This window comes from Cebidichthys violaceus, unplaced genomic scaffold, assembly GCF_023349555.1.
Source record: "Cebidichthys violaceus isolate CVI_PGR_0920_01 unplaced genomic scaffold, fCebVio1.0.p SCAF_49, whole genome shotgun sequence".
Lineage (NCBI taxonomy): Eukaryota > Metazoa > Chordata > Actinopteri > Perciformes > Stichaeidae > Cebidichthys > Cebidichthys violaceus.
The window spans coordinates 1-69331 of record NW_027176694.1 but is presented as its reverse complement, the minus strand read 5'-3'; the positions used below and the strand labels follow the sequence as shown (position 1 = coordinate 69331).

General features: G+C 46.0%; 6 protein-coding genes across 8 annotated transcripts in view; 3 read left to right on the top strand and 3 right to left on the bottom strand.

Moving 5' to 3' along the window:
- LOC137887202 (proprotein convertase subtilisin/kexin type 4-like) overlaps positions 1-1380 on the bottom strand; it is a 160102-nt gene extending 158722 nt beyond the window's left edge. Inside the window, 1 exon segment of the mRNA XM_068730015.1 lies at positions 1143-1380. Within this exon segment, the coding sequence (XP_068586116.1) occupies positions 1143-1167 (25 nt within the window). The 5' untranslated portion in view covers positions 1168-1380.
- Positions 1381-2170: 790 nt separating this feature from the next.
- mms22l (MMS22-like, DNA repair protein) lies at positions 2171-20383 on the top strand. Its single transcript, XM_068730090.1, has 26 exons — positions 2171-2241; positions 2734-2931; positions 3053-3178; positions 3426-3478; positions 4180-4267; positions 4380-4557; positions 4886-4979; positions 5234-5364; positions 5807-5920; positions 6009-6185; positions 7212-7274; positions 7482-7601; positions 7976-8211; positions 10609-10825; positions 10943-11232; positions 15050-15231; positions 15534-15684; positions 16571-16710; positions 17538-17680; positions 17896-18052; positions 18141-18286; positions 18372-18583; positions 18751-18917; positions 19676-19772; positions 19932-20099; positions 20273-20383. The coding sequence occupies exons 2-26, from the start codon at positions 2759-2761 to the stop codon at positions 20346-20348; spliced, it is 3699 nt and encodes a 1232-aa protein (XP_068586191.1). The 5' UTR covers positions 2171-2241; positions 2734-2758; the 3' UTR covers positions 20349-20383.
- A 1721-nt stretch (positions 20384-22104) lies between these two features.
- klhl32 (kelch-like family member 32) lies at positions 22105-46897 on the bottom strand. 2 transcript variants are annotated; one of them, XM_068730088.1, is made up of 11 exons: positions 46733-46897; positions 45033-45163; positions 42228-42408; positions 37845-37952; positions 34225-34323; positions 31397-31612; positions 28395-29121; positions 28155-28213; positions 25338-25530; positions 23463-23557; positions 22105-23138 (listed from the first exon to the last, which is right to left on the bottom strand). In XM_068730088.1, the coding sequence occupies exons 2-11, from the start codon at positions 45053-45055 to the stop codon at positions 22977-22979; spliced, it is 1863 nt and encodes a 620-aa protein (XP_068586189.1). In that variant the 5' UTR covers positions 45056-45163; positions 46733-46897; the 3' UTR covers positions 22105-22976. The 2 variants fall into 2 exon arrangements, with proteins under 2 accessions (XP_068586189.1, XP_068586190.1); XM_068730089.1 differs by having other exon boundaries at positions 42228-42405.
- A 1020-nt stretch (positions 46898-47917) lies between these two features.
- fzd6 (frizzled class receptor 6) lies at positions 47918-56847 on the top strand. Its single transcript, XM_068730008.1, has 8 exons — positions 47918-48043; positions 49234-49662; positions 52988-53184; positions 53287-53866; positions 53963-54382; positions 55123-55271; positions 55373-55783; positions 55959-56847. Exons 2-8 carry the CDS (start codon positions 49477-49479, stop codon positions 56116-56118), a joined length of 2103 nt encoding a protein of 700 aa, XP_068586109.1. The 5' UTR covers positions 47918-48043; positions 49234-49476; the 3' UTR covers positions 56119-56847.
- A 3911-nt stretch (positions 56848-60758) lies between these two features.
- On the top strand, positions 60759-65636 carry LOC137887199 (collagen triple helix repeat-containing protein 1-like). Of its 2 annotated transcripts, XM_068730010.1 has the most exons (5): positions 60759-60948; positions 62019-62096; positions 63803-64021; positions 64157-64373; positions 65108-65636. In XM_068730010.1, the coding sequence occupies exons 1-5, from the start codon at positions 60838-60840 to the stop codon at positions 65248-65250; spliced, it is 768 nt and encodes a 255-aa protein (XP_068586111.1). In that variant the 5' UTR covers positions 60759-60837; the 3' UTR covers positions 65251-65636. The 2 variants fall into 2 exon arrangements, with proteins under 2 accessions (XP_068586111.1, XP_068586112.1); XM_068730011.1 differs by lacking the exon at positions 62019-62096 and having other exon boundaries at positions 60761-60948.
- Positions 65637-65740: 104 nt separating this feature from the next.
- Positions 65741-69263, bottom strand: LOC137887198 (solute carrier family 25 member 32-like). The gene is given in 8 exon segments (XM_068730009.1): positions 65741-66427; positions 66571-66716; positions 66913-67026; positions 67336-67455; positions 67457-67491; positions 68221-68306; positions 68436-68586; positions 68830-69263. Coding segments are annotated over 8 exon segments (981 nt in total). The 5' UTR covers positions 69032-69263; the 3' UTR covers positions 65741-66300.
- Between the last annotated feature and the right edge of the window lie 68 nt (positions 69264-69331).

The following is a 69331-nucleotide window of genomic DNA, read 5'->3' as shown; positions in this document are numbered from 1 at the left end:
AAATGGCTGCAATTCATCCAATTTAAAAAGGGACACGTCTTATTTCACACCAGTAAAAAGCCCAGCTATTTTTGCTGTTCTAACATTTGGAGGAGCGCATTGAAAAGTGAAAGCAGATAAAAAAAAAATAACTACAGAGTTTGCAGCAAGAGGGGCCATCTTGGAATAATACATGGGGGGGGGGGTGTACCTTTTTTCTTTTTATATTCTGTGCACAGAAATACAGCGTAAACCCCTACCAGCAGCTGTTCTGTGGGTGACCATAACCCATGATCCATCTAGTGGGTTAGGAATTTGAGCCATGTTTGTTACACATTTCAGGGCAGGACAATGAACACCTGTTTTGATGCTGAGCTGGTGACCTCAGCAAATGGGCCTTTTTTTTTTTTTAAATCACACACTGTCCTCCAATCGACAGATAAATGAAACTACACCTGCAATGGCTGATGTAGCCCTCATATTGCTCCACTGATGTTACACACACACACACACACACACACACACACACACACACACACACACACACACACACACACACACACACACACACACACACACTGGCATGGTTGCATCCCACTTACGTGTGCCAGGCCCTGGTTATGTGTACGCTGGCTCATTATTGGCATGGCTTACCTGAGCACCTGAAGGCAACAGAGCCATCGTTAAGGTTATTACATACACCTGTGCTTCTCCTACAGTCCCAAATCAAAAGGTCTCACGAGGAAAATGATCTATCCGCAGCTTGGCTCCGCCCAGCATGACGTCCAGTCAGGCAGCAATGGGGAAACACCTGTGTGGTTGTATGTTTTGGAACTATTTATTTCATTTGAAAGTGGGGCAACATTTCAACGGACGTTGTTTCTGTAGTTATCTGTCAGTAGTAAGCCAACATGTTAGCTACAGGAGTCTGTTACACGGTTCATTACGTTTATCAAGTCTGAATCAAGTTTCCAATCATCACATGTCTAGCCCCGAGTCTGTGAACCACTATTCAACCTGAGCCAGTGCATCAAAGCTAGGCAGCGAGGGGAGGGGATGATGAAACGGGTTCAAACCTCACTCCCTCCATGTACTGCGGTGCCTAGAAAGGATGGAATGGGTTTGCAGCGCAGGAACGGGAAGGAAAAAAAAGAAGCATTTACCTTTACCTTCCTGGCGACAGAGCATTCACGCAGACGGGCTGTCTCATGTTGAAGGCAGAGCGGGTAGTCGGTGCGTCGTAAAGGCACGAATCTCCCGACGCGTCCATTTTTATTGTCTCCACTGACTCCTGGTAACAAAACGTGCAAATTTAGAGCATGCAAAGCACCGCGCATCTATCGCGCATCTCCGCACTAGACAAGTCAAACGTGCAGAAATAACGAACTGTAAGTCGACAAAACGAGCACATCCACGCCGTGTGTAGGAAAGGGGGGGGGGGGGGGGTTTGTGAAGACGTGAGAACGCATTAGAATGCAAGAAATGGTGTGATGGCGAGAGGGACTGTTGGGAGAGACAGATCTGCATATGGAAATAAGGGTTAGCGTGGATAAAATTCTACTTGAACCGCTGAAGTATTTTGTAGTCATCTAGGCAGGACCCCTGCAGTGAGACTAGGGGGGGCGAAGTGACTTTGAAATAGTCTGCAGAAAAGTCGTGGCAAGGAGCAGGCGCTCTGGTCGGTGAAAGCATTTATTAGCATAAGTGTACACTACAGAATGTTTTCATGTTAATAATGTAGACATTCTGAGAAGTGTTTCTCGGATCGTATCGGATATATTTGGTGTAAATTAAAATTACTTTATCTTTGTCTGTGTGTGAGACCAAATCGACATTTGAACTAACGTTACCATAATTAAATTACTTAAGTCTCGTGAGAGTGAAAAGAGAGCTCGGCGCTGTGAGTGTAGAACATATTACTTCGCTCTTTCACAAAAAATAACTTGATAAAGACGTTGAAACCAGCACGAGACTACAGGAGAAAGACGAACAGGCGACAGCACCACTACATGGGAAACTAAAGCGACGGAGGAAGCACGTTGCAGGGAGACCTCTCGTCCTGCGTCGGGTCCGTACGACAGGTTCACGCCCACTGTGAAACTTCGGACCAATCGTAGAGCGCGTGGCCAGTGTGCGCATGCGCGGAGTGGACGCGCGGGAGAGACCGAAATCCCAAACAACGAAATCATGACAGCAACGTAATCTTCATACTTTGATCTAAATTTACGGAGTAATACATTACATAAGAAGCGGAAATATAAGGTTTGTAAATGTTTCATAGCCGTTGTGTCTGTAATTGCTGCTTTGTTTGGTTTCCCTGTTTGAAACGCAGCTATAATTGTAACACTAACTGTTCTAGCGACAGTCATCATTTTATTATTGCTGGCTGTTATTTTACACACTGGTGTCCCGTGGGCTGCATTGTGAAGTAGCCTGCTATGACATCTAGCATGTGGCTACTATTACTGACTAGTTCTGAGTCAAGGCAACATCAATTTCCAGCTTTTCCAGGTTAGTTTAAGTGAAACTTAACGTATCTCGGATAGGCGGCTGTTTTGTGTGTGTTATTGTAACGTTAGCTATGTTTAATACTGTATATTTAATATAGAATGTTGTAATCTGAGTTCATGGAGTCCATCTTCTCCCAATATGTGAATGCCTGCTACTTCTGTCTGAACCTGATGCAACACACCACCTCTGTTTTTTGTGATTACAATCAATGTTGTCTCAATACAATGTTGTTGTCATTTAAAGGTGATACTGATTCTGCACCGGCAGCATGGAAGACGACTTCAGCCAATCCCTCACCCCACCAGTGTCTCCATTCGCAGCAGACAGCCTGTGTGAGCTCACTCCAGCCCGGCCGCCGTGCTTCTGCTGCTCCGTGACAAAGGAGGAACCCACTGGAGCGCTCTCCACAGACGGATACGCTGCAAGAGGCTCCCTGAAACGGTACAGTCACTGTCAGTTCACCATAGTCACAGAGCAACGAACGTATTTTCAACAGTTTTCCCTGTACCTGCTTTGTGCCAGAGAATGTGTGAAGTCTTAACTGACTGCTTCCTCTCTGTAGGCTGCTGTTGAGTCTTGACCCGGCCCCTGCAGAGTATGAGGCCGACACAGTGGAGCTCTTTGGTTTCCCCTGGGTAACAGAGACAGCATTGGTGGAATTTACAAAGCCACTCTTTGGTCTGTTCAGGTAATCCAAGATGTAAAATCAGTTAAGGTTGATTTTTAAAACAAACCCAGTTTAAATATAAATTTGTGTTGCTGTAAACCACCCTAATCTGAATGCAATTTTCCATGGCAGCAAAAGCTAAGAAATGGAATCCTTCTAAGAAAGAGCTTTTTTTTTACTAGATAACCATTTGTTTTGAAACGCTATGCACCATGGGTAATTCACATGCATATATCAATGGTCTTGGTTGCCTTTCGTTTTGTTTCAGGCAAAAAGTTTACAGGCTGGAGTCCTTGGTGCAGTCCGGCTCGCATGACTTCGGTAAGCTTGTGCTATACGTGATCCACACTGCAGCAAATAGCCAGACGTCAGTATTAAGTCCACACAGTGGGCCGTCATCTGCTCACATAACAGACGTCTTATGCGTTAGCAAAATGCTTTTATGTACATTGGCAAACAGTCAGACAATGCCTGTAACGTAGACAGGACATTTACATAAAATGCAGGTGGGGGGGGGGGGGGGGGGGTTCAGCATCCATTTTTTTTCTAGAAAGGGGGGAAAATCTGAAGAGAAGTTGAATGTGTTCCCTTAGACGTCTCAAGTTATGACCTTTAATCACGTTGGTTGAAGTGTGTATCGAAGCCAAGGCCTTTTACTTTGAAGGGCAGTTTGGCTGCTGAACTGTGAGCCACAGTATCAGTTAGGAAAATGACTTTACATGAGGCAGGATTGTCCTGAGGAGAAGTCTTACTAGCCAACGAACACAATACAACATACACTAGATGCAAATAAGGTGGTATGTATGATTAACTGAGGAGGCGGCAGCAGCAGCAGCAGCAATGACTAATAAAGATGTAAATAGTGGTGCAATGGTGTGCTTTTCTGAAGTGAGCACAATAATGAATCGGCTATTGTTGAGCTCAATTCTGAGAGTTTGAGTCATGTCTGATATGTGATCACAGTGGGCATGTTTTACATAAGGTTTAGGAATACTGCCCACAACATCCCTCGTGTGTTGTAGGTCAAGCAGGCAACCTCCACTATGAAGCGGAGGACCTCAGACAGCAGTGTGTTTCTTTTCTTCAGTATGTCAAAGTCTTCTTGCACAGGTAATTCTGCACATTCAATGTCAGCACCACTTAATTCAAACGGTTGTGTCTATACACATTTTATTGCTGTTTTTACTGCGTTTGTTTATGTGGACATGCGCCGTCTGTTCAGATACCTGGAGCCCTCCGGCTCCCTGGATGCAGGTCCTTCACACCCGTATGAAGAGCTGGAGGCTCAGTTCCCCTCTGCTCTTCTGGAGGAGCTGTTTGGCATCACCCTCCTCATAGGACGACTCAAAGACCTGCCGGCCAACGTTCAAAGTGCCTTCACGATACCGAACCCGGGAAAGGTGTGTGTGTGTGTGTGTGTGTGTGTGTGTGTGTGTGTGTGTGTGTGTGTGTGTGTGTGTGTGTGTGTGTGTGTGTGTGTGTGTGTGTGTGTGTGTGTGTGTGTGTGTGTGTGTGTGTGTGTGTGTGTGTGTGAGATTCATAGGCATCAGTTGTAAAGGAGATAGGCCTTTGAAACGGGTGCAATACAAGTGTGTGAAGTGAAGCTTTTTTTAAGAGGAATAACTAATATGACAGTTTTTTTTTTTATAGCCCTTAAGAGTTCCCCTCACCCAGAACCTCACTATAACTTGATGTTCTGCTATTTACGCTGTTGTGTTCCTCCTACAGCTTTTTCCTCCCTCTTGGCATTTGTTACACCTTCATCTTGACGTCCACTGGTCAGTCCTGGAGATCCTTTACCTACTTGGTCACAAGATGCAAGGCAAGTGTCTGCTTGGACAGGAACTGGACACCAAAGATATTGAAATGTGATCACTTGTATTATGTTGTAGTGTAGAGACTGATGGTACATGTAGTATTGGAATCCAGAGACACCATATTCTGACGGTTTGAATGATTGCACACCGGCTGGTACGGGGCATCACAGTGGGCAATAATCTCCTGACTTGCAGCTCATTTGGGAGTCATTATCGTGGAAACAGGCTTTTAGTCATTTTTACCTGTTTTCCTCTCCAGGCCAGGTGGTGTACGCCCACCAGTTTGTGAACCTGACGGGAGAGAACCTGACCGACACCAGTCTGTTTGAAGAGCACCTGTGCAGTCTGCTGTGTGACCTAACTGGTCTGGCCATGGGCACATACAGCAAGGTGGGCGGCTGGCCACAACTCATTAGCATCTCACCGTTGAGATGTGCCAGCAGTGTTTCTAGGTTGTTGTTGTTTTTTTACCAACAAAAAAAAAACAACAACTTGCAATTCTGGTATTAAATATGTTCATTGCAGCATTTAGTGCTTGGTTGATAGAAAATGGAAGGAAGCTGCAGATGGCTCATACAAAATATGAATTTGGCTTCTGTCGTTCACCTGAGAATATTATCTGTTTAGGGAGGAGAAGCTTCTAAAACAGCATAAGTACTGGATGATGATAGTATTAAACCACATTTTTTTTGCATGTCGATCACTTACCGTATTGCCATTCTAATCAAACTTTTTGTGTAATCCTAATGTCAGTGATAGACACCATGCGTTTTTGTAGAACAGAGCTGCAGTTGTTCGCTTACTATGTCGACTGGATCCTGTTGATTTGCAGGTGAGGCCCACAGAGGCTCTGAGCAGCCATCACCACCTCTGCTCCTGCACCAAAGAGCTGTGGGTCCTGCTCATGCACCTTCTGGAATACAGGAATAAAGTGTTTCACACACAGGTGGGGGCAAATACAGAAATCACTCACAGTCGCACAACAGAATATCACTCCGTCCGTACTAAATCGACCAGCGTGTGTTTTCCCCTAGTCTTTCTGGAGCTACATGAACTCGTTGTTGAGGCCCCTGGTTTCAGGGAAGCCAGCGGCGGAGCAGTTCAGTGGCCTCCCGACGCTCTGCAAGGACCCTCTGGGATTCACATGGTGGCTGGTCACTCATGTCGCGATGTTAGGCCAGTACAGTCGGAACGGCACTCTCCAGTACGAGGTAAGAGGCCGAGAATCACAGTATTGACACCTTAAGAGATGACATCGCAAATATCTCTCTTCATGTCTATTTATTTCCTAAAAATGCATGCATGTGAATCTAATTCATCCAGGTATTGGAATGTAAAGACACAAATTCTCCACAGAACTTATAGTTTTGAAGACATTTTGCCTCTCATCCAAGAGGCTTCTGCAGTTCTAAAATAAGTCTCCTATTCATTTGTTTTGACACTTTAATAAAGAATGGTGCCAAAACTAGACATGTTGGTGATCAGAGACAAATTACATAGGACTTCTTTGTAGAAAAAAAAGTGAGACTGATGATGATGGTGCCTGAGCATCATCAAGAGCAAGTCCTCTGATAGCTGGCCGTGTCTACTTTAGTCTTAAATATGAATACAGGTGACACATAGATAGTTTTTGATTGTTTGAAGTGAGTTCCTATGAGGCACTTAACCGTAGTCAGTATTTCATACAGTAGCTGACGGTTGATACGTCCCCAGTTTGGACAATCAGGCAGGAATACGTGCACAGGAGCAAAGCAACGTACTGCTGTGAACAGGGGCAGCAAAAAAAAGGAATTTAGCCGCCTAGTATGTTCACTATATTTAGAATATTATCAATGCTTTATCTTGCCGTCAAACAGCGCTTTCAGACAGGAAACTGAAGTTGTTATATCCATCTATGTCCTCTTCAGAGACACACGACTCCATTGACCAAAAAAAAACAGTAATTTAGCCTCACAGGAGTTGCTGGTGTACTGCTGCTTTGATCGGTCGGTTTGTTAGTTTTTTGTCAAAGGAGTCCTGTGGCTTTTAAAAAGACATAGACTAATATAACAGCTTCAGTTCCCCATAAGAATTGGGGAATAGGGGTTGTATCCTGTACTTATCCATAGTCTACTGCAGGTATGACTATGGATAAGTACAGGATACAACCCCACCTCCAAAAATCTGAACTGTCCCTTTTTTAATAGATGTTTGATATTGTTTTTAAATGTATCATGTTGTTCTATCTGCGGTCACAGAAACATCTGGGCGATAACTGGACCTTTGTGGTGGAGTTGCTCAAGTTTACCTGTAACCCCAAGGTCAGTACTGCTTCAAGTTACAATTCATTTATAACCTCATCAAGGGGAAAAGGAAAACAAACAAAAAATATATATATATATATATATATATATATATATATATATATATATATATATATATATATATATATATATATATAATATATATATATATATATATATATATATATATATTAGTTTTAGTAGTAATTATGTGTATAATAACAGGGAGGTCTAGCAGAGGAGCAGGTCAGGATGCACGTCCACTGCTGTCTCAGCCTCTGTCTGCTGTGGGAGCCGAGCACCAGCGCTGTCTCCACCCTCTGGGACTACTACAGCAAGAATCTGGTGAGGAAACGACGCGGCCACTGATGGTGTAATACACGCCATAAAAGTTGCTCAAACTCGATGCGTTTCCTCATTTTAAACTTATCTCCTACGACCAGACCTCCCTCGGCTGGCTTTCGTAATATGAATCAACCTTACTGACACGTTTTTGACACGATGTGTCGTATTTTTTTCATTTTTTTGTCTTGGCTGTTTCACTGGCTGTCGTTCTAATAGTTTTACGATATGTAAGAAAGTCATTTTTTTTTTTTGACACTCTTTGTAATGTTATTTAAAAGGTTGCTTTAATTGATCGTGCGGCATTACAGAGAAGAATGTTATCACCAAGGCCTGTACAGTTGCATTATACATCATTTTCTGTCCCTCCGGCCCAGAGTGCTTCATTCACCGTACCCTGGCTCGGGATGTCTGGCATGGGCACTTTGTGCAAGACGCCCCTGGCTCTGTTGGAGCAGGCCCGCAGCTGCTGCTCCCCCTCTCCCCTCCACTCCCCGGGACACACCCAGCTCTACCGCTCGGCCAACTCCTTCCACATCTTCCTCCGAGTGCTGGCCCTGTGCCTCGCCCAGAACAGGGCTGGTGGAGTCCCACAGAGACAGATCAAAGGAAGGTGAGTAGGGATAGGAGTCTGGGTGGCTTTGTAGTTCTCGCTCCTTCACGCTCACTCCCACCATGAAAAGTAGGTCTCAGGGCCAGGCAGCTGACTCCATACGCAGCTTACATAGTATTTTGGAGGAAGAGAGGGTAAATGAGGAAAACTGGAACAGAAGCTGTGAGAAATGATTACTAATCAGGACTAGGCTTTGTTGCATTCCCTTTTCCCCCTTGATCTTCTCGTCGTGTGTGTGTGTGTGTGTGTGTGTGTGTGTGTGTGTGTGTGTGTGTGTGTGTGTGTGTGTGTGTGTGTGTGTGTGTGTGTGTGTGCGCGCGCGCACTTGCATGAATACACAAACAACATGTGTGTTTGCTCGCCATCATGCATTTCAGTCTTGTTTGTGTGCGTGCCAGGTGCACCGCGGCCTCCCGGTGCGTCTTTGATATTTACTCAGGCCCCCCCGGTGGAGCAGGTGTCTCAGGAGTCAACCACCTGCTCTTCAGCACAGACCAGAGCCAAGAAGCCTCCTACGGATGCACACACACACACACACACACACTGCACCTGCTCCCTAGAGCAGTGACATGGTGATCAGCGTGTGAGGCCATTGGATGGAGGGAGAGAGTGTGTGTGTGTGTGTGTGTGTGTGTGTGTGTGTGTGTGTGTGTGTGTGTGTCTTTGTGAGGGGAAAGTGAGAAAGAGGAGAGGAGAGATCACAAGCTCATGTGCACGTCAGAACCGAGCGCCGGACCATCCTGTATCCCAGACCGGCTGGGCGCCAGAGAGAGGCAGCCGTAGATAAATCCGCCTAATGACTTCCCTCTGTCTGGAATGTGCTCAGTAGCACTGCAGACATGGGGGCTAATTAGCTAACGAGCGTGGCGGTTAATTCGCCTTAACGAAGCTGTGTTGGTTTCCAACACGGATAGAGAGGGGAGCTCAGGCGGGTAGGGGAGCGGGGAGATGTGGGTGGTAGGCAGTCTGGCAACCGCCACACTGGGCTGGTACGGGTCCAGATCCCCCTCCCTCCTCCTCCTCCTCAACCTCCCTCACCGCTCCCTCCTCCCCCTCAGGAGGCGCGAGGCGCGCCGACTGTATTGCTACAACATTTCGGCAGCGTTCCTACTCCTGGCCGGGCTCTGCGGGACACCCGCGCCGACCGCATTAACGGGAGCGACTGCAACCATGTTGATCTCCAACGCCGGGAGTTAGGAGCATCTGCTCGCCTCCGTATGAAAAAAAAAAAAAGAAAAAGAAAAGCTGTCCAGAATAAACAAACAGACAGGCAGGTTGGGAGAACACAGAAAATCCTCACTGCTGCCTCCCAGCGCGCTGCTTATATCCCTGTTACATATTAACCATTCATCTATTTAAATCTTCCTCCACTCACACTCGGACTGCATGCTTGGCCACCTTTTTCCCATTTATAGTCCTCTGTGGGAGTTACTAAGCTGACTTCGCCGTTAACCTGGTCTCTCTCACTTCCCCTCTCGTTTTTCTCCTCTCCTTTTGAAATCAGTCACACTTCTTACACTGAGTTTGTCTTGGGATGCTGGCTGTTTGTGTTTTGACCCAACAGCAGCTCCACTCACCTGTGTGGGCTGCATCTGTGTTTGGGAGGTGGAGTAAAAGAAAAAGGTGTGTGTGTGTGTGTGTGTGTGTGTGTGTGTGTGTGTGTGTGTGTGTGTGTGTGTGTGTGTGTGTGTGTGTGTGTGTGTGTGTGTGTGTGTGTGTGTGTGTGTGTGTGTGTGTGTGTGTGTGTGTGGTTTTATTGATCTCACTCTGGTGTTGCAGTAAATTGGTTTGGCTGTAGAGAGAGGGACCAAGCGCCTACTGCTGTGTGTCTGAGTGTCTCTGACATTTAACATGATCTTTAAAGGCATTTCTCCACAGTGCCCGCAGGATCTAACAGCGTGCTGGGTGAGAGAACCACCCAGCACGCTGTTAGATCCTGCTTACTCTCTCTCAAGTTATTTTTTTTTTTTCTCTCTCACACACACACACACACACACACACACACACACACACAGGCCATGCAGCCCAGCCTCTCCCCTGGAGCTGAGAGGGCGATGGGAGGCAGGTGGTGGGATGCACGGCGGGGGTGGAAAGTTCAGTTAGTCAGCATTTAAAGTCAGAGGTTTCAGAAGAACAAATCACCCCTGAAGAGTTGGTCAGTGGAAGTAAAGAACAATTGAAATTGGATTTTTTTTTTTTTTTTTTTTTTATAAAGACAAGTGAACTGTTTTGTTAACCCGGATTAAGCGATATCGTAAAGAGCAGACACTGTGATTTTGAACCCGTCCTTATCTCTGACCATTTTTTCCTCTAGCAGACCATATCTTGGGCACTTTCTTTATTTATTTTTTTAAACTCCCTCTACTGTTCTCTCATGTTTTTTTTTTTTTTTCTTAGGATTTATTCCAAGTTTTCCTCAAAGAAGATGCAGGAGCTACCAGAGGCAGGCCTCAAGAACTTCCTGCTGCTGTTTCTGGTGGTGGCCAGGCAGGTGGAGCTGGAGGATGTGGCCAGCAGAGCCTGTGAGCTGCTGGGTTTCCTTCCCTCCAACTGCCCCCCTGGGCACCGCACCCTGGTCTGGAGGGGACAGCTGTCACTGCTGTTGTTGTTCCAGGTATTGTTTGTCAATCGGAAATTGTATCTGGAAGTGTATCAGGAACACGACAAAGTTATGTTTTGTTTGCAAATTCCACCAATTTCAGTTTTTGACATCGACTGATATTATTTCCAGGAGAGGGGTCTGGATGTTGGTGCACAGGCTACCTGGCTGGCCTCCTCCTTTAATGAGACGGCCAAAGAGTTCTACAATAAGACCACGGAGGTCTCTCGCAGGCTTGCCCTCTGGGGGCCCCTCGGATCATACCTGGAGGGTGTGGGCGAGGTGTTCGAGACGAGCACCGGCCTCAACCTATCCGAGGAGAAGCTGCTCAACGAGGGGTTTGATTGGTTGCTGCGCGCCTGCCGCCTCTCGGAGCTGAATTCGGCCCTGGGCTTTCTGCAGATCGTCCTCGCCCAGCTCAGGTGAGACGGCCGGTGTGAATACTCACAGGCCCGCAAGTATCTCTTACTTTTTCCTCAGTTTCTCTCATTCCCTTCTTTCACCAATAGCTGCTCCCTCACAGATAGTGGACACATTCAGACAAATGTTTTCTGGCGAAGGCCAAGCTAAGCTTCTGTTAAAATCCGATAAGAGGCCACAGCAGAGGAGAGCGATCTCTTCTGCTCTTCCCAACCCGGCCCCAGCGTCCACTCACTTCTCACACTGACAATGGGCGGATTGTGCTGTCAGCAGGAATGAGTGTCTGTAAAGACCTTGTGTTGCGTTGAGGCCCCCCCCCCCCCCCCCCCCCCCCCCGTTAGTCTCCGCAGACCCAGTGGCCCCCATGTCACCCTCACCAGGTGCTGGCGAGGCTCCGAGTAGAGTTACGGGCCCGAGGGACGCTCCGCGGACCCTCCTGTCGTCGTGTGGACGGCGGCGGCGCTGTGAGCGCGTTTGGGGGCCGCGGTCAGCAGGGCGTCGGGACGGGTTCAGCCGCGGGACACGGGTGTTCGTTACACGTTCGACCCCAAGCGGAAGGTCAGAGAGCCACAGCTGAAACGGTGTCTGTTCATGTGGGAACAGAAGGGAGAGTAGATCCAAATCAGGTGAGGAATGATGTGTGATCGTTCACTGTGGAGTTTCAGGTAAATCTGGTGTTGAAGAGTAGAGTGTCGCCTTGCTTACCAGCCTTTAAGTTTGCAACAATTCAAGTAGTATAGCAAGCAGTACGTTCAAAATGTAATTCCAGCTAAATTACCCCACATTGCAACAGTGCGTACAGCTCAGGACAGGCTTCTCTAGGCATAATAATGGTGGAGAATAATGTGTAAAGGTTCACTTGGGACCCAAATGTTGGTTGAAATAAATTATGATTACAGCCGAGTGCAGAGTTTTCTTATTTCATTAATTCATTCAGCTTTATTGTTCAACTCTTACATTCCCAGTGTAGTTCAATCAAGTGTCTTAATCTGATTACTCTGTATTTGTTTGCACCCATGTAAACATAATCAGTGTAAAGCTGGAAATATTTTTTTTTTCTACAATATTCTGTTCAATTTGTTTGATAAAAGAATGTTTGAAATATTTTCCTTTCATTCTTTTAATTCAACAAGCAATTTGTTGTATATTAGCAGAGTACTGAAGGCAGCAGAAAGGCAGAAATCTTTAATCAAAAGCTTTAATATCTGATTATTTATCGCGATATTCAACAATGTTATCCCATATTTTCCTCATATCGCGCTGCCCTACTCTAACCTCAAAAGTCACAAACAACTCCTGATGGAAATATTTAGCATTTTAGATGCTAAATGCAATTATTTATTTTTTTTATGCTCAGTGCTGCAGACACATTTAAATCAGTTCAAAACAGTATTAGCAGTAGGTATATATTTCAGGATTTGCTGCATGTCTCTATATGTCTGTGGTTTGTTAAATCCCCCCCCCAGCCCATAGGAACATACTGGGTGCTTTACTGAGCAAAAACTATTACTGTCACTTTATACTTACACCACTTACAAACGGTTAATAAATGAGCTGAAACATTAGAATAAGGACATTGTAAAGTTAAGTGTTACAGAGACCCCCTCCCTGATTCATCTAGGTGTATGATTGCTTTAACTCTCCAGTGTATACGTTCCACCCTACACACACACACACACACACACACACACACACACACACACACACACACACACACACACACACACACACCTACACACCTACACACCTGCCTGTGCCCACACAGCAAAACAGAAACGCTAACCTCTGTGTACTCCTATAACATGGTAGCTCGTTAGCTTCGACTAATTCCCAAACTTCCCATCTGAGATCTCGGGGTTGGAGGGCACACATTTGCACATTAATGGCCAAGAAGAGAGAGAAGAAGAGAACTCCCAGAGGCCGTGTGTGTTATGGCCCGGACCACGCTGACCCATTTAACCAAAACGAAAGAAAAAAAAAAAAAGTTCTCTTTTTTTTTTTTTTTCAATCCGTCCCACCAAATTTAACATAATTCTTCGGTCCTGGCAGTTCTCGGTATCTCTTTGTGATTAATGCCTTTTCTGTGACACAATTAATGGGCAATTATGTAGCCTGGCAAATTCAGCCTGTGCATCATTATGTCCACTGAGAGCCGCGTGGAATCCGCACACATGAAGAGAATTATTCTGCCAATGGATGAGGACGCGGAGGGGTCCGAGCGTTCGCTCTTGATAGCCATCGCCGTGGCGCTGAGGCATGAAGCCAGTCCCAGGCATAATTCCCCGCTTTTATTCCTTCCCATGACCCTCCACTGTGTGGGAGTGCGGGGGTGTCGCTGGTTGACGGTGTGTGCGGGCATTGGCACACCGTGTTGGATCTGGTTTTTTTTGGGACAAACAAGTAATCCCCATCTCCTTGGCTTGATGAAATACAAGCCTCCCTTCTTTCCTTCATGAGCATTAAGACCTTTAACCGGAGAGTGAGCCTCCCTTTTCAAAGTCAAGGACAGCTGCTGTTAGGTCACTTTATGAGGAATTTAGTAACGGTTACACCTGTGTTTTTTTTTTTGATCGGGATACATGGACAATTTATTAAACAGAAAGTGGACATGGATTGAATTCCGCTTGTGCCTGCGTGTGTGTTTGATATGTCATTGTTAGGGTGCTATATTTTATATTGTATGCGTCCGTATGATGGATGCAGCAGGGGGAAGGGTTAAACAGGGTCCCTAATGGTGTGTGTGTGTGTGTGTGTGTGTGTGTGTGTGTGTCTGTGTGTGTGTGTGTGTGTGTGTGTGTGTGTGTGTGTGTGTGTGCACGTTGGAGGAAGCCGCAGCGAGGAGGATTAAGTGGGGTCTCTGATGATGTCTTGTACAATGAGGGTTGATGGGTGTGAAAGGCCCATTCCGCAGTAGTAACGAGGCTAATGAATTCAGACTCTAATCGATTGTCTCAGCTCTCCCTGGATTAGATGCAACCTTGCTGGAAGGGAAGGCACTGCTGAGGTGTGTGCATCTACGTGTGTGTGTGTGTGTGTGTGTGTGTGTGTGTGTGTGTGTGTGTGTGTGTGTGTGTGTGTGTGTGTGTGTGTGTGTGTGTGTGTGTGTGTGTGTGTGTGTGTGTGTGTGTGTGTGTGTGTGTGTGTGTGTGTGTGTGTACTATAGTGGCAGACTAGAGTGCGTGGTTGAGGATGGGGGGGGGGGTTCAAGTTTTTTTTTTTTTCTTTTCTTTTTCCAGTCCTTTCCTCCTTCCCCAGCACACCTCGACCCCGCTTCCCCATCCCATCCGGGCGAACGAGGGGGACAGGAGGATCATCTCCAGTCTAAATGAGATTACAGCTCCTTCAGCTGCTTATCTGGGCTAATGCCAGCCACTGTGGGGCTGCTGTAGCGGCTGGGGCCGAGGCCAGGGATGAGCCGGAGGAGCCCGAGTATAGTCTGTGTACAGGGGATCAGCATTAGGCTGCTCCACTCTACGCCTATAATATCCTCCTCTCCTTCCCCACCTCTGCCTCCGCCCTGCTCTGCTCCACACTGCAGCGCACCGCCGCACACAGTAATCCCCCAGGAGAGAAGAAAGGCAAAACACATGAAGAAGGAGAAGAAGAAGGAGTGAAAGGGAGAAACAGGGGAGCAAAAAAAAAGGATTTGAGAGGGCGGAGTTGGACGGTGTTGTACACAAGAGCACAGAGCTATGTTTGGATTTTGTGTCGGACAGATTTGTTTATCTGCTTTCTTTGTGTGTGTGTGTGTGTGTGTGTGTGTGTGTGTGTGTGTGTGTGTGTGTTTCTGTGTGTGTGTGTTTCTGTGTGTCCTTCCAGACGGGTCCATCAGCGCAGTGTCCAGTCGGCGCCCACTTCGGCCTGGGCTCCTGGTAACGGCAGTGTGGTGAAAGAGCGCCACCTAGCGGTAGCAGCCGCACTCTGGGCGCACTTCTTCCCCTTCCTGCGCAGCCTACGCCTCTCCCAGACCCCTCCGGCACAGCTGGCAGATGCTGCTGCAGGTCAGTAACGCCCACTGGGAGGAAGAAGAGACACTGAGCGGAGGGAGGGAAAGGTGGGGGGAGAGCAGCAAAGAGTTTTGGACAAGCGTTCAACCAAAAATTTATTTTTGGCGGCCAATACTGATCATTTTTTGAGTGAATGCCGGCATTTCGCACGAAGGCAGAGAATTTGATTTGAATTTGGCAGCGAGAAGAAATGTAGTAGTTATGAAGTAGGATGAGATGATTTAGAGAAGAGAACATAGTAACACTTCAATCAAGTAATTCAAACACAACATGTGAAATCATTTTGTCTTCCTCAGGCTTCACCCTGTTGGCTTTTGATCTGCCCAGCTCCGCCCCCCAGGAACTTCAGCCCCTCCCAGTCCAGTCCATCATGCAATGCTTCGGCTGGGACGACATGGTTCAACCAGTTCTGATAACTCGCTACCTCCCCCATCTGCTCCAAAACAGGTACAGTTGGCCTTCTTCCTTCCTTTTTACTTCAATCCAAAAGCCATTCAGTCACATCACTCCTAATGAGGAAACATCAGGTCGGTCCAACAGGGGATAGGACCACCTCTGAAACTGTCAGCTATCAAGCTTCGTCATGGTAGACACCACTTGACCAAATAGTTTTTTCGACAAGTCCTGTCGGTATATCGGGTGCTGTCTAATTAATAGATTAGACAGTGAGCGTCCTTGGTGAGATCGAAATAGGTTTGAATGAAGGAATTGCTCCCATGCCTCTAAACTGATTCCAAAATGTAGTGCATCTCCACAATCACACTCAAGGGTACGATGTGACTATTTCAGCCTCAGAGGTCCTCTTCAGACGTTGCCAAATGATATTACGGCGCTACACCTGAATATAAAGCCGGAACAAGGACACGCTTCCTATTTATTGTTTAGAAGTACCAGCCTGCCGAGCCCTCCATCCTCTGCTGTTTGAGCTGTTAGAAATATGTAATCTATAAAATGAAGTAACGCTTTCTTTCTTGTGAATTTAATTAAATTACCCCTTTAGATATACATTTTTCACCTCCCTGTATCCTTCTACGCTCGTCATTAACAGCTGTATGACAACTCAGAGGAAATCTGATGGAAAGAGGCATTTATGTGTTTCAGACACAAGTGGATCTCAATGTTTATGGCTCGGCGTAGACATTCTGCTGTCAGAATACAAAAAAATATGACCACTTCAGCACAGTGAGGCATCCGATGTGAATTTTAACAATGACATTCATGTGATGTGGCTTTTCCCACTCACTTATTGAATGCTTGGTATTTCTTCACATCTTCATCGAGGGTAGACCAGTAAATCCTGTAGCCGTATGAAATGATTCTCTGTCTTTCTCAGCGAGCTGGTGTCCTCGCTAAGCGCCGATTCTGCCGGTGTCGTGTCCGGTTCGGCGCAGAGCCTGACGGTGAGGGCCTGGTTCCGCTGTGTTCTACAGCAGCACCTTCAAAAGAACCCGGATGGGTCTGACAGCAGAACAGGTAATGCCACCGAGTCTGCAGTGTGATTAACGAATAGTAACCATCCATTGAACGGCAGGCAAAATTTGACTTAGACACGGGTGTATATGGAATTTCTGTCATATTAGGGAATTCAGAGAGGTGTATCGGCAAACAGTGAAGGTTGACAAATTACCAAAACTCTTTTGGTAAGACAGGAAGTATCCTGCAAATCCCAGGTAACTAGTTTCTGCAGAAACTCTGAGCGGTAGTGAGAAAAAACTATTCTGGTGACCCATTTTCTAAATAGTTTTCTCTCTCGTGTTTATGACAGGTGTAAAAAATGAAAGTGATCCTTCCTAAATTATTTGTTTGTTTTTTTGTTATATTCATTTTGGCCACAAGAGGCTGAGTATGTCCGAAAGGTGAGTTTAAATTATTGTAAAAACATAAAGTGTGTGTGTGTGTGTGTGTGTGTGTGTGTGTGTGTGTGTGTGTGTGTGTGTGTGTGTTAGCAAATTATGTAACATTACTGTCATGTCTTTCTTTTAGCTAGAAATGTATGTAACCTGTGTGAATCGGCCTTTAAGGAAGATATGAATGCATTTAGTCCTGTTTAGAACACTTCAGCCTCTTGTGACCTCAATGAGTATAACAACAAGAAACACACATTCTTTTATCATTTAAGGTGACGGGTTACACCTACAGCACATTTTAGGAATGTTTCTGGACTCATAAGAAAATCCTAAAGCTTCATGACCCCTACTCTGCTCTGAATTGAGAAACGTCTCTGTGGAGAAAAGTCTTCTGCTCGTTACCGTGTTACCTGTGTGCCTTGTATCCAATATGAACGCCCGCGTTGCTTGCAGGCCGGGATGTGGAGGGCCAGCTGTGTGAACTGACCCGGCTCGTGCTGAGACTACCCGAGGTGGACGGTCTTCTGCAGAGAGCGGGCCTCCAGCCCACAGCCTCGAGGCTAGAGCCCACTTCAGCCCTGGAGGTTTTTGTCAAGGTACCGCATTCTCACACGTGTCACATACACCCAGTGTCTGAGGGATCGATAATGTCTCCTCATCCTCAGTTTCTACATATAAGACCTAAAGTATCCAGCATATCTTACATCACCTTTTACTAAAGTCTGCATTACATGTGGTGTGTTGTTCACCACAGCGGCCTGTATTTGCACGCAGATATTTCCATGTATTTATTCTCTCGTCGTGGTGTCAGGCTGTCGGCAGTGTGTACAGTGGCCTGCAGGTTTTGTCCGAGCGCTCGGCCATGGTGACCAGAGCCCTGGACTACGTTGGCGACATCCTGAAACACATTAAACCGTCTCTCGTCAGCAAGAACCAAGAGGGGCTGCAGCTGGTTTACTGGGCTGTCGGTAGGTGCAGAATAGACACAGCTTCAGGAGCGCTTTGTTTTTGTTTTTATTTTAATAATTACCGTTGCTTTGTTCCGTTTGATTCAAGGTTGCATAGTGAAGCACTGGAGCCCCCTGCTGGCCACATCGAAAGCCCAGCAGCTGCTGTTCCGTATTGTGGACGGGCTGCTGCTACCACACAACCTCACACAGCAGGACAAAGCACTCAGGGACAGCCTGCCTCTGTATTTACAGGTTAGGATATATATGTATATATATATGTCTTTACTTTGTCCAGATGTTTTCATACCGACTCTCTTTTGAATGTATTCCCCTGCAGGGTCTGTCGGTGGCTTCCAGCGTGTCTCAGTCGCAGGGCGCCCACCTGAAGCAGCAGCTCCGCTCTGTTACCCGCAGATATCTGGACCATTTCCTTCCCGCCTCGCCTTCCTTGGGCATCATTGCCAACCACCCAGTGCTTCTGAGCGCCTGTGAGGCCACCCCAACCCCCCGAGGAGCAGCGCTGAGGAGGACCATCCTGGAGGTGCTCTGGTAGGTCTCTAGAGGTGGGGGGGTTGTTGGTCATGGCCCCACCAACCACCTGACTTTGACATTAATTTAATTAATTTGTTTTCCACTGTTACTCCAAAAATCTATTTGTGAAACGATGCTGTTCTCCTACAGAACTAAAAGTTCTTGTAAATGTGCCCGTCTTACAGCGAGAGCTTCCTGCAGTTTAAAGGTCACACCCCTCCCCCCCGGCTAGCGGCCGTCCTGATGTTCCTACTGGAGCTTCTGAGACGGAACAGTGACTCAGACCCCGCCCTCCTCACTCTGCCCCTCCCCTCCCTGCTGCGCTGCGTGATGCTGGTCAACGAGCCGCAGGGTAAGATCACGCGTGTGCACATTCGCACAGAATAAATCTGGAGCTTCTAAAGGGTCGTTTTTCTACATCGCCTACACATTTCTGATACAGAGGGGCATCCTTGGGTTCCACTTGGCGCCGCGGTCCTCAGAATGTCCTTGTTTAGCAATCTTGGCAGTCAGTGGAAGAAACAAGCTGAATACTATGAAAGAGAACTTTCAGTTATCTTCATAACCACAGTAATATGAACGAGTGTCTTACCAGACTACCCTCAGTTTTTAGGAAGAGGGTCTCTATATTACCCGATACTCACAACCCTGGTTCCACTTTCTCATGATGTCATACAGGAAACGTTCTTAATGTGAGCCACTGAAAGGACCACGGTCCTGGAAATAATAATAAGTTGTTTAACACAGTGATGACTTGTATGACTGCAATTTTGATTAATTACAGCAAATGTTGCGTCCTTTTTTTTTTATTTTATTTATTTTCTCGCTCAAGGTTCTCCAAAAATAAATCTCAGCAGGCATGCGTTTGCGTCAGCTTCACTACCAACTCAATAAATGCAGTAATCATAGCACTTACTTCCTATCAGCGAGGTGGTTGCAAACATGTCCTTAACGCTTACAATTTCCATCAATCCTCACTGTGGGGCAAATTATACACGAGAAAAAACCCAATCAGGTTTGTGTTTATAGTAATCGCTGAAGGGCTGTCTAATCATATCAGTGTGTATTGTTTCTTTTGGTGGTGGTGGTGGTGGGGGGGTTTCTGTGCAGTGAGGAAGACGAGCACAGATGCCTTACAGCTTGTGGTGGAGCGATGTGCTGCTGCATCTACAGCCGGGCCGAGCGACCAGATGATCGCCGTTTTGCGGTAATTGACGATAATGTATAGCGAGTAAAGAGCCGTGTGGAGCCGGATGCACGAACCCCTGACACTGTTACTGTCTATCTGTACTATCTATACTATCTATGTCACATATCTATGTCCATTTGATCCTTTCTCCTGTTTGTGTAACCCCAACGCTCTTAGGTCGTTTGTGGAGGAGAACGAGGGAGTCTACGACAGGCAGGTGTACGGTGTCCTGGAGACGGTGTCTCTTTTGGACCCGTCTGCGGTTCAAGCTCTCCTTCCCAACCTGTCTCTCAGTCTGAGGAACACCGAACACAAGAGAGGACTGGGCAGGAACATCGCCCTGAGGTGAGCAGGCGCGTGAATCACATCGTGGAAGCCACGGCATTCATCGCCTTCAACTATTTATAAGTTGTCTAGACAATAAGCAGGTGCCAAGTACAGAACTGGAAATGTTCTTCAGCTGTCTGCTGTATCGAATGTGTCCACTAATGTGACTGCTCCGTGTCTCTGTGTTACAGGAGTGCATATAGGAAGTTGCTGTGCCTCCTCGGAGAGAGTGGGCAGGCGGAAATAAGCAGTCTGGAAGCGGACTGAGAAGGACTTTTCGCCGGCTCCAAAAACCTCTTGTTAGTCACACAACCTTTTTTTTTTTTTTTTTTTGTGCCAAAATTCTTAATTTGGTCATTAAGAAAATGACAGTGCTGCTAATCAGGCTGTCCAACAAAACAGGGTTCAGTGCATTTCATTAGCCGAGTTAATGTCAGTACCTGCTGGAAAAACACAGAACCGGTATATGAAACTGTGAATATTTAAAGATGCCTTAACAGCTGTACTTAAAAGGGACAGTTCACCCCAAAATCAAAAATACATAGTGCTATTTATCAATCTCGATGCTTCTGGTGTGAGTTGGTCCCATTGAATATAATGGAGTTATATGGCACTCGATTTGTGGTGCTCAAAAAAAAATAAGATTTGAAAAACTGAACAGCAATGTGACCTAGTTACTCAAGATAATCCGCAGACCTTATTGTGAGCGGTTTCATGTAGGAACTATTTTCTACACCCGCTACAGAAGGAAGCATGCTACTCATGGACCAGAGGCTCGTGAAATGTAAACATCACTGGCGTCCTCTGAGCCGTAACGTTGGCTAGCTCAGTGGTGCTAGGTGAGCTAGCCGTAATCGAGAATAGATGCACGCTCTTTTTATTTCCTGCGCGGCCATATGGCTGCCGGGTATAGTTTGGTAGAGAGAAAGTAGTTCCTATATGAAACTGCTCACAACGAGGTCTGTGGATTATCTTGAGTAACCGGGGTCATGATTTCTGGAGAGAGACATTTCTGTTGAGTTTTTTTTATTTATTTTTTTTTGGCGCGTTGAACACATCAAGCAGAGTGGCATCTAGTTCAATTATACTGGAGAGAAGGCAGACATCTCTACGGCCGATCACTAACACTCTGCAACTCCCACCAGAACTAGATAAATAGCACTATGGCCCTTTTAAAGAACATGTTCCAATCATGGACTATAAGCAGGATATCACCAGGTTGTATATAATGTACATATTGTAAAAAAAAAAAAAAAAACAGGTGCAGCTTTGCATTTTGGAAGATGCATTATTAAGGAAATACAATGTGACAATAAAAATGAATACGCTCATATAGCTCTCTCCATCGGTTCATTTCAGACTATTGGTGCTTCTAACCATCAGGTCTCTACGCGGTTGGCACTCTGAATTACAGATTTGATGACAGTCGTGGGTGAGCCAAAGAGTTCAGCAGCAAGAGGGGGGGGGGGGGGGGAAAAAAAAGAGAGAAGAGTACCGTTTCTCTCACGATCCGACTTTAGTTTGCACCGAATCACATGAAGTCTCACTCCCGTCTCCCACAATCACCGAGTCTCATTTTCTGCCATCGCTAGTCATTTTCCAGCCTCATCAAAACGCCGACGCACGCGTCCCTTCATCGCAGCGGCGGTCTGCTGCGCCGCGTTCCGTTTCTCCGACGCTATCGGAGGAGCGACAGAAAGGCAGTAGAAGTGATGCTTTTGAATTAGTGCTGAGTAATCTGCTGGATAATTCACCTTCTTTCCCATCATAGCTATTAACAGCCCTTTATAAAATACATTCTAGATAAATCCATTCTTTATTCTGAAAATGTGCCATAAATATTCTTTCAGACATGTTTTGGACAGAAGAGGGAAGTGCAGAGGTTGTTTTCTTTCTTTTGGTTAAAGTGTGTGTGTGTGTGTGTGTGTATATATATATATATATATATATATATATATATATATATATATATATATATATATATATATATATATATATATATTTTTTTTTTTTTTTTTTTAAATCAGCACAATGGTGTGTTATCATAACATCATATAGACACTTTTTTTTTTGGAGATATTCTCTGAATGATGACAGACATTCATTTGAACATAAACAGTCTTGGGTCCTGAGCAATGTCACTCATTTGTGTCACTGCTGATGCAGAAAAGTCTTTTTTTATTTTACCTTATTTAAATGTTTAAAAAAATGACATGGTTGTTTATCTGATGAGCTTCAGGCTCTTGACACCGTCAACACAATCTGCAATTTCAAAATGCATGCGAGCCAATGAGAAACCAGTCCTCTATATGTTGGAACAGAACCACATCCTGCACATGTTTTTCAGGCCACCAAAGTGATTCTAGAGGTTTGATGGAAACGTTCGTCAGTGATTTTAGCTTAAAAAAAACAAAAAAAAAAGAAGCTCTTAAACCCTTATAACGGGTTACAAAGTGGACAGTTTGCTTTGAACTCCCGTGAACAATTGAGCAATTCAGTAATGTCCGCTTCCCACAAGTCACTTATTGGTAATGCGATTGGCATGTTGTTCCCGTCTTCTTAGGGGATTTTAATCCCTTCAGGAGTTAGGGATGAATGCCGTCTCAGTCTTTGGGGAAATACAACAGATATGCTGTGTTATTGTGGCATCTGCTTGTTTTGTATTTGAGATTCCTAGAAGCTTGCAGGATAATACGGCTCTCGTATCTCAGGAAAGTATTACTACAAATGAGGTCTCGCAGAAATCCCTGTACACTCCTGTGACGTGACAGGTTCCAGCAGGATCGCTATGAGCGGGTATGTTTTTTTGTGAGCCACGTTTTGCAAATACTGACGGACCAGAGTGTTTGTGTTTTTTTTGTCTGTTTTTTTTGTTTTTGTTTTGTTCCTCTGGTTTTAAACGGCACCTATCCTGTGATGGGGTACTTGTAGAGTCTGTAGGTTCGGGCAGGTGAAGTAAGGAGCCGGGAGGAAGCAAGTCGCTATCCCGTTGGAGGCGAATGGCAGTGTTGGCCCGTAGAAAACCTCCTCCTTCCCCTCTGTGCTCAGATCCAGCACCTGGAAACGGTGAAACATGTATTATTTCGCGTGTGTGTGTGTGTGTGTGTGTGTGTGTGTGTGTGTGTGTGTGTGTGTGTGTGTGTGTGTGTGTGTGTGTGTGTGTGTGTGTGTGTGTGTGTGTGTGTGTGTGTGTGTGTGTGTGTGTGTGACTGGTAGTAGTTCTGAAGGCAGCCTTAAAGCGAATATCTTCAATCAGGCCATTCAACGGTTAATGTGTTGCTGCTTCACTAAACTCGATTAACAGCTCGTTATCGACAGAATACCTAAATTCATATCGCTCTGTGTTGCGAGGCCTGAATGATAAAAAGCTCCATCGCTCACCTGAATGCATGCCAGAGGCTCGTTGGTCCAAATGGAGTATCCTCCAACCACGTAGATCCTGTCGTCGTGGACGGCCACGCCGGACTCGTTTTGACCTGGGGAAGACAAAGAGCCGACACGATGCTTCACTGTGCAAAGCAGAGGGCATTCTGACGGTATGACTTCGGTGTCCTCCCCACCCCCCCTTCTCCCCGGTGGGGGCAGAGCCAGAGAGAGAGATAAATGGGGAAAGATGGGGCGAGGGCGGGGGTGTATGGAGATTGAGCTCCTGTTCTCTTTCCCCGTGACTTTGTCTTAAACTTTAGCAGATATCATAGGAGGAGGAGGAGGAGGAGAGGACAAAAGGGGAAAGTCAGACGGGAGTAGAGGAGGTGGTTGGAATAGTAAAGTCACCTGAACTTTAAACCCTCTGAGCTTTCACTGAAGACATGAATCGACAGAATGTGACCACATCCTACAGCATATGCAATAAGATTGTGCCTCTAGGTCCAGGCAGGTGGAGGTGGTACTCCATCCCACCTCCATCAGCCTGGAGGCTATAGATGCAGGATGCCCACGGGTCATAAGTAGGGACGTATGCGTTTTCACTGCATAGCGTCGCACCGCCTCCTCACAACCAGCAGGGAACGCATTATGAGTTATGGTTTTATCTAATGAGAGGAGGATAAAGCAGAGAGCTTTACTCGACATATGTTTCTAAGCGCCGCATTCAATACATCATTGGAATTAAAAATACACTGTTCGAGATGAATTTGCATTAAAGCCCCTGAAAACGTAGTATTTCTCTGTAACATTAAATATTCACGACTAAGTAAGCTACAGTCAAAGATAAAGTTAGAATAAAATTGATGTATTTAGACTTTAATGCTGAAAAAGTGAGATTATCCACTTCATCAGTGTGTGGGGTCTCTCTCTCTCTCTCTCTCTCTCTCTCTCTCTCTCTCTCTCTCTCTCTCTCTCTCTCTCTCTCTCTGCATCGTTCATAGAAGCTGACTGAGAAAGCATGTTTTCAGGGCCTTTAACAGAACAGTTGACCGGGACTCCATTAACTCCGTTAATATGGTGAAGGTAGAATAGTTAGTTAGAACTCCCTCAAACAACGGCCTCCTGAGGCCAAAAACAACAAATCAGCATAAAAGTTGTGAGCCAGAAAATCAAAGCAAAGAGCTGGAAGACGCTGTAAAGCTCCTTAAAGCTGAGGGGAACTGCAGAGTCAGGTGATAATCACTAGGAACGACCCCTCTTACATACAAATCGTCGTTTGATCCAGAGCTCATAAAAAAAAAAAAAAGAAAAAAAAAGATTGCTTTAAAATATCTCTACTAACCCTAAAAAGGTTGGTTTCGGAGCTAAAGATGTTAAAAGAGCTGCACTTGGCAACCCCCCCCCCCCGTTATCCTCCCCAAATTGCAGTGACATAATGACCATTTGTTTGAATTCCAAGGACTGCAACACCCACAATTTACATAATGTGACAGTTTACACAACGTTGCATGTGGTGATGAGAATCGGCCATTTTTGTTGCGCCCCCCCCCCCCCCCTCTCGGTGGACAAAGCTCTCTTTTAGGCGTAGCTTGTGCAATGTCTCAATTAAGATGGGACAGGACCTTCTTCTCTGTTGCTTCTCCGGGTAAAACAATAGACATGAATGTGTGGAACTGTTCCTTTAAATGACCATATGTGACATCGTGCTAAAGAATAAACAGCCGACTATGTTTGCGTCTACATTACATTGGAAGGGAAGAACGCTCGCAGACCGGAGGGGTTGATTAATTGGTTACTATCGACCGATTGATCATCCCCGGCACACATTTGGAAGTGTATGCGTGGTCGCCCGCGTGTGTGTGTGGGGTGGGGTGTCTTCCCTTCACCCACCCGTGAGGAGGCTGAAGGAGCAGCGCGTCCACTGGTCCAGGTCCATGTTGTAGGAGTCGATGTGGCGGACCAGGATGCGGTCGTTGTTGTAGTCCAGGTCGTTGCCGCCCAACACGTAGAGCTGCCTCCTCACCGCCGCCATGACGTGGTAAACTCGCCTCTGCAACATGGGACTGTGGGCCAGCCACTGGTCCTGAGGAGGAGGAGGTGGTGGAGAGTGGATTAAGAGGGGGGGGGGGGGGGGGGGGGGCAGCAGATGGAGGGGAAGAAAGAAAGGAAGGAAGAAAACGATTCGATGCAGGTGAGATGTGGTATGAGGAGGGAGGGAGAGAGAGAAACGGAGAGGGTGGGATGGGAAAGGAGGATGAATAGGAAGATTAATATTTAAGCATATCCATGCATGGGTAATTGATGTATGCTCAGCGCTGGATAAATAACGTGACACTGGAGCTCTGGTTTCTACTAATGACTTCCCTCCCTATTTCTAATCATATGTTTCAGCCACTCCATTTTACACCGAGGAGCCCTGCTCATTTCACTAAGTGTGTCGAAGCTTATTTTGTGTCTCTGTGTGTATGTGTGTGTGTGTGTGTGTGTGTGTGTGTGTGTGTGATTGAGGCAGAGTGTGTGTGTGTGTGTGTGTGTCTGCTGGGAGCTGACGGGTGGCCATCTGTTGAGGGTAGAGTGGGTGGGGGGTTGCTGTTGCTCTGGCAGGTGAATGTAGATTCATGGCGAATACAAATGAGACGCTCTCCCTCTCGCTCGCCTCTTCCCTCGCTCCTCCACGCCACGACGTGCACAAACACACAGAACCCATATGGATGTGCGCCTCATACGCTTATATAAACACACACACACACACACACACACACTGCATACCTCCGCACTATATACAGCCTCACCAGGACGCAGCCCTCTTTAACAGCTGGCTTATATACGTAACACAAACAGAAGCTGCAGCTACATTCCAGCGCAGACAGCTGTGTGAGTATTGCAAACACAGATATGTTTCATTGTGGTGCCGGTGATTCAAGGCTGCGACCAAATAGATCGGATTGTTTCGCTCCGTATTTACGACGAAAGGTCGTAAACCGTAATATTGGGAGGGTTTCTATTTACGTTTACACATTACAGCACTACAAATCACACATACAGTACTTTACTGTGGGTTGTATTCTAACACAAGCTGTAGAGTTTCACGTTTGTTGTGTAGGTTTTTTTTTTTTTTTCTTCTTCCATTTTCCACGATGCCAATGGTTTCCATATGGTGTGGAAATCAATTAGCAGACTCTTGACACCTGCCTGTCGTGTAATCCATCACAGCCAACAAAGTGTCTGCATTCATTTTCTGGAAAGGGCCATTATTGTTGCATTTATGCTGTTTAAGTGTGGTTGGAGGTTGTTGTTTTTTTTTTTTTTTTTTTGTTTATATAGCCCAAAATCATAAATGTGTCTTCGATGGCTTTAAAATCTGAACACTAGAGGAAACCCTCCATCCTTAAACCCTTTAGTCAGGAAAGGAAAGACTCTCATCAGTGGAGAGACAATAGAGATCAACAGAGGACGGATAGTTAAATCTGTGAATCTGAAGTACAATATCGTTACAGTATTAAGTAAATCAAGTACTTTGCTCACATATCGTTTGTAACACGGTGGGTTACATAACTCAGGAGGAAGCGAGTCTGACAGCGGACTGTACAGAACCAAATTAGCGTGGGAGTTACTGGCACAAATGCACCTACTTGCAAGGAGCATGGAGAAGGGAAAGCAGTCTTAAGGGGTCTTTAAAACTATAGCAACACTTGTAGTGTTGAGAACATCAGACTAACACGTTTGTGACAGACTCTGATGACTGGTAGCGCTGTTGCCGGTTTGCAAGCTGCTCCAAACGTCTGTGGAATGCACGAATAAGACAATGAAAGCGAGAGCGTGCCCTGATCCGACTCCTGATTTTAGACCCCGATGGTGACGACGAGCCGAAACACTTTGGTCCGACAGTAACGCTGTTCTTAATACCGAGTGATACAAGTGCTGCTGGAGATTTGACCCGATGACCCTAATATGTTTAAACCTTTATTAACTGATTTATTTATGTGTAAAGCAGGTAGCAACCTTGAAGTTGCATTCTCTCTAATGGCCATCAGGGGGCGACTCTGTTTGCAAAAAGAAGTCAGGTTGTATAGAAGTCTAGTCTAAAATGACTCTACTTCTCTCTTGATTTATTCCCTCAGTAAACATTGTAAACATGAGTTTATGGTCTCAGTCTCTAGTTTCACGTCTTCTTCAATACAGCATGATGTTCATTTAGTACATTATGGTCCATTTAGAGTCAGACCATAAAGCAGAGTATGCTTTAGGGCGGGGCTACCTCATGGTTGACAGTGTTCGGTTGTACTTGGCTCCACCCTCTCGTGTCACTTGTGGTTGCAAAAAGCCAAGTTGGCGATGGCGAAAATGTCAAAATCAAGGCTGACTTTGTCCACTTCTTATATGCAGTCTCTGCTGATGAGCATGGATTGTACATAAGCGCCGATGAGAGCAGTGAGACTGAACCAAAACAGTAAAAGTTGCAGGCCGTAAAACCGAGACAACGAGCTGAAAAATGCTAAAAGACTCCACAGTACTGTACCGTTAAAGTCACATGACACAAAATCATCCATCGTTAAAATGGAATTATTGATTCAAGCAGCTTTAAAAAACAATACGGTCAGCAGTAACACAATACACTACACTATACAAGTACAAATATGATATAAAAACACACCATATTGTCAGTAAAAAAGGTAAAAGTGTGAGATCGCGTCCCTTCACAGTTACCTGTTCTGGGTCGTACACCATCAGTCGGTTCTGGTACTGAGCCGTGTTTGTCACCCCGCCTGTAACACAAAGGAACAACACCTGTGGCTTTTATCAGAGAGCAAAACATTTCGGTGCATAGAGCAGCGTATTTCTGGACTCCATGTCGAGGGAGTGTCTCAAGGTAAATGTAAAGCGTGTGTGTGTGTGTGAGTGAGTGAGTGAGTGTCTTGAGTCCGTCTCCCTGCGTCGCTCCTGTACCTGAGACCCAGAGCAGGCTGTCGGCCACGCAGCCGGCGTGGCAGGACAGCGAGCGGTCGAAGGGTTGTACAAACATCCATTTGTTCCTCTTGGGGCAGTAGCGCTCCACAGAGGGCAGCACCTGCCTCAGCTCGTTCCTGCCGCCCACTGCGTACAGGTACTGGCCCAGCACGCCCAGGACAAAGTGTTCTCTGCAGGCCTTCATGGGGGCGATCTCGGTCCAGCAGTTCCCCCTGGAGTCGTACCGACAAGCAGTCCTCACGGCACACGTCCTCCCAGTGGCGTGCTCCACCTCCCCGCCCACGACAAACAGGAAGTTCCCCATCACGGCCACGCAGTGGTGGCTGCGCCCGGTGGGCATGGGCGTCAGCTCGCTCCAGTTCGACCCGCCGGCGACGCGCACGTGCTCCTGCGCGGCCGGGTTGAAGTAGCGCAGCTCCCTGACCCTGCTCACCTCCCGCTTGCGCCCGCCGGCTATGTAGAGGGTGAGGGACTGGAAGCGAGGCCTGGTGCGGGCTGACTGGCGGAGGGGCTGGGCGAAGGTGGCGCGGTGGTAGTCCAGGGCCTCCTCCACGAGGGCGGCGGCGGTCGGGCTGGACTGGACCAGGGAGTGGCTGCGGGCGAGGTGGTGCAGCGTGGGGACGTCCATCAGGCCGTAGCGGACGTGTTGGAGCAGATCATCGGCGTACTGGTGGCGGCAGTCGTGGTCCAGCCACAGAACCACCAACTGTATCAGAGGGGGTGCAGAAGAACTGAGTGAGTTGTAGACTCAGCACCTTCACAAAAAAGCGATAAATGGGTCGCATGAAGCTCAAATTCAGTATCCAATCAATTATAATTAAAGAAAAATTGACATCTTTAATGTACAGTTTGCAGGATACATGAAATGATTGTTTCATTATGGGCTTAATGATTTATTGGCTTAAAATGGGATACCCTGTTCTAAATTCTTGGTGCTTTGCCTCTTTTGGTTATTATTGATAAAAACAAGTTGAACCTAATCAATGTGCTTCTTTTCTGCGTGAAGGGAGGGTCAGGAGATAACTTAAAGTTTGAAGCGTATGGTTCAGCCTCCTCTCTAAAAAGACGTTCCATGCAGTCCCTTTTTTAAAAAGGAGACAATCAGTATGAAACGCACGAAAGACCAGAGGAATGAAAACATGAAAACAGGAGAGAGAGAAATGAGCGGAGGCTGCTAATCAGATTTATTTTTCTAGACAACTAGGCTATTAAGGCAAGACCGAGGCCCAGCAGCACACACACACACAAATATTTATTAATCAGCAGCATTCAGTATACACACTGTAAATATCCACAGGCACCTTCCTTTGTTTAATGCAGGCGAACCGGGTTGCAGAGAATTTAATTGAACTTGAGAGCGGTGGAAGGTTATTTAGTTGCGACGAGGTGTGAACGTGGGCGAGATGACTGGAGATCACCGACACCATTACGGGGGAAAACAAAGCGCTTTTTTTTCAAAGTAGAGATGGAGAATTTGGTACAGCAGAATAATGACGGCGGAGAGCGGCAAACATATCGTGTTTTTTTTTTTTTTTTCAGAACCAGGATGACCACGGACAAAAGCAGACGAAATCCACAGCATCACACCAGAAATCAAAACGCAGCATTCGCTGTATGATGTGTAGAGGAAAGACTGAGCGGCGTGCTGAACAGCGTTCCCTTTACTTCCTCTCAATTACGCTCTAAAGGTGTGAATATTCAAGAAACATGCAAGTCAGGATTGTCTTCTTATGCTATCTGTGCCACTCTCCTGTCTCTACCTCCCTTTCTCTATCGCTCACTCCGCCTCTCTCCTCCTCCTTGCTCTGAAGTGACAGTATGTGTGTGTGTTTCTGAGTGAGAGAGCGCGCGTGTGTGTGTGTGTGTGTGTGTGTGTGTGTGTGTGTGTGTGTGCGTGCGTGCACTAGCTGACTGTGAAGGTCACGCCGCATCACGCAACTTCCTCAGGGCACAGAATAAATCAACTCCTTCTCCCTCCTTCCCCTACACAGAGAGAGAGAGAGAGAGAGAGAGAGAGAGAGTCTGTGAAAGGGAGAGAGTCAGACCACAAAAGACAGGGGAAAGAGAGAGTGAGGGTAAGAGATAGTGAGGTAAGGGGAGGGGGGGGGGGGGGCTACAGAGAGGCAGAGCAAAGGATGGCAAGAAAGAGGAAGGGGGGGGGGGAGGAAAAAAAAAAAAACAAAGCCAGAGAAAATGTGATTTCCAGAGCGTGAGAGTCTCTAAGAAAACTCTGAGTGACGATGATTGACTGCCAAGCTATATCGGTCCGGTATTGGCTTGCACATCCACCCCCCCACCCCCTTTCGGACGACGGCCCCCGCTTGCCGTTCGCTTCCGTCTGATGCCCAAATTAACCTTCTGGGCGAAGTGAAGGAGGCCCAAAGCAGCCTAATCAGAGGCTGATTATGGCGGCGGCGGCTGGCTAAAGGGTCAGGGTAATTGTGCCATCAGAGGCCTGATTGTTTTCAATCAGACGGGCGGCCGAGTGACAGCTGGGGGATTGGGGCCCTGATGGAGCCGCGGCGGGCCTAATCAGAGAAGAGAAGGGGAGACAGACAGAGAGAGAGAGAGAGAGGGAGAGAGGGAGAGAGCGGGGAGGGGCAGAAAAAGGGGGGAGGCTGATTGGTGCAAATGAACAGTCAAAACAGTAAGTCTCCACGAACTCCGTGATGCATGTGTCCGTCACACGCGCACGCGGTCGAAAAACGTCCTGTGGCACGTCCTCATCGATACAAACAAACAGTGTGTCCGTGTTTAATTTGTTGCTTATTAGTCCGTGTGGATCGTGTCGTGCATTTCTGTCTGCGGGTCCAGAACAGTTTGGTGTCCACGATGCAATTTGTTCACATTTACAAGCTGAGAGGATCGCAGGCTACACTTTAACACCTTGATAGTGCATCCCCAGCCTCTACTTGTGTGGAAAGACCCATGACCGCACACACACACACACACACACACTCTCACTCTCTCTCTTCCAGTACCTTCCATATCTCCTCCTCGCTCAGTGAGGTGAGGCGGTCGCTCTTCAGCACCTCCCTGAGGAGGCGGTAGGGCAGCTGCAGGGCCTCGTCCTGCCGGCTCTGGCTCAGCTCAGACAGATGCTCCACCAGGAAGCCCACCACGGCCTCCTCCAGGGCGGGGAGGTGGAACAGGTCGGCCACGCGGTACAGCTCCAGGTAGTTCACGCTGCTCAGTTCCTGCAGGGTGAATCCATTAACACACGAATGAACGCGCATATTCACCACAAAGGTTGTACTTGTACTTACAGACAGTAAACGATGACTTTAGCTGGATATTGTGATCTAGTTTGAAGGTATATTCATAATGTATAACAATTTTCTACGATTTAATTTATTTTTTATTTTTATTCTAGCCTTGATTTTGAAAGAATTTGTCACATTTACCAATTATAGATCTCTTCTTCTCGACCCACATAAAAGAGTTGGACATACACACTCATTCCTGATAGGTATGTACATGTGTAAACCACACGTGTGCAGTATGTATTCAGTAACTGTCGGTTCATTTCCATTTCATAGTTAAATGACAACATTACAGATACCAAATGTGGTGACAGTCAGGCAGAAATAAAGGAGAGGAAAGGAGGTAAATAAAAGACTTGTGGAAGAAGACTGCCATCTTCTGGCTGTCCTTCAGCACATGCAGTACAGTACAAACAGGCATCAGCTAGTGCTCAACCTGTGAGCATATGTAATACCTTTATGGATCAACCTCTAAGGGTTTTAAAGTAGATCATTTGCACTGAAAGTCATTTCACTAATATTTTACAGAAATAGCGTAAATATAGTGGGAATTTTATTTTGGAAAAATCTCTGAATCAGGAAATAAAACAAATTAGATTAAAGTTCTTCATTGAATATTACATTGATGATTACACAAATAACAAATTACACACACACACACGTGACTCAAAATGTCTCATTAGAATCACTTCAAATGAAGGACTCAACGCGCCACACACACACAGCCAGTGTAGCATCGATCAGCTATTCAATATTCAATTTACTGAATTCTGCACATCGGAGCAGGAGGCTCCTGATTGGCCGACATATCGGATTTTCAATCAACTGGTGCTGCGTGTATTGGTAAATCAATGTTATTGGTCCGACCTCACCGCCCACTATGCACCCGAACCACATACCGAGTGAAGCGGTCAGCTGGCGTGTGTTATGCAAACAAGCATGTATGCAGATGAACAAACAAAAAGAAGAAAAAAAACACACACAGTCCATGACAATATTCAGGAGTTTTGTGTTTGTTTATAGTGAGGTACAGTCTGGTCACTGCAAACCAATGGAGAGGAAACTTTCGCGACCACCAGATGGCACATTTGAGCTAAGTTGACGTGGATGGGTATAATACAGTATAAAAAACATTACGGTCTGGTGGCAGGGATTCGAGAAGCACAAGATGAAATGTAATTATTACCGTGTGTAATTAAGTGGAACCACTGCAAAATGCATTGGGGGGGGGGGGGGCTCGAGGGGAAAACTGTGCATGAGATTCCTCAGAGTGTCTCTGCTCTGCAACAAACTCAACCCGATTTGTCTGCAGCAGCAGCTTTTTGGCCGCAGACCCAGAGGAACGGAGGCTGACTTTGCCTCTGTTCCAACAGATCCATCTCGGCCTCCGGGGTGAAACGCATTAAACGAGCAGCACGGTGGCCTAGTTCTTCAGGAGATGTGGACTCGGGCACCTTAGCTGACAAGCATCCAACCCCAATAAAGTGTCCTTGGGCGGCACACAGAATCGGACCTGTAGCCTCCCAGTGGGGGAGGATACACACTAGACTATTATTTACAGGAGAGGTTGGTCATTGTTGAATTTAAATGAACGCAACAGTTTCTTTCAACTTTGCAGTGATGTTCGCTTGAGGAAATAAGTCAACATACTGTAGCTGCCAGCCCCCTAGTTTCCAGTCTTTGTGCTAAGCTAAGCTAACTGTCTGCTGGCTCTGTCTTAGTGTTCAGCAAACAAATCTGAGAGCAGTATTGATCCTCTCTCATCTGTCTCTCAGCTAGAAAGCCAATGAGTGCATTTCCTAAAATGTTGAGCTGTTCATTGGGTTGATGTTACTGTCACTGCTATCAGGACGCCATTTGTTTCTTCACTGTTTTTTTAGTTTTTCTATATACAGACATTTTACACACCGATATCTAGGTTATAATCTGGGTTTTGGCGTTTCCAGTTTATCCAGTTTGTGTCCAGGATTGTTCCAGAAAGAAATCTGTACTCTTTGGCCTTTTAAACACCTAATCCGGATTTCTGTCATGGCCTTATATTAAAAATAAAATAATACATAGTATGAGGAAGAAGGTTGTGATGTTGGTACAGATGGCAGCCTTGTTTTATATTAGACGATAAAGATAAAGAGGCCACGTCGGTATGTATTCACCATAATCCCTATGTACGGGGCACTCAGTACCAAAACCTGTACATCCTGGTCCATGCTGCTTAGTTGTTTGTGTGAAGGGGAATACTCGTTGGTGTCTAGTGCAGTTGAGAATTGGATGCTGACACTAATACAGTAAATGTGTGGAATAAGGCATAAATAGAACAGATATTGCACTTCAAGTTAAGTGGCCTATTTGTACAATTTCTTGGTATTCCCTGCAGATAAGATCAAATCATGAGTGGAACTCCATAAGATTTCCATTAATTAACCTGAAAGGACGTGTGTGTGTGTGTGTGTGTGTGTGTGTGTGTGTGTGTGTGTGTGTGTGTGTGTGTGTGTGTGTGTGTGTGTGTGTGTGTGTGTGTGTGTGTGTGTGTGTGTGTGTGTGTGTACCTGGATGAGGTAGTGGGAGCACAGACTGAGGAGCTCCAGCAGCTGCAGGTGGCTGCCTGCAGACAGGACGTCCTGGATCACCGCTGGCTCCAGCAGGATCTGCCCAGAGATGAACAAGTTCATTCACTGCGGTTGGGTTGCGGTTCATTATCAGGCTCATTGCCTAAAAGCATTTAAGTAGTAATAATAATAGTCATAACTTCATGGAAATGTCAAGATAGTTGCGAATCGTTGTTGTTTTTCTCTTAACAATTTCTAGGGTCGGTTGAGACGCCGCCGGTCGGTCCACCACTTCGGTCCAGAGTTAAACATCTCAACATCTGTTGGATGGACATCCATGAGATTTGGTAACTCATTTCCATCGTTTTGCAAGCAAAAACACCAAACGCTATCTGGTTCCAGCTTCTCAAATGAGAGGGGCTGTTGCTTTTCTTTGTCACACATTAAAGTAAAATTAATACTTATTACATATTGTTTCAGGTATTAGGGTTTGGAGAAATTACAATGGACATTTTTTTCAAAATTCTTACATTTTAACTCATTTTTGTCATTGAGCAGTTAGCCTATCTGTAACACGGCACAATATATATAAACAGAAAGTATATTGGGCTGTGTTAAAAGATATCAATACGTTTTGGAAAAACAGCTGTGAAAAACAAAGTGGCAATGTGTTTATTGTAATAGTATGTGCAGTGTGACCTGAGTTTAACCCTACAAGTCACCTGACTAAACCTAAACCAGGCAGTATCCTATATGTCTGTTGTCATTATTCACATTTCCTTTTCTTTTTCAAACACTGAGAATTCTGTCCGTACGCCATGTTACCCAGTATGTTTTAAACGGTGCAGTAGAGACGGGGCGAATGAGTGTGACAGATCGAAGAAATATGCTCCACCAATGTGCTCCATTCACCGTGATCGTCCTCCAAAGCGAAGCAACATATTCCGGCAATTGTTTCGACACCGATTCTGCCCGAAAACGCTTCCCGTCGAGCTGACGGAACAGCAGCTGAAATGATCTGCTGAAAGCCTCCTTCTGTTTCCTCCATATTACCCACCCATATGCAACATAAAGCTCCGTAATACAGCCAACTCGCAGCGCCAGGGAGCACACTGTGTACTCGACGGAGGCTTAACTGCCCATTTTTTTTATTTTGTATTCTATTCCCAGCCCACAAACACAACCACATGGAGTTAAATGTTCTCTGAATCGTTGGAATAATAGCCCAATCAGACTAAACATGCCCCGCGTTACCTCTCACATGGAGGATTCACCTACTCCAAATAAAATGTTTGCTTTTAAAGGGCAGGAACAAACCTTTGATAATCCATTTAGCAGCGTTGCCCTACATAGCCACAGAGCCGTGACTGCATCAGCAGTGAAAGTGTGAAAAAATGACTTCATCATTTGTCTCCCTCGCCTCTCACTATACTGTTGACACAGCAGTGGGCTGGAATATTGTTATTCAGCATTCACGGGTATCTTCTTTTTTTTTTTGTTGTTGTTTTTGCTCAGGCCTCCTCGTTCTTTCTGATTTTTTTGAGAGCACGAAAAGGCAGCTCCTGTTTTTAATCTGGACAGAACAAATCTGGATAGAAAATGTGCTGCTTTCTTTCCCGTGCATGTTTGTCCACTTATTATAACTTATGTAAAAAAAAAAAAAAACACATGTTAGTCAGCATTTGTACTGACTATTTGCCCACTTTAGCATTCATGTATACAGATCATTGGAAATCATCAAGCAATTTGTTTATATGTTCCCTCTTTTTTTTTTCCCCATTTCCTCTCTGCAATTAGCTGCATCTGCACATTTATCCCGCAGAGATAAACTTGTGATCAAGAGCGACAAAGGTTCAATTATCATTTTATTGCTTTTTCTTCTTTGACTCAATCAGCGTCCCGGCAGGCAGCAGCCCAAAATAATAATGTGACCGTAATAACTGTAAGTGAACGGCGCTGTTCTCCTCTCCACTCCAGGGGCCCCGCTCCAGTCAGAGCACTTCAACCTCGCGCGGCACAAGGCGATGTTATAACAGCGCGGCTCTTGTGCAAACTAACGTTTATTGCGCTCGTTACTTGCGCGCTTTCACCTGGGGGGGGGGGAGACGGAAATGAAGGGAGGTAGAGTTTAGACGACTTCTACAAAAGGATCTGACCCGTTGTAGCCTCACATCGCTCTCTCTTAGAATGAAAGATTTACCGTCTGGGGAAAAATAAAAGTCATGTCAGTGGGTGATAACGCTGCATTTGTCATCTTGGCATGCAGTGAAAATGTCATTGAAGTTGACTTCCGGGCTGAGAGCATCGCCCTGACTCGGCCCTGTCGGCCTGTGACATGTGGCTGAAGGATTTTTTAGTAGGTCATTATTCACGGTGTGGGAGATAAGCATATTGCCCTCATCTCATCAGCTATCATCTCCACCGGGCGGACAGAGGCTCTGAGCCAACCAAAGCAGGGCGGCTCGCAAGCCTGCTGTTGACCTACTTACGCTGCCTAACCGGCTCCCTCTTTGCTCATTTCCACTATGGAAATAAAATTAGGAGTAATTACAAAGTTTCCGGCCTCTCGGGTCCGCCGCCTAAGCCGCTAGGCTGCTTATTGGACCGAGCATCGCCGGCAACTGCAAAAAAAAAAAAAAAAAAAGGTTATTAGAAATGATCGCAAACGATTCTTTTGTTGATGGGGCGAGAAGGGCGAGGACAAGTGACCTCACTCGCGCGAAATGTAATACTGTCCTCCTTGAATATAATTGTGTTTCTTGTTTGGATCCCAGAATACCATTCTGCAGTGTGACCACAAAGGGCAGGGGGATGACAGCACCTGCTCACTGCTGGATGACACTGTACCCAGAGGCCGTAGAAGCCCCCGCTGCTGAGATTAAAGTGGTAATCTGCAGATGTCCTGTTCTGATTTATCTCGCGGACATATTTGGCAATGGTGAAAAGTAACTACTGTAATGTGTAACTGTAATGATAATTGCTACTGTAGACATATAGTCAACTGCTTTTTTAGAGGGAAATATGGCATTCCACACGGCTCTCAAAATGGCAACGACTGAGCCGGCGGCTAGCAGCTAACGGCGCGAACAGTGGCAACAGCGCTGAGTGTTTATTAGGGAACAGGGGAACAGGACGGCGTGGGTCGGGACGGCGTGGGTTGGGACGCCGTGGGTCGGGACGCCGTGGGTTGGGACGGCGTGGGTCGGGACGGCGTTATCAGCGGTAACCGCCGTATGAGCGCAGTGGAGAGCGGCGGCGATTAGCTAGCCAGTGGGGCACAACAGAGAGTCTCACCTGCACTAAAATAGCTCGGTTATGTAAACAAAGCAGAGAGAAGATGAGATTATGACACACGGAGAGGGAGAGCTAGCGTTACTACATTCTCTGCCCAGGTAGACATGACTCCACTATGTCTTCACACTGCAAATACTTGTTTTTTTCCTACTATATTAGTGCTCTGAATCCTCTATATGGAACCTTGAAAGATAGAGAGTTTTACATGCAAAACATTCTGCTTATAAAGTAGGCTGCATCGTTGTTAATAAAGATAAATATGTCACAGTAAAACCCTGTGAAAGGGGCTCGTCTGGTCAGCTGTGGCGGCTGTCGCTCGGGCTCACCTGCCCAGTGTAGGCGAAGTCCAAAGCGTGCTTCAGTCCAACGCCGGTCACCCCTTGCAGAGTCACCTCGTCTGCCTCACTCTCCACCATGCACAAGCTGAACATCGCCTGATGACACACAAACATGGAGGTCAACATGGGGGGAACACCAACACAGAGATATACTATCTGGCATTTTCTGTCTTTGGTATAAAAGAAGAAAGAAAAAAAACGACCAACAATCACATTAATGGTCTAATTCAATCCAGCTTTGATCTTCCAGTTCGTCCACGTTGACTCTGTAGGCTGCTCGTATTATATATGTAAGCATTAACAGACTGAGAAATCGGATTTGCATGCTGCACGTGAGGATAAAAACAGCATCGCAGTCCATCTAAACCTGCCAGACGCAACGTCCTCGATCCCTTTCTGTATTGATTAGCCCGCCTTGGCCCCCGGAGGTAAGCAGAAATAAATAGCACAATCAGTACTTTCTGTTACACAGGCCCTCTGTCTTTCTCTTCCTCTGTCCCCCACACACACACACACACACACACACACACACACACACTCGCATGCATGCATGTGCACACCACGCGCTAAAAATCAAAGCGGCGGACGCAGCGTCTACAGTCTGGCCCTGCTGTGTTTCAGTCCAGCTCGCTGCTCGCTAATCAAAGCTATTGACTGGCGTCACACCACGAGGGGATGACAGAGCCATGGATCAGCAGAGCGCACCGGAGGGTTAGGGGGTCAAACGTGGCCACGATAAAGTTCAACTCTACCCGTCTCCTCAAGGTTATGAAGCATTTAGGGGGTTTATTTTCATAACAGAAAGGGGGGTGGGGGGGTGGGGACTCCATAAATTGCTTTTGAAAAGTAAATCCAGCTGCTGTAGACAATTTCTTTCTCCACGGCTCCCCTCGTCTCAGGATAGTGATCTGGCTAGCTTGCAATTCCACATATCTTTTTAATCACAGTGGCAGTTTGTAGCACAGTCACTCCGCACTATCTCTGCTCAGAGGCGGGTGTGTAACAGCGCTAGATGCTCAGCCGGCCCTCGGGCTGGCCGGCCAGCGGAGCAGCTCCTTCCATCACGAGAAACGACATTCACTGCTCCCAAAACTCATCCGATTCCCCATGATTCATAGCGCCCATGAACTTTAACCAAGCGCGCACCCCCCACCACCCAACCCCTCCTCTGACGAATGGCCCCTGTGTATTGTGAGGGCGCTGTGTGAGACAGGGTCGACTTGAGGCCACGCTGAGCTTTAACCAAGGCCTGCGCATCTCTCCTCAGAGCTCGGCCTTGTTGATTCACCGCTGCGCTAATTAAAAATCCAATGGTCCACCGAGCACAGGAGGGCCTGTGGCTAAACCTGGGGTGTGTGCGCGTGTGTGTGTGTGTGTGTGTGTGTGCGCGTGTGTGTATGTATGTATGTGTGTGTCTGTGTATGTATGTGTGTGTGTGATGGTGGCTAAGCTTTATTCAGTGTGTTAAACAGGCAGAAAGTTCAAAACAAAAGTAAATAGAGAAACTTCTGCTTCTGCATGTTTGCTCCTGTTTTGGTGTGTGAGCCTTGAGGCCGAGAGGAAGCACCCTGAGAGTGTTCGCAGAGCTGGTGGCCTCCAGCACCAATGATACATTGAGCCACAGAGACCCCCCCACCCCCCCCCCACCCCTCTCTTGAAGACCAGTGCAGATATCAATGGTTTCTGACTGAAGCTGCTCCTGGTATTTTGTGCCAATATTCTCCATCGTAACAGGAAGAAGGGCTCAGGGTGTGTTCGGAAAAGTAGAATTACAGTGTCACACAGATGCTACTAGTTGCAGCCGTAATATTCTGGTGTGTCTGTGTGTGTGGGCGGATCATTATGTAGCATGTATTACTTCAAGTTCCCTGTTCTTCTAACACGGCCTACCGGGCTGAAACCATCCCGTGCGTTCTCATCTCAGCTAACTTGGCTCTCAGTGTTGATCATATGATTGCACTTATTTAACATTTGTGTTTCAGCACTGCTCTTGTTTCCACAGTCACCGCACTTCCATTACTGTTATACGGCTGGTTATTAACACTGGATTAAGTTAGGTTGTATGTGATGTGGGCACAATCAGTGCGTTCAGTCGTTGTGAAGTCGATTAGAAGCCTGGTGACGTTTGCCAGCCACAACACCTCATTCAAATATTCTATTTCGTAAAAAATTAAACTCTCTTATAAAGTATATTTCATGCTATGGCCAATTGTCACTAAAGGGTTTTATTCTAAGTATATGCACATCCTTACTTACACTTATGTATTACTGTACTTATGATGCAAGTAAATCTTATACATTCAAATGACAAATACCCTCTCGTTTTAAAATCATAAACATTTTTCATTTTGCCTTTAAGAGAAGGAGGCCGCTGAAAACAAGTTCATGAACGGGGTTCGCCCTAAATGGTTATGACCGAGCTAACTGTGGCTAAATCTGCACTATACTGCAAGGATTTATTGCTATGGCAACAGCTCGAGATAACTTTTAAGCCGGCTCTCGACAAACTGTAAAAGCCAGGCTTGTGTCAAATCATCAACAAGGAAATTAAGCTAACTCAAGTATCCCTGTACGTAAAACAGGTCAAGTGTATCCTTGACTTACATCCCAGCCGGTGTTCTGTTTCTGAAATACCGCAAAGAAAACCAGTTGGCATGAACATTTGTTTTTGGTTTTTTTTGTATCCTGCAAATATCTGGAAGGAAAATCCCCAAAATTTCAATTTGCTATGGATCACTGAATGCTGAACGTCTTTCCATTCACGGGCAGATTACCTTCAGGTGAGTCGAATACAAAACGCTGTACCTCGCTCGCAGATTGATGTACAGTGTCGCATTATTAAATCAAGCGACATTAAAAGGCACAGAGGACTGATGGTGGTAATACTGCCCAGTCCATCTCCATGCAGCCCTGTCTTCATAAAGAGGTTAAAGCTATAACAGGGTTCTGTGTAGCGCAGGTTGGACAAACAGCGTCCGGGACAATAATAGCTTTTGATAGGAGTTCTGTCCTGCCTGCAGGGCTAGAAGAAAATATTTCTATGTGTGACAAAAAAAAAAAAAGAAAAGCAAGGAGAGATTCAGTGCGTGTGTGTGTGTTCTTGTGTGACTCTGGTGTGACTGATCTGGACAAATCTCCACGAGGCCGTCCAGACGTCTTGGTAATGTGACGGCATCGGAAGAGGCAGGTGACACATTCAGGACAAGTCTCAGGTAAACAACTCACGCTTGGTCAGGTATTTCATTACAATCCCTCATGTCTGCCGGACTAGATAATGTGTTATTATCACTGCTGCGTGTGTGTGTGTGTGTGTGTGTGTGTGTGTGTGTGTGTGTGTGTGTGTGTGTGTGTGTGTGTGTGTGTGTGTGTGTGTGTGTGTGTGTGTGTGTGTGTGTGTGTGTGTGTGTGAGAGAAAGGAGGCACACAGAGAGAGAGAGAGAGAGAGAGAGAGAGAGAGAGAGAGAAAACACAGTCACTATTCACGACACAAGGCACCTTCATCTCCCCCAGTAAATGAGCTAAATGAAACCCCCAGCGGAGGAGTCGGATGATAAACTGATGAGGATGTTGTTTGGCCCCTGAGAGAGGAACAAGGGAGCAGAGTGACTCTCCCTGCTTACTGTAGCAGGCTGATCTAATAATCCGTGTGCGCTGGAACAACAGTGTTGCTCGGCTCGGCTGGGACCTGAAAGAGCGGCCTCTTTTAGAAGAAAAAAAAAAAAAAAAGAGGGAGAACAAAAAAACGAAGAGGACAAAGACAAAGGAAGGAGAGGACTGCGACTCGCCCACCCTCAACTCTCTGCAGAGAGAAGTAAAAATAACCTACACACACACACACACACACACAGGAGGAGGAATAATCCCTGGGCAACTTGGACATGTTTAATCTGCCGCTCATTTTCAAGAGGGATTATTTTCTGCTTCCTGATCTGCTCGGTGTCCCTAAATCAAATCTCATCGGTGCACTTTTCCCTGTGCGGCCCATCTCAGCAAATCTCCTGTCTGGCTGTCTGACGGCGTGAGCCTACCTACAGATACCTCTGCCGCTTAACGCCGATGATCGGACTGAAGCCGAACACTGGGGATTGCATCCAGGTGCAGGATGGTGAAGGAGGATCTGTGCTGTAGCACTTTTAATCTCGACTGAATAATGTTTCGCCGTCTGTACATGCAAACCTCACCGGTTTCATGGTCTCAGATGTAGTTTTTAAAATTGATTTTCTCCAAGACTTTTCTTTTCTCGGCAGCCTGAGACAGCATTTTCAGTCAAAGCGTTGCACATGCCAAACAAAAGGAGGCGCTTTAATCATGAAGACGGATAATCGAACAGACAAACATTTTCAGAGTACATCGTCACGGTACAGAACTCACCCTGAAGTAATCGCTGCACGCCGCCAGGACGGCTTTGTGGGCGTGGAACTTCTGCTCGCCGGCCACCAGGGTGACGTCGCACAGCAAGCCGTCCTTCCTCTGCTGGTTGAGGGCAGCGAGGACCAAGTCCTGGTGGGACTTTGACTGACAGAGCCTCTGTCCTGTCAGCATCTCCCTACTGCTACACACACACACACACACACACACACACACACACACACACACACACACACACACACACACACTCACATAAGATATGTTGTTAAACTGGAGTTGGACTTCTAGATGAGATAAAGCTCTGGTTCTATTAATAATAATGATAATGATAATAACAAATTGCTATCACTACTTCTACTATATCACTCCTGCTGTTGCTATGACTACTGCTTCTACAAAATTTGTGAATTTGGATATGAAGTTTTCAATAATTCTTATAAAGCTTGACCACTTTGATTGTACGGCAGGAAGACGGTGCATATTTAGGGATGGCAATGTCGGTCGGTCCCCCAATTTAGTTCAGACTGAAAAATATTAAACAATTATTGGATGTATTGCCATGAAATTTGGCTCATTTGTGCTAATTAGTAAATGCTAGCAGGCTAATCTAAGATGGTGAACATTGCATATCTGCTAAAACGACAGCATTAGCATTGCCATGTTGCGCGTGACGTTAGCATTTAGCTAAGTAGGCTGCAGCCTAGCAGAGCTGCTAGCTCTCCGCACTCTTTCCCGCCTCATAGTCCTCAGTTCATTGTAACGCTCGTATTTCAGGGACAGAGCGGTCACTTTTGAAAATGACAGCCTGAGAGTGTGATTAAATGAAGAACTGAGAGTCGAATCTCCAGATACATAATGACTTGTTCACGTTAATGTTTTCATCGCACCAGCAGCGGCCTGTGAAAGTTGTACAGTTTCTATGCACAAGGTGTATAGCTATGAATGTAAATCGTTTAATTATCTTCTTTTTTTATATAGCTGAAATTGCACCAAGAATGCAACTGAATTAATGCAACATAGACAAGTGACACTTTACTAATCTCACATTACTCTTTACTTATGAATGACATTTCCATGATGCCCCAACACTCTTAAAGAACACTTTCTGCCCATTAGCGTGTGTCTCGCTGTTCTCGAGTCAGATTCTTTACGGTGGGCACGACAAGTACCCCGACTACAGGACTGACTGACTGTGTGGACCCATGGAGCAGCAGATACACCCTGTTTTCCAACCCATCTTCAGTCCCTCCCGGCGTACACCCATCCGTCAGCAGCATGGCGCCATGTCCGTCCGAATCCATCTCTGTCCCCTTACAGTTGCAGCCGCCACTCTAAATGCTGCTGTCTGCCAGGAGGCCTGCTCTGTCACCTTCATGGTGACGGCGTGTAAGACAGAGGGAATAATGGGTGTGTGTGGGTGGGTGGGTGGGGGGGTTTGCGTGTGCGCACTATGGGCCAGAGGTAGGATGAATGATGAGTCAGGCTGTTTGCTTGCTGGTTGGACACTGCCGGAGAGAAGGGCCCAGGGAGAAAAGGACAAAATTGCCGTGCTGGATTAGAAGGAAGGGAAATTGCAGGATTTAGGAACTAAGAGAAGCTGTATGGGGATTTGAGGAGGGATGGAAGCCTTGACGATAATGAATATATAGATACAAATATTATTTTATAACGTTCAGTTTGAAGCTGTACTCTATGATGTACCTTGCTGATTTAAAAAAAATCTAGATTGGAACAGCATTAGCCGAGAAAACGTTCCCATAATTCAACCAATAGCCTCTTTATTTCTAGACGAATAACTGTGGTCTCCAAGCTCTGGTCAAGATCATCGTAAATTCTCGGTCTCGAGCCTCCAGAGCGACAGAAGACTTAATCTTTTGTCTGAAATGGTCGTATACGTTTGTGGAATGTGACCTCTGCACTCATTCTAAGCGTTTTTTTGGCAGCAGTGTGGGCTGATGTGAAGCAGCCAGTGGAGCAACTTGGGGTTCAGCATCTCGCTCAAGGACACATCCACACGCAGACAGGAGGAGCCGGGGATCGAACCGCCAACCTTGTGAGTAAACGACGACTCCCCTGACGCTAAGCCGCCCCACACATAATACAACTGTTTCCATAGGCTTAATACTAAGAACTAGAAAACCACTTTAAATCTGCAGTGTGATTACAGCATTGTCAGCAGCGAGCTTTGCTGTCTGTCTTTTCCCTGCTGCCTCTGGAGAGATACATGGCAGCTGATGAAACCCACCAACGAGTTGACCTTCTAACAACTGTTGCCTGGGTAGCCATAGTTTGATAAATCTTGTCCATCTGTGCACACATAAATAAGCCAACACCATTGCACTGGGTAACATGTTTCATGGGCACTGCAGTTTATTTTGAGTCAATCCCATGTGCGCTAGTATATCCACCCCTTTCTGCTGCTGTAAGTACTCACATGTGCACCATACCCACAGCTGAAAATAATCCCCAACAAATATGAAATTATGAATGAGAATAGCCCAGCTGTTTTACATATTTACTTTTTTTTTGTTAAAGTTAATATTCATGACCTGTTTTTTTTTTTAGGTCAGTAGGAATGAATGGGATGGAGCCCTTGTCTAACCTCTATCACACCCAAACAAAAGGTTTGATGACCACAGGGATCTTACATGGATCTTCCTCAGGTTACGGCCTAAAGAACAGTGCTTTCTGCCCCATGAGCAAGCGGCTCTTTCTCTACATTTGCTGACATTTCTCAATGCACTGTGGCTGACTGACATTTCTGTTTGTGCCATAAGCCTTGTAATATGGACGAACCGGGCCACTTACCTGAGGCTGGGTTCAGAAGGCATGTCGCCGGACAACGGAAGAGGAGGAGGAGGTGGTGGTGGAGGTGGAGGAGGAGAGGTGCTATGTGGCTCCTGGGGACTGCGGTCTCCTCGCTGGGAACATGCATCAGCCTGACGGGACAGAACAGCACGTCAGCTTTACTCAGTCCATCCGCGCCACCCAGACGCACTGTGACAGCCTCCTGTGCGACGTGTGAAGGGGATGCAAGCGCCCGTCAAGCCTAATGCTGACTTGTCCCTTTTCCGGCCTTGACTTTGGCAATTCTCAAAGCTGTTCTTCCGAGGCCTTTTCGTGTGACAGCCACAGGCAGCGTATAGACTTCAGAGAAGGGGTAGTAATAAACAAAGCTCAGCACTTCTCCCAACAAGCTGGGAGTCCAAATTACACCGAGTCCCTCTGGTGTAGCTACAACCTTGACATAATGTGCTACACACCTGCATCTGATATCCCTCAAGTCTCCTGCGAGATAATACCCAGAAACTCAGGATGGAAGCAGAGGTCGGCACGGATGCACCGACATCCGAGCTGCTCTGGATACTCTGATTTAAATACTCACTCGCTGTACACAATGAGGCGCCCACGGTGCTCTCATGTGGCTGTTGTATATGAGGAAGCCTGCGTATGTATGCATGTGGTTCACTTTAAGTGTACACAGGCAGGGCTGAGTGTACAACTGGCTGCTCTTGAGTGTAGAGTCCCAGGCGAGATCTAGTTATCGATCTGTTCTCCAGTGACCTTCAGACGGACGGCCGCAGGCAACTGCTGCTGACTGATGAGGGACACAAGGCCCTTAAGGTCCTGAGTCCAAGCCCCTCAGAACACACACGCTGCTCAGGTTTCATAGCTTTGCCTGAAGAAGGTTTTTGGTGGTGTGGTTCTTATAGAGAAATAAAGCAAATGTGCTCGCAATCAAATGTGAGAAGCACACCACTAGTGCAAATCAGGACTAATATGCCACATCTCTGTTCCTCGTTGGTGAGCTCCCTCTATATCTTTGTCTCCATAAATGTCCCCAATAGGCAGCTTATGATTTGCAAATGTCATTATACTCAGCAACATGTCCCACACCGTGGAATTCTTTTGAATTTCTATTTGATACAAACTGAGTAAATGACATCATTTTGGTCAGAGAAAAGATCAAAATGATCCATGAATGTGGATATCTTTAGGATCTGATCATCACAACAAGTGGATCATTGTTTTCTGCTAAAACACTGTAATCTGCTGACTTGAAACCACCACAGTGCTAAATGTCTATTTACGCACGCGAGGCATTTATCCACTAACAGCGCAAAACGAACTAGACTCTCTTGGGGGTGGGGGTGGGGGGGGGGGGGGGGGGGGGGGGGGGGGGGGTGCAAGAGGAGGGAAGGTTTGTGTTGCCAGAGAAGCAGACACCATTAATGCATTTAGCCTAACTGTCACTTTCCAAAAAAGCTCCCCCAGCTGTCAAAAGGTCTCCTAGCAACAGGCCAGCGCCTCGGTCCACAAACTGTGGGGACGGAGAGCAACCTTCAGAATAATCACAATAATCCTGTTGCATCCATCACTTGGCGCAAACAGACAATCCGCACCAAGATCTATACAGAGCACCTTGCGGATTGGCAGGAATTTACTGTATTCGACTCTCCCTCTCTCTCTCTCCCTCTCCTGTCTTAATGTGCCACAAGCTTACGCACCTCATATGAATGTGTTATGATCCAGTCCCGTCCCCCTCCGGCGGCGCCTCCGTAACAAATGTCATCTAATGTCCGAGGTCGGTGTCGGTCTCTTTTTACATCCAGGGCGAGGGGAGAGAAGGGCGCAGCGGCGAGCAGATGCGCTCAGTTATCGCGGACACTTTATTGGTTACACTGTAGCACCTAAATTGTTACATTGTAACCCCGCCTCTACGCGGCGGTCACATGAATGTGGACATAGAGGGGGATGCAGCGCCCCCGGGTGGATAATTGGGACACGGCAAGTCGTGTGAATGGCTGTATGTTTACAGTGTGATCTGTGCCTGCAGGGGACACCAGGGGTCCTCGTAGGATCTCCTACAGTAAACGAGGAATAGTCCCATTGATGCTACTGTAATTAGTGGCTGCTCCACTAATGTCTTATGAGAAAGCAAAGCCTATAATGATGCATTAGCGTTTTATTGTTATCTCCATGCACATTAGGGGGTTTTATATCCATATAGCCCTGGATACTTCACATTTAATCTGTGAGATGTTATCTGTTTAATACTTAAAATAGCCTATTTAGAATTTCATAGCCTGTATCACATTGTGTGGTTGTATTTCATAATGGTATGTATATTGAGTAATAGTTCTTTCTGGGATTGCATTTATAAATATCTTCCATCCAGCTGTATTTAGCAAAACTACAGCATATTCACCCACTAATCCTCATCAAGCAACAGCGCCTTCTGTTTACATAGATGTTGAAAAAAGAAATCCACCAAATTGAATACAAAAAAGAAATACTGTCTAGATTATTACACACGTTGACTTTATTAAACAAACTGATCTTACATTTCACTTCCGCAAATTTAAATTTAGTAAATTCCTTAGTTTGTCTCCCTGACATTTGACCTCTCAGCGTCCCATCCTTTATATGCCCATCTGCTCACGTGCAGCGTTCAAGTGCTCCCGTCAAAACAGTAGTTCTGCTGCAGCCGGTGTATTCACGCGCCCACTTTGCATTGATTGAGAACTAACGAAACGTTTTATTTCACACTCAATGTTTTCCATCCAAAGCGTTTTGATGCATGACATGTTAGACCAACGTATCTGTGAAGTGCTCACACCGGTTCACTACGAAATCGCGACATTTCCAAACGCACCATGAAGGCAGCAGCTTCATTTCACAGCAGCCCGGGACAAGAAAAGACAGAGGGACTGTGCTGGAGCCTGTCGCAGGAAACACGCTACCAAACTATCCACAGAAGTGCACCAACGAGCCTTCATGTAGTCGGTTGGTATACGAACTCCTGGGCTGTAAGGGGGGTAAGTCGTGTTTTACCCTCATAGTTCTGTTTACTTTCTTGTACCGAAGTTGATTTCGGCCGAGGCAGGGATGTTTACTGTACTCTCTCACCGTCTTTGGCGTCTAATTTACGGGAAAACACGTCTTTCCTGCCCGCGATAGACTGACATAAAATAAGTTAGCTTCTGGGATATGCTAAGTCCTGTGCTACCTACTCATTTTACTAACCTGTACATGTGTGCTCGTTACGTGAAGCGCTGTTGCTGGTGGACCGTGTCAACTATCTGCTTTGCTAACTTTGACTTGTCTCTTTAATCGTTGCTAATATGCTAACCGACAAGTTTATGCTAATAACCAACCGACGTACCTGCCTACACAATAAGCACTGTTGAAGGTGGTTACTTAACATAAACAGTGATGTGGTAATATTAGATAAACTCTTACCACCATTGATATTATCGGCATGCGATAATCATCAGGAAGTCAAGCACACACATAAACAGCTCATTTCTTTATTCTTTAAAATCCAAAACAAGTCATATGTGGGTCCCAATGAAAACCCAAACCTTTGCTTTTGTATTCACTAGAAAAGTATTACAATATGTCAGGCTTTCAAGAGTTTTTTTTTGTTTAGTCCAGTGTGTGTGTGTGTGTGTGTGTGTGTGTGTGTGTGTGTGTGTGTGTGTGTGTATATGTATATATATGTGAAACAGTGACACAGTTTAATGTGCATCAACAAGCTGAGACTCATTCCACTGAATCAGCGTGGCTCGTTAGCATTCCCCACCCAGTGTAAATGCATGCATTTAAAGCGAGCAGATGGATTGGCTGGATTTTATTCCCCCCTAATTGCATTTGACTGATGTGTCTCCAAACAGTCTCAAACTGGAGCCTGAGGACCTCACGGGACCTGTAGAGGTGCCCCGAAAAAATGCTTCATTCATTTTATTTTTAATTTGCTTAGTTTAATTTGATCCTTCAGATGATGAGCACAATGAGAGGCTGTGTGATCCACTGCTTTGATGACAGGGCTTTGGTCTGTAATTCTGTAGTAAATGCAGTAATAACCACTTACAAAGATCTTCTCAGCTGAGGTTACTGAAGACAAATCTTCATGATTTGTTGTCCAAAACGATCCTCTCAAGATACGTTTTAGTAGTTGTGGAGCTGAAAGTGTTACTCCATTTTAATATGAATACTTTATTTTCAGGGATGTGGGATTCCTATCTGTGACCCAGAGGCTCATGCTGACCAATGATGGGAAAGTTGTACCTGCTGCTATGCCCTGCGGCTCCACTGAGATGACCCCAGGAGAAGTGAAATGTGGATGACAGTGTGAGCCAGTGGAATTCAACATTTGGGCCAAAATATCCTCCCACTGAGCCAAAAAGAAACCTGTTCTAGTTGATACACACACACATACTCTCGCATACACTTTCAATCAGCCGCTACTATGCAGACGCCAGGAACACTGTGGGCGTGCCTGGCCCTGATGTGGGTGGGAAGCTGCAGTGCCCACAGCCTGTTTACCTGCGAGCCCATCAAAGTGCATCGGTGCTTGGGGATGCCCTACAACATGACCTTCTTTCCCAACATGATGGAGCACTACGACCAAGATGTCGCAGCCGCTAATATGGAGGTGAGTCCTCATCGCGCCAATATTGGCCTTGTTGGGGATTAGCCAAGCAATCGTGTTTACTGCCAATAGAGTTTGTGTTTACTAATTCACTTATTTATTTATAAAACAGCAGTCTGTAAAATATGCAATATTGTAATGTATTGTTTGGTTATGACTTTTCTAAATTTAAAGACCCAACTGATATAAACCGGCCTTTTAGTTGTGATATTGGCAAATATTTTGGCTTAACACTAAACATTGTTGTAATTCTAGTGGTCCCAAAAAAACAACATTCCGAATATATAAGGTTTGAGCTTCAATGATGAAGTGGAACACACTAATACCGAATATATCTGTGATACTGTCATACAGGTTGGAATAAGTTGCTTTTCCCAAACTTAAAGTGCTTCAAGGGGGAAACTTTATGTTAAGTGGTTTCACAGCTGTTGACCCACATTTTAAGGAATCTCATTAGTCTCGGTTTCCATGAAGAGTTATAATTATATTGGCCTATGATAGAAAAAGGAAGCTTCATCTGCTTGTAAATAAAATTGAAATGCGCCATTCTTGTTATTAGTGCCGTTAGTGGCTTTAGACTATAAATGTCAGTGTCCGTTAGCTTTCAGAAGCTGGCTATTGAGTGAGCTATTTCGCCTAGCTTGCTAGTCAGTGAGCTATTTCGCCTAGCTTGCTAGTCAGTGAGCTATTTCGCTTACCTTGCTAGTCAGTGAGCTATTTTGCTTACCTTGCTAGTGAGTGAACTATTTCGCTTACCTTGCTAGTCAGTGAGCTATTGCGCCTAGCTTGCTAGTCAGTGAGCTATTTTGCCTAGCTTGCTAGTCAGTAAGCTATATCGCCTAGCTTTCTACCTTCTACTTTGCAAGTAGACTAACATGTTTGGTCCTTTAAATATTAACTGTTGTAAAGGGACACATCTCTTACATTGCTAATGGCACGCAACCAATCCTACGTGTGCATGTTTAAAATGGGAGGAAAATGTTTTATATCATTGTTTGTATGGTGGCAGGGCTGTAACTTGCACCACAAAAGTTGACCGGGCGTTTCTTAGTTACGCCGGCACTCAAATGTCATTCAACAGTTGCCATGGGAAATGCCCACCCAGACACTTAAGTTCAGACACCGTTTCCACAAATGTTTCCCAAAAAAGTTTTTAGCCTCTTGTGAAAAAAGTGTAAAGATAACTGCAGTTATCATTATAATTAATATGTTCCTACAAATTTCGACTTTTGTCACTGCCCTTGTTTTTGTAGCATGTCTTTTTAGACCGAGTGTGGTCTGGTGTCTCTCCGCGGCCACGGAGTCAGTATCTGTAGAGATGCGTTTAGCGTCCCGGCATTCCTGAAGGCCGGGGTTCGGTTACACACATTTGGTGTTAGTGTGAACAGTGATCTGTTGAAGGAGTCTTTTGTGTGGCATCTGGCGAAGGTATAGGCTTCTTATTTCACAGCAGCAACCTTGGCCACGGGCTAACTTTGTCGACTTTGTTGTGAGGGGCCTTTGATTTCTGGAGGAAGGGGAGGGACACACCCAGTCTCTCACACAAAGCCTTCCCGGCATACCACGACGAGTGTTCTCTCTCTCTGTTAATCACTCACTCATTTCCCCCCTGTACACGGTCCTACCTCTGCGGTCCTGTCTCCCAGGTGACATGCTTACACTCTCAGGCCTACATTCAACATTACATACTATACATAGCTCTCTTTGAAAGCGTGCAGTGATTTATCACAAAGCCCTGACTCTATAATCAAGCAGACTTGGGCTGCGTTATGGGATCAGTCCAGCCTATCAGTAGGATTTTCCGGAGGAGGGATAACCTTTTTCCGCCCTTGGTCCCAGATTCCAGCAGTGTGTGCCAGCGTTCGAAGCAGAAAAGTTTGAAGCGTTAGAATACAAAGAGAATGGAAAGAGTAATTGAAGTACTGTAACGGACGGGGAACACTTGAGGGTTCTTAAAAGTGTGAGTGAAAGTTTGAAAAGTGATTTTCTGGCCATTTTTTCAAAAATCATTTAATCCTTGAAATACTTTGCGATGAAGTTATCCGCAGAGGATTTTCCCCCTTTTTTTATTTTCAGAGCGAATCAGCTCAGCTTGTGCTGCTAATCGTGTTCGAAGGTTTCTGAAACGAGGGCAGTTTTTACAGTAACTCTGCCGTAAAGCAAATAAAGGTCAGATTGTTGAGCAATGGGGAGGAATCGAGAAGGAGTCCAGGACCTCCGCTGGAGAGAAACAAGGACGCTTACTGTCAGACAGGGGCAAGCCCGGGCCCCAGAGACACGGGCCCACTGCCAGACTGGATTTCAGGAAGAAAAAAAAAAAAGTGGAGAGGAAACAGTGAATAGTGGACTGTGTTGGAATGCATGCGTTTGTTTTGTGTACAAATATTAGCAGTATAGGCTGTCAGTCCATGCATGTTGGTCTGATAAAGGTTGATGAGGTTCAAACAAAGAGTCTGCACTGCTTCTAAAGTGTCCGTGGGGTTTGAACAAAGTAGACCGGGTGATGTAAGTAGTTTAGAAGCAATAAAAAAGGAGCCTATAAAATATACACTTACTCAAAACCCAAGGATTTAGAATGGTCGGTATGGACATGATCTGAACCTGTTTAACTGGGCTGTGAATCCACACATTTATGTAGTTGACACACTAATACAGTGGCTCAGCAGCAGCCTAGCCTATCAACGGCTCTGTGCATTCCTGCCCTCCTGGCCAGTTGTTGTGCGTTTCTAAACGTCTGAGCAGTCGTTTCCTGCCACCTATAACCCCCCCACACACGTCTCGGTCCTCAAGCTTTCGACCAGCGCGTTGAAACGGAAGAATATGGTTCCCAGCCAGTGAATGGGCCCCTTTGTGTGGCGCTATATATCGCTGCAGATCAACAAAATGAAGTTAGTGCGTCTGTGTAGAGCAGCGGTTCCCAAACATTGATGCTTCGTGACTCTTTGTAATGAAGCAAAGTCCACTTGTGACCCATCGTCACCACTTGTATATGTCTATGGGTTATTATTAACCAGGTCAACGAAAGTGTCGCTTTCTTTCTCCCGTTTAATCTTGCAGGCCTCAAGAGGTCAAATTCATTTCATCCACTTTTCACAAGAAAAGAGATTGCTGCTGTCTGCGTGAAATGATCACGTTTTCAGGGTTGAAAGCAATTTTGAAATCTAATCTGAAAGTATAAATACCTAATTTTGTGTGATAAAAGGTGCTCAAACTCACAGGGTGTGTAGCTGCACTCTCTTAGAAAACACTCGGCAAGTTCAGGTATTTCTTTACAGCCTCTCGTATTGACCACGTCATTCTAAAATGTAACTTGTCTCTCTGTCCCCAGCCGTTCATGCCCCTGACAAACCTGCGCTGCTCTCCAGACGTCCACCACTTCCTGTGCCAAGCCTTTGTCCCAGCATGCACCGAGGAGAGCAAGGTGATCCGTCCGTGCAGAGAGCAGTGCGAGGCCGTCCTGTCGGACTGCGAGAAGGATATCCGAATCTTTGGTATCACCTGGCCTCCTGAGCTACAGTGTGACGAGTGAGAAAACCGCCATTTCAGACGATCCACAAGAGAAAAAAAACAACCTGTGGTTCTTGCTCAGTTCATTGAAAGGTTTGTTTGTTTGTTTTTTTTAACTAGATTGGACCCATGCAGCTCTCCCGGTGGTCCGACGCTCCCCGCAACCACCCCAATGAGCTCCTCATCAGCTAAGCGGGACCTTGGCTTCTGGTGCCCGCTGCAGCTGAAGACCAAGCCGGGTTACGGCTCCTCTTTCTTGGGCGTCCAGGACTGTGCTCCGCCTTGCTCCAACATGTACTTCAAACCCCACGACATCGAGTTCGCCAAGAACTTCGTCGGCGTGTGCTCCATCATCTGCTTGGGCGCCACGCTCTTCACCTTCCTCACTTTCCTCATCGACGTCAAGCGCTTCCGCTACCCGGAGCGCCCCATAATCTTCTACGCCGTCTGCTACAGCTTCGTGTCGCTCATATACTTCATCGGCTTCCTGCTGGGGAACAACGCGGCCTGCACCAAAGCGGCTCAGCCGGCCGGCGTGGACACGGTGGTGCTGGGCTCTCAGAGTAAAGGCTGCACTCTGCTTTTCATGCTGCTCTACTTCTTCTCCATCGCCGGCATCGTCTGGTGGGTCATTCTCACCATCACCTGGTTCCTGGCGGCTGGACCCAAGTGGAGCTGTGAGGCCATAGAAAAGAAAGCGGTAAAGGGGTTTTAAGAGCAAATACAAGTTGTGAGCGGCCAGGAAAATGGCGGGACGCTGTTGAGAATATTGATCCACGTGGCTTCTGTCTTTTAGGTGTGGTTCCACTCTGCTGCCTGGGGGATCCCCGGGGCGCTGACCGTCATGCTGCTGGCTCTGAACAAGGTGGAAGGGGACAACATCAGCGGCGTTTGCTTCGTGGGGCTCTACGACCTGGACGCCCTGCGCTACTTTGTCCTGGCTCCTCTGTGCGTGGGCGTCGTGGTCGGCCTCTTCCTCATCCTGGCGGGCATCGTCTCTCTCAACCACGTGCGGCAGGTCATCCAGCACGATGAGCGCAACCAGGAGAAGCTGAAGAAGTTCATGATCCGCATCGGCGTGTTCAGCTGCCTCTACCTGGTCCCGCTGGTCACCCTGTTGGCCTGCTACACCTACGAACAGAGTCACCGCAGCACCTGGGAGAACACCTGGATCCATGACCGCTGTCAGGAGTACAGCATCCCCTGCCCTCACAAGGTAGCCGTGCATAACAAGTTCAGGCCAAAGGAGACGATAGAAAAGACTTTTCCAACTCTGTCTTGTTAATCACGTCCACTTATGCAGTTGATGCTGTTGACTTAAGGTCTGCAGCTTGTTATGGCTGACTAAATAGGAGCACTAAGCTAATGATAGCGTGCGTCTAAAAAGAAAAATGTCAAAGTCAATGTGCGTTCTAAACGTTCAAATGACTAATAAACGCTCAAAAGGCCTAAAAATAGGATCACATGAAGCTCTAGATGCAGTCTGATTACATCATTTAACACAAATGGCTACATGAAAAAAGAAGGGATACACCACCTTAAATAAAAGTCTCTGTGAGAACATTTTGCCATTAAAAAAATCCATTACAAAAAATAGATCAATATATCTAGCATTCATTTTCAAGGAACAGCGATCAAAAAACATCAGCTGTATATTTCTTTTAAATGAATTTAAAATGGCTGTACATATAGAAACCACTTTCATTTCAAAATGTGATGTGTAATACATAAGTTATTGTGTGACAATGATCAGGAGAAAGAGGAAAAATCTCAGAAAACATATAAAGAGGACAATGTAAAAGAGAAACAAACTACAGTGGCTTACTTCTTTGTTCCTTTTGTTGAATATGTCGAGCCCTGATGTTCGAAAGCTTGATTTTTGTCTTTTAAATTGGTTTTGTTAGTTAAACACTAAATCACAGGGACCGACTGTTTGTTTATGTCTCTTTGTTCCAGACAAAAGAGCACGACCGCCCTGACCTCTCCCTGTTTCTGGTGAAATACTTAATGACGCTGGTGGTCGGAATATCTGCCGTGTTCTGGGTCAGCAGTAAAAAAACTTGCGCTGAGTGGGCCTACTTCTTCAACAGGACCCGCAAGAAAGAGTAAGACCACGCCTCCTGTCCTGTCACATGTTCACGTTCACCTCCCCATGAGAAATAAATGAGCAGTTTCACCATAACCTCTCGCGTTCTCTGTCCCACAGTCCCATCACTGAGAGCCGCCGGGTGCTGCAGGAGTCCTGCGAGTTCTTCCTCAAGCACAACAGCCGCGTCCAGCACAAGAAGAAGCACTACAAGCCGAACTCCCACAAGCTCAAGGTCATCTCCAAGTCCATGGGCACAAGCACCGGCGCCGTGCCCACCAACGCGTCCACCGCCAGCAATCACGGGGCCTCGGCGCTGGGCAACCACGAGCCCCGAGCGCACGGCTCTCTGTCCGAGGCCTCGGCGAGGGAGCACATGGACAGGGGCACCTCCAGCCGAAGCTCCAGGAGGGGGGAGAGGGAGAGGGAGAGGGAGAGGGAGAGGGAGGGGGGAGAGCGACGTAGCAAAGGGGGGAGCTCCTGCAAGATCAGCAGCCGCTCCGAGAGCGTGCACAGAGTCCCAGATGGGAGGTAAGTGAGACAGATGTGAAATACCTTCGCTGGAAGTGTTTTATTTTTTTTGGTTCTGATAAGCACAGATGCAACACTTACACTACTTTCAGTAGTGTTAATAGTGTTTTTTGTTATACGGAACTTTTATCTGTACAAGTAATGACCACAGATAATCCCTGCCGCGCCGCTTTAGGGTGACTCCGAGGAGCGAGCTGTCGGAGGCCAGACACGGCCCCAGCACACAGCAGCACCCGGCTTTAAACTCGTCACACAGCACCGTCCTGGACCTCACCCGCCAGCAGGCTCACAAGGTGCCCGAGGAGAGCAAGGACACAAAGGACAGCCCCTGCTGAGACATCGGACCCGTCCCCAAACTTGTCCGTCCGTCCATCCATCCATCCTTGAATCCACTCAGCCACAATGTTTCATGTGTCTGTGCATGATTGTATTGGTTACGTTGTAGTCAGTGAATGTCACATACCTCGAGTATTTAAAATGTGGTATGCTTGGACCAGAATCTGGGTTTTAGCAGAGGGTTTAAAGGGGGTTGGAGTATTTAGAGCTGCTGGGTCTTTCAGCTTTACTGAGCTTTTTGGCCATTTGCTATGTACCGAAATGTTGCAGCAGCTCAGCTGTGATCCACCGATACAAATACCAATTTGTAGCTCAATGACATAGAATGCATACTAGAAAATACGTTCAATATTTATGTAAATATTCTATTGGGTTTTTTTTTTTAGAAACAAAGAAGTCTTTCACTGGACTAGTCGCTACACTGTGTTACGTTAAAAAGGTCATGATATTGCCAAACATTCTACTTAAAGGAAAGTCTTCCTGTGGTAAAACACTTTTTTTGAATGTCTTATTGGTTTTTTTTCTTTCTTAGAAAGACGGTTTCCATTGAAAAAGCTCATCTTGTAATAGACGCAGTGTGCTCCTTGGACTGAGGCGTTCTCTTAATCTGGACTTGGTTTTCAGATGAATTTGTGATTTTCACGCTTTCTTTCAAAGACTGTACTTTTGCTTGTTCTTAGTTTCTATTGCACAAACACTTACTGTGCAGCCGTGTCTTTTATTTTTTATTTTATTTTTAAAAGAAGTGTCCTGTGAATTTGGATAAAGTATAGCTTTATAGTTTTCTACAAGAATGTGCCTCCCTTTGAGTAGTTCCTCATCTTCAAAGGACTTCAAAGAAGCTACAGATGTTGTGCACGTGTGATGTCTACCTGTGTGTGTGTGTGTGTGTGTGTGTGTGTGTGTGTGTGTGTGTGTGTGTGTGTGTGTGTGTGTGTGTGTGTGTGTGTGTGTGTGTGTGTGTGTGTGTGTGTGTGTGTGTGTGTGCGCGCGCGCGCGTGTGCGTGTGTTTAAGCATTCATGTGATTTAGAAATCCAATTGAGGAAACAAATCAAACAGGCTTTGCACTATTTGTGAAAGAAGCACAAACCACTAATAAGTAATAAATAGTTATAAACAAAGAGGGAAAAAAGAGAGAAATTGTTCAGGTTATTCCTAACATATGGTCCCGGACCATATCTGTCTCCTTCAAGTGCTTCCAGAACACCTTCTGTGATTTATCCATCACGCTGTAATGTCTGTTTTTGCTGTGTAAGGGATTTTTTCTTCCACTGAGGCTCTGTGCCTTTTTTATATTTGGGAGACAATTCCATTAATGCCAATTAAAAGGGAGTCCTTGTCAGTCCTTTTCTGTTGTACCTGTATATTCTTATTCTGGCATGTGGACAGCGGTCGCATAGTGCAGTCTAAATGCTCTATACAACTTTTGTGAGCCATTTTTACTGTTTTTTTTATTTGTATGTAGCCTATCTTGTCAGCTGAATTTTGTATCAATTTAATTTTAATAAAATATAATGAAATAAAGAAAATATGTGTGAGTCAGTAACTGCTATTTATGATAGATGAAACACCACTATCTTTACAGACAGATCTGGTCAAAGAGTAACATGATCACATTAACTCAACATGTTGTACACTGGTAGGCTTATATAGCATGGAGGAGTGAATAACTCCATTCCATTAAATACTGATTGAATTCTTAGTAATGGTGTTGGTGAAGAGGTGCAAACTATATTTATTGTGGTTTCTGACCACTTTTGGATGATTAAACATGCATGGAAACACCATTGCTGTACATGAGAAACGAACATAACCGGAGGGTTAAACAGATTCCAGTACTACTACTTTATAGTCACCATCATGTCATACAATTGTATTAATACAATACATATTTAATTAGAGAGCTAGAAACATAGAACATTGATTCGATTTTTTATTTGATTTTGTTTGACGGTGAGATGTCCCGTGGATCGACACGGGAGGCAAGCCGATTGACAGGTACTCGAGGCAGAAGACGGTAAAGCTGGTTCGGGAATCAAGATGGAACCTTCAGTTCCAGCCACCTCCGAGTCACAGCGACCTCCAATTCCCGCCGCCGGGCCAGCATCGGAGCCCCGAGTCCGAGTCTGGTCCGCCTGAGTACCTTGTGTCCGGAGCATTTTCGGCAGTCCAGCCGGCCTTCTGAGCACCTGTGTCCGGAGCAGATTCGGCAGTTCAGCCGTCCGCCGGAGCACTGGTGTCCGGAGCCCTTCTGCCCTCCGGTGCCGATCCACGGGATATCTCACCGTCGATCTGCCTGCCCTCCTGTGTCGATCCACGGGACATCACGCCGTTGATCTGCCTACCCTCTGGTGTCGATCCACGGGACATAGAAGGGCTCCGGACACAGGTGCTCCGAAGGACGGCAGGACTGCCAAACTTGCTCCGGACACAGGTGCTCAGAAGGACGGCTGAACGACCTTCGTCCAGCCGTGAAGTGCGTGAAGTGGGGAGGAAGAAGTAGGGAGGAAGATGTTGCTATTGAGCCCCGTCCACATTTCTGTCACGTCTTCTTCATGACAGAAAGCTGAAGCACCTTGTCTCCTTCTCATCCTTCTCCTCCTTCACGTTCTTTTTCATCGCCTTCTGTTTTTCAACCTTTTGGAGAAGAACCATCTCTTCTTCTTCTCTACTGGCAGACAGATACCTAGCAGGACCTTGTTGTCCTCTATCAGCTGATGGATGTCTGCCTCCTGGCTCTGATGGATCTCTGCAAACAGTTGGGTCTTAGCCATCTCCTCATTCAGTCGATCAGCCAGACCTTGGTTGACCGATTGTAACTCGGTCACTTTGGCTTGCCAGATCTGGTCTCTCCGGTCCAGGACTTTTTGCTCTGAGTGTCGTAAGCAACCTTCCAGGCCTTAAGAGTTCTGGCCGAGGTCAGCTTGTACGGTAACAAGCAGGTTTTCAGACTCTTTCAGCTTCAGCGTGAGGCTCTCGTTCTGCTCGCTGAGAGCAGAGCGTTTTCCTTCATAGTCTTCAACCATCTTGTTGTACTTGATGATCGCTGTCCCCTGCAGACCCTTCAGTTTGTTTATGCGCTCGTCAGCGACCATGATCATCTGTAGACGGCTTGATTTAACCTCGCCATCATGCACCCTTCGACAGAAGCTCCACTTTTCACTCTCAGACCTCTGTTTGGATGCCTCCAGGTGTCTGAGCCGCTTTCTCAGGCGCTCAATCTCGGTGTTGGCAAGGGTGGTAGCTTTGCCATGCAACAACACCGTCCCTATGTGTTTGTGCTATCTCGTCCTTGCCAAAGATAAACAATGCTTTCTTCCAGTTCTTGCAACCGCTACTGACCAAAGCATCATGTTTGATGTTTTTGCCAAACACTCTACATGGAAAGCAGAAAGCTGCATTATGTTTGACTGAATAATCCAACCAACTGTGCTTAAATGACCTGTTCTGAGCACCAAAGCTGTCCTGTTAAGATAAGTTCAAACATTGAAACATTAACTGATCGAAATCCTGAAGCCAGTTTTATGACTTGACATGAAAATATCATGAAATAATCTAGTTTAGGCTATGCCTTGGAGTAGCTTCGGCCTGACAACAAATGCCTATACATTTCTACCACAGTAGAAGAAAATAAAAAAACTCCACTCGTTTCCTTCTAGACCTGTAGACCACTGACCTCCATCACACCGGCTCCTTCAGCCCCGTCAGTCTCCTGCTTCCCTCTCTCATCTGACTGGGTGGAGCTGCCACCTCTCCTAAAGAATCTTCTCATATCCATCTGGTCAATGAATTGGATGACATACCGGTTCAATAGCGTTATGAGGGACACTATGACATTTAGTTTTCACTAGCATTAACTCATTATAAACAACAACATTCTACAGGGACTGAAATATTTTTTTCGAAATACTAGAGAGATATATTAATGCAAATAATAGAGAGATGTCGATAGTTATTTCTTGTATTTTGAATTCGCTCGTTCACTCTCTTGCTCACTGGAGACCGTTTCTAACAAAATAGCTAGCTAGCTAGCTAGCTTAGTGTCAACATAGCCCACTACAATATTCCCTTTCATTTGCCTCAAGTAAACCTAAATGTAAGCAGGTAACAATCGTTAACCACTACAGATAGCCACATTCTGTAACTACCTGTACTTACAATTTCACTCCGTGCATCATTTACTTTGCGCTAAACTCCTTGGCTATAATCCTGGCTGTCGTTGACGAGACGTTACTTGGCAGAGTGAGAAAGCCAGCGCAGCAGCCTCCCCAAGGTCCTAGTGCCCGGGGCATATCGTTGAGTATGATGATGGGCTGTTGGATTGTAATTTGAAGGGGGAGAAAACAGACAAACCAGAACGCACGCACACATGTAGCATGTTAACGTCTCCATGTGAGAAACAATAGTTTAATTTAATGACATCACCAAAATAAAAAAAAAATGAAAAGATTTTTTTTTTTAAAAGCCAATAATGCCAAATTATTTGGGGGGGCTGAAGAACATTTTAGGCCTAACGACGCCCCTGTATAGCACATGTGTTTATCATAGCGATGTTGTGAGATTTTTGTTTTCCCCAGAGAACGTTTCAGACTGGCTCCTTGGCTCCTTCCCTCCTCGTCCTGCCCTCCTCTGGACTAGAGCTGTCTGGAGCTTGGAGTCAAACCGTCGCCTCACATCTCTCCAGAGCGCGCGCGCACACGGCCGTCTGTTATACACGATGTCTCCTCTCATTGCCCGCCTGCTGCTGCTTGTCTGCTTGGCTTTACCTCTTTATGGCGTGGAAAAGGTGAGAAGTAGAGGATACCGAAAGGATCCTGACGCCGACAAGGTAAGATCTATGATCATTACCCCCCCAAACATTTTGAAGACACGTGCCGTTCCATGAGAGACGTATGCGTTTTGGACAGATTTTGTGGTTTTCCCTTAACGGTAAATCATCAAAAATGGGCTCACGTGAAATTATAGTAATTATACTCAAGTGGATTTATTTCCATTTATCGCGATTTGTTGTATTTTTATTGCATCTATGTTAACATTCATGAGGCACTTTGCGTTTGAAGGTCCTGAAACTCATCCTGAGATCACTTTTTTCTTGCGCTCTTTGCCAGTGGTATTTTTAAACGACTGATTTCACACACACACACACACGCACACACACACGCACACACACACGCACACACACACACACACACACACACACAAAGGACATAGGAAATGCAGTCTGCTGATGTATGTATGCTTACAGTGCTATGAGTGTGGTCACAACTTTGGCAAAAAAAATGGTCTCCAAAATTACCTGGTCCCCGCAGCAGATGAGAAATGCTGTTTTCTATTTTTTTTTGTTTGGTCAGCTGGTTCTCTATTATTCCAGGTCTGGCTGCTGTCCAGCAGACTGAGAGGACAGAGAAGAAAAATCCCCAACAGGAAGTTGGGGTCTGGCTCATACTGTCCGTCTGTCTCTGTCTTTGTTATCTATCTGGTTTTCTTACTATATATATATATATATATATATATATATATATATATATATAGGGTTATGTGATTCTAGACAAAGATACTCTAAGATTGGGGTCGGTGATGTATAATATATGTCTAGAAACACATAACCCTCCTTGCTTTGCTGAAGGTGGAGAGTGGAGGAACAAAGTGGACACTGATTTCTCTCCTCAATCTCTGGGGAGTCAAATGAAAGTGAAACTAGTGTTTATTTTGTTGGTACTCAGTGTGGACCCCCCCCCCCCCCCCCCCCTCTGGGACTCCTAGGAGTCTGCATACCCCACTTTGAGAACCACAACAGTTGTTCTCCATTAGCCTCCAAAGTCATATTCCACAGTTGAGAGACCACCACAGCAGAAGGATTTAATGAATAGCACCTTATGTTACTATTTGTACATCTAGTGCACTGGGAATGATGCAGAAAAGCCCAACTGTACTAGACACTCTGGAGAAGGAAGATCTGCTAATTTGAACAACATGGTAATCATAAAGTCCTGTTTTAATAAAAGTCCCAAAGCCAAGCATCATATCCTCGCTGTGCATGCTCCGGGAGTGCCTCGGCCCCCGTGCTTCGGTGTTGACTAATGCATGAAATAATACTGATTCCTCAGCACTTTCTTGCAGCAAATGCAGCCTTTATGCTTCAGTTACAGTAATGGACTGTGTGCTACTAATATTCAGTCGAGGCCGACTGTGTAATTCATGCCGGCAGACGGCACCGCTGCAGAAACAGCAGACTGGAAGCTAATATAAAAGTCAGCTGTGTTGCAAAAAAAAAAAAAAAAAAACAGACAGAGGTTTCATTCATTAGTGTGCTTTGAAATGTCTCCAAAAACCCAACCCTTAATAAAACTCTGAGACGTTGTCTCGCTGACTATCAACCAGACGCGCTCTGCATTTCCACATTTCAGCCAAGGTGTTTTGGAATTTTTGTCCCTTTTCCTTGAGGACAGTTTCCAGGTCTATTACAGTACATGCATGCCAAACCACCATCCGTTGGTCCCATCACAGACTTCCCAGTTTGCCCACAGAGATGACGTCAGACCTCACATCTCCAGGTTGCTCCGGCATAGCCGCAAGCTAATGGCTAAAGCAGACGCAAGCATCTGTTTCACAGCAGCTGACATCAGGCTGTCGTAATCCTCCCAACGTTTAAAAGCCCTTTTTTTCCAGATTCAAATCATCGGGAATATATTTTTCTACCTCATCTCAGTCCAGACGTTGAAACTGGAGTAAAAAAAAAAACTCTTTGTTCTCCTCTCCTGCCTTTTGGCCATGTGCCTCTAAAACTGCTCCACAGCTGCATGCTGAGCAAAAAGGGCAGCAATGACCCAAGAAAAAAAAGAAAGAAAAAAAAAGAAGCCGAGATCCAAATCCTTTTGGCATCAGCGTATTGCTTAAGGGCGAGTACGCACTTCTATACGTGTCAGTTTATGTCTGAGCCCCGACTGAATGAATGGAGTGGAAGGACACTTACAGATCACATAACCAAAATTAAAACCCAATCTAACAAAAAAAAAGCCTCAAGAGCTGACCCACGCACTGTAATCTGTTGGTGGAAATGTCTCGTTGAGGAACACATTACGCAAATCTATTTGGATCGTCATTGTGTCTCTCTGTATGTGGTGGGGCAGCTTTGGCAAGCTCCCCTCTGTGTGTGTGTGTGTGTGTGTGTGTGTGTGTGTGTGTGTGTGTTTGAGTCAGCTCGAGTAAGATGCAGCATCAGTTTAAACATAGCAGGAGACTCGGCCAGACAATGAATCACAGCGTTAGATGTGTGGCTGAACACCTACTAATTCAGGCTGTCACCGGGCCTTTCAGTTCCTCATTAACACACGATCCGTCATCCACTCGCTTCATGGCCCTCGTGGTCGCTGGTTCTGTTGCTTTGCCTTGGTCCGGATCACATCTGTTTGCTTTTTTACACTTTATTCCAGCCCTTTGGCAGTGAATTTCTTAATGCGACTGGTTAATGAGGTGGAATCTGGCTTCTTGTGTGTGATGGTTGGATGAATGGCAGCGTTTAGGTGCATGCAGCCCAAAACAGGGACCTACTCCCCCCCCCCTCACCAAGGAGGAAAAAAAGAAAATCTGAAACAGGAAGTTAGATAACAATAGACTCTACTGATGTTGTTGCATGCCTTCATCCTTACTTCCTCTCTCCCCTGTTTGTTTGTTTTTTGCAGTATGGCAGTTGCATGCAGGGGCCAGCAGGCACCGCCGGCAGAGAGGGCAACCCCGGAACCAACGGCATCCCGGGGACGCCGGGCATCCCCGGTCGTGACGGGAACAAAGGCGAGAAAGGCGAGTGCATCAACGAGATCTTCGAGGAGCCCTGGAGGCCCAACTACAAGCAGTGCGCCTGGAACTCTCTGAATTATGGCATCGACCTGGGTAAAGTGGCTGTAAGTATAATGGCACCGCGACTGACGCGTTTTCTGGGGAATGTGTGTTCCAATCATTTTTACAAATTGATAGAAATGTTATACAACCAGCACAATGCACCCAAAGCGCCATAACTCCCCTGTGCTGCGTTGCAGGACTGTACGTTCACCAAGCTGCGCTCGGACAGCGCTCTCAGAGTCCTCTTCAGCGGCTCCCTCAGACTCAAGTGTAAGAACGCATGCTGCCAGAGGTGGTACTTCACCTTCAATGGGGCGGAGTGCACCGGACCCCTGCCCATAGAGTCCATCATCTACTTAGACCAAGGAAGTCCTGAGCTCAACTCAACCATCAACATCCACAGAACCTCCTCGGGTACGACTCAAGTCATTGTGCAATAAACCTGAACCAACAATAGTTTGTTCCACTGCTATATAATGCTTTAGCTTAAAGCGACACTTCAAATAGAGTTAGACGTTAGCTGGATGAGCGTTAGCTACAGCCAGTTAGCTTAGCTTAGCTTAGCATACAGGGGGAAACGGCAAGTCTGGCTCCGTCCAAATGTGACAAAATCCGCATGACAGCGACTCTAAAGCTCACAAAGTAACAAGTCATATCTAGTTTGTTTAGTCCTTTCAAAAACCCAAGGCTAAAAATGTTAAGTTTCGGTTTACAGGCGGTTATGTGCGGCAACATTTCTTAGCCAGCAGCACTTAAGTTAAGTTTTCACTGGGTGCTTTCTTACTAAGTTACTGCTCCAAGCTTTCGTTACCTTTGACCACAGACAAGCCTAGCGACTTTCCCCCCTTTTTTATGAAAAATATTAAATTTGTATTCTTTATTGTTATCTCTGGACAGAGCTAAGCTAGCCGTCACCTCTTCGTGCTAAGCTAAGCTAACCGGCAGAAGGCTCACCTAACTCTCGGCAGGAGAGCACATTTCCCCAAAAATGGCGCGCTATTCCTTTAAAGTGCTCATCGTCAACAGTCTTTTCATTAAAGTTACACTCTTCCAATTTGGAAAGTTCATCACTGTGTCAGAAAATAAGTTTGGGTTGTTCCCTGAAATTAATTTGTACCGTCTTCTATTCTCCCCCCCGCTCTCTGCAGTTGAAGGGCTGTGTGAGGGAGTCAAAGCAGGGTTGGTGGACGTGGCCGTGTGGGTGGGGACCTGTGCTGACTATCCCAGAGGTGACGCATCTACAGGGTGGAATTCAGTATCCAGGATTATCATTGAGGAACTGCCCAAATAAAATAAAAATAAAAATAAAGTTACAGGGAGGGACCGGTCCTGGTAGTGTGGCAGTATGTTATTTGGCCCTCCGAAACAATCAGGTACGGTTTGCTGAGGCGTCACAGCATCACTGATGGTAACTTGAATGTTTTCTTTTTTTTTTTTTTTCTTTTTTAGAAGTACTAGTTGACAGGCCTATAAACAAGAATACTGTGTCATTCTGTCTACCAGAAATAACCTTTGTACTGTAGCTTTTCTGCTCATGGCTGCTGCTGTTGGTACACAGTAACCATTTAACAGACATTGTGACAAGACATTGACAATATTTAAACTATGTACTCTCAAGTGCCATGTTTATATTCATTATTACTGTTAATAAAGTCATCTTCTTTTTTTTATTAAGAATTTAACTCAAACTTTGTAACTACTTGTGATGTTTAGGAGCTTTGAAATACCCTGCGCTAAATTTAGTGTAGCTACAAAGTTATACATGTAATCCAACACGATAATGCAGACAAAGCAGTTTGGGTTTTATAACAAAATGTTATAAAGCAAAATGTTATAAAGCGATGCGGTTACAATTTGTAGCCAGGAAATAAATGAATTATGGGGATAAACAAAAATACTCCCAAATTGCTGCTGTATGATCACACAAAGCAATAATTTAAAAGACAAACTGACACACACACACACACACACACACACACACACACACGCAACTGGAACCCTGAGATCCACAATTTTGCTGTTAATAATCAGCTTTTCATAATTCAGCACATTTCCTCTTTCTGCTGCCAGAAAACGTCAAATGTAAACATAACTATGACGACACGTTTAGCAACCTCCTCTGCTGACTTTCGTACGGATCCTAAAAAGGCCACATGTCCTTTGGCGTCTAGTTGCTCAGTTTTGGCAACTTTTTTTCTCCAGTCGTTCCCAGTGCAAACGAATGCTTCCCGCATCCGCACATTTGACACGTACGCCGCGCCGAGAGTGTCTCTGAAAGCCACCGAAGCGTCAGTGTGAGCTCAGAGTCTTCGCAGGCTGTCCGCGCTGTGCTTTTAGGCCCTCACTGATTTTGTCCCAGGAGGTAGCGAGACACATTCTCATAAACTACAAACGTGATGCAGCAGGCGGGAGTAACCCGGATCACGTTGGGGATGATCCCTTTGTAGAAACCGACGGCGCCTTCGTTCCTGCAGAGAGAGAGAAAAAAAAAGGGTGGGAAACATGACCACGGCTCTAATTGGACGTGACTTAACAGCCACATTTGGAAACTGAGTAGGATGGCGTGTTTGCCCCCCCCCCCCCCCCCTTCAGCAGCGGATCAGTGTCCTACCTCCATGTCCGTCTGATGACATCAATAACTCCATTGTATGTATTGTGCTGGTCTTGCAGACGAGCTCGCACCACCTGATACGGGTACGTTGTGGCCACGGCAAATATTTTGGATACCGCTGCCATTGTGATGTATTCCAATGAGCTCTGTTTGCACGGACAAACAGATGGAGAGACAAGTGAGCAGGGTAGGAAAAACCGATGAGTCACTGCTGGTTATCCGCTGTGGGCTCGGCCTTATTACACTGAAAAAAACGTTACAAGCTTTGTTGCCCGACTTTTTCTTTTTTTTTTTTTAAGCATGTTGCCAGGCGGTTTGTGGCTCGTGGGGTTATTGACTCACCAGCTTCGCATCTGAAGGCACTTTCTTGTATTTGTTGTAGTCTCTCTTGAGCTCTTCGTAGGCCATGAACTGCAGCGCTCCGTGAGACGTGCCGAACAGACCAGGAACATAACCCTAAGAGGAGCACACGCTTTGTAAGGCGACCTGTCATGACGCACAAATAGACCCACGGCATGCATTTTGCTAGAAAGGTCCACCATGTTGTCTACATCTGTGGCTCTCTGCAGAGTTAAAAAGATACTGTCAAATTTCCACTGAGTAATTTGTTTACAATTATCCTTCCAGGCAAATAGAAATCACATGAAGCTTCTCTACGAAAGCTAATGTAGGCTGTTGGTGCCCTCTAGTGGTGGTTAATGAATCAATAAAAAATTCTGCCTAGTAGGATAAAGGTCAACTACGGAGATACACTGATCATGACACCTTGTACAGTCCCCGCACTCCCTCGTGGCGGTAGATCTTGACCAGGGCGTCGATCATCCCCTTGTACTGTTTACCGGTCGGGTCGGCGTCGTACTGGAGCACCAGCCGGGTCTTGGTCACCCCAGATGGGGTTGGTTAGGGTGAGAGTCAGGATGCCTGGGTGAGGACAAGCAGGCAGCGTTGGAATCAAGTTGACGACGTTTGGCCGCAACTCAAAATCTACACCCTGCGAGACGGGTCAAGTGGTTCTCCTCAACGAAGAGAGACACTAAAAGACATGTTTTTTAAAGACATGCTGGAATAATGACATTTGATCGTGCCTAAGTGGAGAGCAGGGCCGCCTTTCAATCAGAGGGTCGGCGGTTCGATCCCCAGCTCCTGCTCTACTAGTCTCATGTCAATGTGTCCTTGAGCGAGACACTTAACCCCAAAATGTCTCCCGTAACTGCGTCTTTCTACGGTGTGTAGATAGATACTGAATTGTAAGTCGCTTTGGATAAAAGTGTCTACATTACAGTCATTTAGCAATGTGCCTGAATCACACATCCATTTCCTAAATACCATCTGAGCACAATCTGAATGCCAAAATGACTCTATCATTGTTGTTGACTACTTCATCGCCACAGTCAAGAACTCTTTTAAATGGTTACTTTTACACTATCATGTGTCACATGGCAAAGCACTCCTCCCCTCAACTATGGATATGGCTGACTTCTGCCATCTTACCCCCAATAGAGCACCTTATTACTATTAGACCAGCAGGAAGCAGATCCACGTGACCCCCCCCCCCCCCCCCCCCCATTATCTGGCCGTAGTTGTTGACCCTGTGCTGATTAGGCGAGCGTGTCGGCAGGGCAGCGGTGGTCAGATCCACGTGGGACTAACCTGCTTCGGCCGCGGACACCAGGTGCTCCGTGGGACTCAGTTCAGTTTGACGGCCCTCCTGAGTGTACCTTTTGATTGCATTGTAGCTGTAAGGGTGGGGAGGAAAAAAACGTGTGTTATAGATCGTTTTTAAAAAAAAAAAAAAAAAAAGGTCAGACAATTCATGGGAGATATCATGTTGGAGATATGATCTAAAAGGTTTATGGATTACGTACAAAAAGAAGTAGAGACCCCAAGATGCTCCGGCGCCCCAAATATTGGGTGTCACTCCTTGATAGAGTCCTCGGAGTCCCTCCTGCTGCCAGACACTCTTCATACAGTGTAACATGCCACTGTACTTGGGTCTTAATTGCAATCCATCGCTTACTAAATTGAAAGCACATCAAAAACACTGAAGTCATTCGACATAAGACACCAACAATTTCTAAAATGGTACCGCTGGCATTAAGCAAATCCACTTTAATGCATCAGATTTCTGGCCTGCTCATTTAGTTCCATTCAAGGAAAATAAACAATTGGTTCATGCTTTATAAAGCGAATGACTCTGATGACATTATTACATGAGACAAACATCAATAATAAAAGTATAATGTCGTATTGTGACGTTACCTGCAAATCTGATTTTGACCAGATCCAGAGGGTGAAGCACCAGTGTGGACACCACTCCTCCACTGAGCCCCGCGACCAGGTTTTCTACCTTCACGTGTCTGAAGACCTGGCGGACATGTCCGGCTATCGAGACGGCAGAAACCGGCTTGGTGGACCCGGTCTCCGTTACGTTGACGGTACCGTGATTAGGAGCGGAACTCATGTCTACCTTAATTAACCCAGCTAACGTTAGTTCCTGACAGCTGGTTACGCACTCCGTAACGCAAAGTCTAAAAAATATTCCTCTGTAGCACCCAGACGACAACTCATTGACACCGCTACAACATCCTGGTTGTCATTGCATTTAGCATGTGAACCACATTTTGAACATGCGGTGGTACGCCATGGCTGAGGTAACGTTATCCAAAATGTACAGCACCAGCGCCACTGCTCGACCTTGGTGCTAGTATTTAGTTAATGTCAAAATATCATAATTTAGAGTAGTGCTTCCGGCCACAACCTT

What these genes read in the sequence shown, in the direction of transcription:
- fzd6 (XM_068730008.1), top strand. Translation starts at nt 49,477, where the DNA reads ATGCAGACGCCAGGAACACTGTGGGCGTGCCTGGCCCTGATGTGGGTG. An exon ending in TCGCAGCCGCTAATATGGAG is followed by an intron (nt 49,663 to 52,987) that starts GTGAGTCCTCAT and finishes CTCTGTCCCCAG; the next exon opens with CCGTTCATGCCCCTGACAAA. An exon ending in CCTGAGCTACAGTGTGACGA is followed by an intron (nt 53,185 to 53,286) that starts GTGAGAAAACCG and finishes TTTTTTAACTAG; the next exon opens with ATTGGACCCATGCAGCTCTC.
- klhl32 (XM_068730088.1), bottom strand. Translation starts at nt 45,055, where the DNA reads ATGCCTTCTGAACCCAGCCTCAG. An exon ending in CAGCCTGCTCTGGGTCTCAG is followed by an intron (nt 28,214 to 28,394) that starts GTACAGGAGCGA and finishes TTTGTGTTACAG; the next exon opens with GCGGGGTGACAAACACGGCT. An exon ending in TGGTGTACGACCCAGAACAG is followed by an intron (nt 25,531 to 28,154) that starts GTAACTGTGAAG and finishes CCTCCTCCTCAG; the next exon opens with GACCAGTGGCTGGCCCACAG.
- mms22l (XM_068730090.1), top strand. Translation starts at nt 2,759, where the DNA reads ATGGAAGACGACTTCAGCCAATCCCTCACCCCACCAGTGTCTCCATTC. An exon ending in ACTACTACAGCAAGAATCTG is followed by an intron (nt 7,602 to 7,975) that starts GTGAGGAAACGA and finishes CCTCCGGCCCAG; the next exon opens with AGTGCTTCATTCACCGTACC. An exon ending in GCCTGCCTCTGTATTTACAG is followed by an intron (nt 18,287 to 18,371) that starts GTTAGGATATAT and finishes ATTCCCCTGCAG; the next exon opens with GGTCTGTCGGTGGCTTCCAG.
- LOC137887199 (XM_068730010.1), top strand. Translation starts at nt 60,838, where the DNA reads ATGTCTCCTCTCATTGCCCGCCTGCTGCTGCTTGTCTGCTTGGCTTTA. An exon ending in CTGCTAATTTGAACAACATG is followed by an intron (nt 62,097 to 63,802) that starts GTAATCATAAAG and finishes TGTTTTTTGCAG; the next exon opens with TATGGCAGTTGCATGCAGGG. An exon ending in TCGACCTGGGTAAAGTGGCT is followed by an intron (nt 64,022 to 64,156) that starts GTAAGTATAATG and finishes GCTGCGTTGCAG; the next exon opens with GACTGTACGTTCACCAAGCT.